Below are 72,089 nucleotides of genomic sequence, written 5' to 3' on the forward strand. Positions count from 1 at the left end.
GCGAAAGACCGTCCAAATCTCAGCGTTGGTTCTACTCAGTGAAACTCGAGTACCGAGCAGAACCGCTCAAATTCCGAGGAAAATAATTCACCGACAAAGCCCCTCAGCGGGCCGTGCCGGAGAACACCTTCCCCGGAGACTCAAAGTGCTCCCTTAAGGCAAAAACCTTAAGAGAGCGAACTCAAAAACTCATCGCCCAAGTGGGTAAGAGCAACAGCCGAACCTCAGTTAAACTTCATTGGTACAGCTTTGCGTTGCTATCCATCACCCCCAAGGGCATTAATGAATCAATCGCCGTATGTGTAAGTAAAGGTGATATCTCAAAAATATCGGACGATCTCTAGGCCACTCGTTCGCGGGCGAAAGACCGTCCAAATCTCAGCGTTGGTTCTACTCAGTGAAACTCGAGTACCGAGCAGAACCACTCATATTCCGAGGAAAATAATTCACCGGCAAGTACCCCTCAGCGGGCCGTGCCGGAGAACACTTTCCCCGGAGACTCAAAGTGCTCCCTTAGGGCAAAACCTAAGAGAGCGAACTCATTAACCCAGGATAACAGCAACAGCCGAACCTCAGTTAAACTTCATTGGTTCAGCATTGCCATCCGTTACCCTATATGGGCATCTCATATAAAATCAATCACCGCATCTCACGGTCGATTGATCCGAATCGAATAAAATACAATGAACGATATTAAGTTATTTATGAATATGTATTTGGAATTTATTATGGTATATTAAAATTTGCTGTTATTATATTACGTTTATTAAACTCTGTTAAATTGTTTTATATTTTTTGTTATAATATTATGTGTATTATGTTACTTTATAAAGAAATTTTATTATTATTTTATTTTATAAGTCATAAATAAGGCCATGAAGTGTATGTATTATTGACAAAAGTCGAAAGGCATAGCTGAATTGAAAATTTGAATCCTTGGAAGATTTTCTGTAGTGCTAATTATAACAGAGATCGGTTGCTTTATTTCTTCTTTCTTCTCGGTAAACATTAGTTAATATCGGTGTTTATTATTTATACCACATCCTTACTGTACAGTAGATGGAAACTATGGCTTGGGATCTATGAGGAAATTCAGCATGCTGATTTGAAAATTAGAATTATTAAAAATAAATAAGTAATAATAATCGACAATAAAGAGTTATAAAAGGATTTGGAATAGTCAACTGGTAACATCCGGAGTTGTTAAATAATAATTATAAAAAATTGGAATGTTGAAATCACGCTGTTGACTTGGTTCTAAGTGATATTGAAGTTATTCAAAATTCACGTACACTCCATGAATTGTGCCGTTTAACCAATGTTGAGATGAAGTTGAAGATTTCGTAATCCTTTTCTTATTCAGAAAAGGGTTACGTAATTTGCAAATAAGTCCTAACTTTTTTTTGAAAAATTTAACAGTGCACATAGACACATTTTGCAATACTTTCAGCCAACTTTATACTTGCCATCTGATTATGAGCTATTTACATACAGCCTTCAGTTGGGTGTCCCAAGAGCACATTTTACAGATATGTCGTCTTCCTGAATAAAATTCGGTGCGATTTGTTTAAACAAAGATGTATCAAAGGAACAAATATGTCAGCATTCCAATTTTAAATAAAAATAAAAAAAAATCCTGTTATACTGTAATTTTTTTTTAATCTCTTGTGATCTATAATAGCGGAAGTGATGTATGGAATCACTGAACTACTTGTCCAAAGCAGAATTATTATTCGGACTATGGTTTAGGGAAAACCGCCTATGATACAGCCATGCGCTAAAAGTGCCACCACTATCATCAGTAACTTCTGTCAAACTTTATCCATATGGATGACGCTCTGCCATTAGACTGACTGATTGACGATTCAGGGTTAAAAAAGGTCAGAAAAAGATACGTTGAAAAAAAGACTTGCGATGAATGCGGATATTTTTGTGATGATATTAAGAATTTGAATTCCAATGGGATTCTATAACACGTCTGTTACATATACGTCCCGTGAAATTCTGATTGTTTGTTCGAAAAACAGACAAACCAATCTGTGAACTCACTACTTACAGATAAATACAAATGTCGCGTAATTTCTCGAGAGAAATAGTCGGTTGCAAATAAAATAATTTCTTCATATGACTTCGCAGTCAATAATACAGGTTATAAATTCTTAAAATAATAATAATAATAATAATAATAATAATAATAATAATAATAATAATAATAATAATAATAATAATAAACTGTTTAGCAATTATAACACATCCAAAAATAAAACATCTAAAAAAAAAAGGTTATCATTAATTTCTTATGATGTAAGCAAATCGTCTACTGAGAGGAAAACGCCATCTTGTGATCCTAAACCTTAATTTTATATTACTAAATGAAACAGTGAGAGTTCTACGATGATTTTTCTCTCTTTAGGATGAAAAACTGAGTTTCCGGATAGAGTAAACCTGACTTGTGTGTCCCCAAGGGCCACCAACTTGTGAAACAGTTTAGAAATACTTAGAATAAGTTTCTCTAGTCGGTGATAAGAAATAAACCGCTAATGTTCTTTCGTTTGATGGGCACTTATTATGGAGGAGAAGCATTACTACAAGGCGATGCATGCATTTGTGATCAGACATTTATGTACAAATTGAAATGAAATTTGAGTTGTCAGCTGAAACAAATTACATAAAATGTGGAACAGTTAAAAGGGGCATAAATAAACATTAATGATTTATTTATCAACTAATTAATTTAGTAATGAATATATTCATCATATTCCTAAGAAAAAATTAGTCAACGACTGAAATTCTATAAAAAATTAAACAAAACAAAAATATTCCTTTTTTTGTTTAATGCATATCATAGATGCAAAGTAAATTCCATTTACTTTGCATCTATGATTATATATCATGTATTTATATATATATATATATATCATGTATTTATATATACCATGTATTTATATATATATATATGATTATATATCATGTATATATATATGATTATACACGAAGAGAATATGACATGCCGAAACACTCAAGAAGGATTCTTTATTGTAGGCTTTCATCATCCTCAACCCAAAATTATTTAAAAATTGATTATTAATAATAAACTATGTTATTCTCAAATAAGTGTCTTTGAATTTAATGTAAAAATTAAATTTTTATATTATTAAATATAACTTTTTCCTCTTTTTTATACAATCTTTTTTCTTCTACATATTAATAAATATAAAGAAATGCAATCTTTTAAATATATTTGTGTATTACAAGAAAAATCTGTTGTTATGTAATAGTTACTTTGCTATGTTTTTCTATGATTGCCACTGTCCGCTTTAGTGTATTGTTTATTGGGGCAGTTTATTTTTTTCAGCAAGTTTTGGCTTTCTAATTCCAAAAATCCCTGTAGGGGGAGTAATGTATTTGGATCAGATGGACTATAACTACAAACTACGCGAATATTTGAAATTTTTAACTAATCTTATTCCTATTTTGATGCAGTTTAGTGGTTTTCGATGCAAACAAACACCGTATCAGTTGGGAGATCTATTTCTTCGTTATCCATTCTTTTATTTTCTTCTTTCATTGCTCGTTTTTCAAAGATTTTTTTTCTCTCTTGAAATAAATGTCAAAGTTTCACTGTAAGACTGTATTTGTCTTACTATTCTTGAACAGTGCAATCGTTTGCTTCTTATTTTCCTAGTTTAGACATCGATGAAGTGAGTGGTTTCTACATAAAACGAAAGAAGGCAATTAAAAATCAAATGAGCCTTATAAAGAATGAAAAAAAAAAAAGAAGAAAACTCTTTTTTTCTTCCATCTTTCTTAAAATTACGATTTTCTTTTTTTTTTTTCTTGTTGTTTTATTTAACACTTGATGCGATGTTTCTCTCCGTACTTGGCGATCTCTATGACAACCCCAGTGATCGACTTTGCAACAAAATTCTTAAATCTTTTGCCAGAAGTCCTTACCTCCCGTGGTTCGCGTTCGTCTAGTTCGCGTCAGTGGTGTAAATCCCAACCGCCTTCGTTACTTACGGGAATGCTACGGGTATCTTGCTGTGCTATCCCGTGAAAAATGTTCGGGAAACAAAACCCTACTTCTTACGGAGACCCCGTCGCTATCGGAGCACGAAGTCCAGGGTTGGCGGTAACTCCGTTAGCTCAGGCCCCAAACTGTGTCCGAAATCCTAAGCTGATGAGCGTCTCATCTGTCACCAACGATCCACCGCGGGAGAGATGCGCCAGCCATGCCGCATGCTGGGGCTCTGAGACCCGGCAAGCCGCATTCGCTTGGTCCGGATGCTGTCGGTAGGCCTGAAGTCCCTAAGCCTACTTAAGGCCTGAAAACTTGGCAGGGAAGCTAAATACGGCATCCAGCAACCAAGTCAAGCTCGCGGGCGGGGGTTTTCCGTTATTGTCGAGAAAACGAACGCTGTTGACGGCGATGCTTGGGTATTTAAAACCAGCTCCCTTCGTCATTCTTACTGTCGTGTCTGACTTTCTCCCGGACAACACCTCCCACTCCGCCACAAGGAAGTCAGAGATGCGAACGAAGTGAAACGGGAGAAGCCAGCAGACTGCCGTTCGCTTTGGTGTTAGAATTTTTCCCAGTAAACTTAGCGATAGTTTTTAAATGACTAATCTAAGTATTTTGGATTTCTGTGCGTGGATTTAAAGGACTCGGTAATCTTAACGGATTAACACGATACTAGCTGGACCATCTTATCTTTATTCTCCGCTATTAGACTCATCTGTCGGCAGGTTTCTCCGACATCTATGGAAGCAAAGGTAAATTCTGTCTCGTACCCAATGTCCCATGTTATCGTTTCGTTGTAGTAAATGTAGATCAGATTGGGGAGGATTGTTTCCTACTAGTTTATAAGAATCGACGCTGTAGAACCTGTAGAATCACTCTACAGTTAGATGTCGCGATGCTTCAATATTTGCAGCCTCAATTTCTCGATCGAATTATTGGTGTTCTTATGGAACACAAGCGATAAAATAAGACGATAAGATTTTAAATCTTAATCCCATTTTATTTTAGCAATTTCTGGTTTCTTACAGGTTCAAAAAAATGCTAGGACGTGTTTATTCAAACGAATGAGAATAGAAGTTAGTGTTCGCTTTCATACTATTAGCAAATGAACTAAACATTCTATTGTTTGTTTCATTTAAGTTGTTTGGCCTAACCGTAGTGGTAGGAGCTATCTAAGAACGTATAAGTGAATTTTTTTCACGTGACATAAGTGCCAACAATTGATTGATGAATCTAGTTACTGTACTTCAACAATCCTAACAATTAAAGTTGAGGATGATTGTTAAGACCGTTCAAAATCCAATACCCGGATTTAGCAATTAGTTGTCGGCAACCATTTCCAAAATCCAATACGATATTATAGCAATAAAAATGATCAATAATAGGAGGAAGTACTTTGATCTTTTAGTATTTGACTAAAACAAAGAAAAAATGATTATATATATATATATATATATATATATATATATATATATATACATCATATATATATACATCATATATATATATATACCTTATATATATATATATATATATATATATATACCTTATATATATATATATATATACATCAACGAAAAAAAATATTCTTATCTCTGTTGGGGGTGTTCAGAAAAGAGACAGGGACTGTGTCGTGTGTGCATACCAAATTGGTATGCACACACGACACAGTCATCATAAATCAGTATGCTAGCTGCGTGACCTTTAACTAACCACCCATTCGAAGTCTACATCACGAACAAGATGGCGCTCGTTGATATACGCCATCAAACTGCTCTAACAATAGACCCAATTCGGATTTCTTTTTTGCTACCAACAAAGAGATCAAACATCTATATTAATAAACCACAGAGGCTGCTAAAGCTCGTGCGACCATTAAATGAACGCTATTACCTCCCATTCGACCCTCCCCCCAAATATATATCGGGTGGCGATTGCACTGTCCATAGATAACACGACAGATAAGCGGACCATTTGACTTGGTAGCTGAGATTTAATTTTAGGCCCACCAGCGGTCGGTATATCTCTGCTTCGCGGCAGGCTTATCACCATCAGGGTGTATTGTGTCGTTTCCCTTCCTCTCCTCGCCTATTCTACCCCCCCCCCCTCTACTCCCTCCTCTCACTCCCGAACTTCCCGGAGTAGCTGGGCGTGATGTTGGAAACGTATGTGTTCAGTCACCAATTTAATTCGGGTGTGCTTTTGACGGAAGACTCATATATCATCCCAGACGAGCCTCTGTTGATGGAGAAAAGTGAGCAATACCAGCAGTCATTATAACGAAAAGGGTAAAGGTGGGAGGGGGGTATATGAAAAGGGGGGGGGTTACTGGCATTAATATAAACTACACACATGAGTGATAGAAAATCGGGGGGGATTAAATTAACAAGACAAAAGAATACGAATGCAAGTAGGGGAACTTGGTTTACATCGTAATGGGGGATGAATGATTGGGGGTCATTCTAATAGTTTATATTTGGTTGAAGCACGAGCGATAGGCGATGATTTTTTTTTTTTTTTTTTTTTTTTTGAGGGAGAGGAATGGTTCTGATTGCGGTCTCAGTCCTCTGCTCCTTGGTTGAGCTGATTTTCACAATCGGAGCAAATGAAAGAGAAGGATGCACTCGTTAGACGCAACCATAATTCAAGGATATCCACCCCCAAAATCACCCGTTCCGACTATTCACAATCGTATCAAAAGGATGCTAATGAAGGCACATTTAAGAGTCGGAAACGTTCGAAATACGAATCTAAGTATCTGAACATGACATGTAATGAAGGATTTTAAAAACAGAAACCATGTTCGACTTCCTTTAATCATTTGAATCTCACTACAAGACATTATTACTAACTTTATTATGCACACTGCTGTTAGGATAATATTGTTTAATTACTTGAAATATTCGTTCTATTAATACAATTTATTTTTGCACAAGAACTGAAGCCTTTGTGTCTGCCTTGCTAAAAGTGATCTTTTGGGCTATTCCTAAATGATTTGAAACGATGGTCTTCTCATTAACTGGACGCAGTGCCGTTTGTTTTACCTTCGTAAAACAAACGGCATCTTTTCTTGACTCCCTATAAATAAAATGACAATCGTATTTATAAAAATACAATTTACTTATAAGTAAATTGTATTTTTATGTGCTCTTCAACAAACAGTATCTTTCTGCTACTGTCGAATGATGTTAAAAACCTCTGTGTGCTTCCTCGATGAGTTAAGGTTTTTGAAGTTTTTTTTTATGTGAAGATGGGTTATTCAGTCTCATGCTGAGGCGTACGGTTTTTTATACAGAAAGCGTGGTTTTTTAGCCCGAATAACAGAAAACCGACTAGAAAGCCACAAGAAAATCAACAGATATAATACCCTGGTCTCATAATCTTACTTGACTCTTCGCCTGCAATTCCAAACTTAACGTAATGAAAATGTTGTGCTCTTGGCAAACTACATCGTTATATTCTCCTTAATAAAAAGCGTCTTAATCTCTTCAATCAATAAAATTATCAATGTGATCATATTTTGTCTTTGAGTTAAAAATATCTCAGCTTCTATAAGAATATAAGTCGGCTTGGTTGGCCAAGTGGTTAGCGTAGATCTCCACCCAAGAGGCTGCTGGTTCGAATCCCGCCGTGGACATGGATGTTTATGATCCTAGCAGAAGACTTCCCTCCCAAACGGTGTAAGGTACCGAAGTGACTATATGACGTCACATGCGAATCATTAATAGGCGTATAAAATCATGGAAAAAGTTGCTAAGCGATTGAAGCATCTTCCTTGCAAAAACGTAATAATATTGTTCTTGGGATAGAAGCATGATGACGTATATATTATGTGAAGATGGGTTTGACACTTTTATAACATTCCTTACTCAAGTGAAACACTTGGGCTATTCTTTATTTAAATTATACTTTTCTACTATTTCTTAAATAAAATCTTTTGTGCTATTTCTTAATCACATAAGACTTCTGTAATCATCTCTTTATAAAGAACTTCGCTCGATTTACTACACAAACGCGTTCGTGCGAGAAAAACGATTTCTTTAACACAAAATACGATTTGTTTTGCACAATAAAAACATTCTTGACCCAGAGCATTCCCGTATTACAAACAGCATGCAAATATTAAGCTAACGGCCAATAGAGAGATATTCACGCCCCAGGAAACATGGTTTGAACACCAAAAGAATGTCAGGTATATCAGGGCACACCAGTGCACTCGAAGAAAAATGTTATTGTGAAGGGCCATAGTGTAAGAACACCTTATCCATGCAACTTACAGTGATTAGGAAAAGCATATTGAATGGTCCTCATGTGTTTGTAAAGTACCTTTCCCCAGACGTCAACAGCGTACAAGGAGGTAGATAGAAGAACCGGCAATAATAGAAGCATTCAATGGAAACTTCCTGCCTTCGGCAGGGTCGTATCAACAATGCCGTTTGTCTGGGAAATCTTACATGCGACTAACGGGCTACCGTTTTCAATTCTGTAGTCGGCAGGTTGTCCCCCTCCGGTTTGATCCGAATTGCTTATGTCATCTGGGAAAATTTTTAGGGGGTTTATAGTGCTAAAGGTGCGCACGTGGAGATGAGTTGTGTTAGCTCACTAGGCAACTTGACTGGGAGGGGGTAGAGGCAAGTGAAAGGGACATTGTAGTCTTCTAAAGCCGTGGTTTTTCTGCACTCGTATGTTTATAAAGTTTCTTGGCTGTGAATCAGGTTCGTAAAGAATATACACGGCGTGTATTTGTTTAGGGACATTGTGAGACCCCCTCAAAGTAATTTCGCGTTGTTCGTTGGACACCTCTGGAATTTGAGGGATCCCTCGGAGAATGGTGGGAAAACATCCTTGGGAATCTGCCCACAGGCAAATTACGTTTGCCGCAATCGCTTACTATCTCAATTGGGAACGGTAAGCCCCCCCCCCCCTTTCGGATACGGCATCATCGAAGTAATACTGGTCATATCTATTGATATCAACGAACGCATGACAGTTAAGCTGATGAATTCAAACTTGTCGTACATCTGGTTGTTGTCTCTAGAAAAGCAGTGTAAGCGGATATTATGAGTCAATCTAATAATATCCAACAGAATACTGAAGTTGTCGTGAGTTTTATACATTATCTACCCCGTTTTTTTTTTTTTTTTTCATTGTCTATGCCACCTTTTGAACAGCGTATTTTATTCTTTCATTAATATTGTTAAAATTCTCAATGCTGTTTTAAAATTTTTCTTTGGCATTTTTCTATCTAATTGTCTTCCTTTTAAACTCTACATGCTATTTTCAATGTTCCGTTTTGTTTTCAATGTTCAATTGTTGTATGTTTTGTTTTCTGTATGTTCTATTTTGTACGTTACATGTTGTTTTCTATCATCATAATCATTATCATGCATATCAAGGATTTAGGCTTAGAAGTTGTTTTCTATTTTCTATGTTACATGCTGTTTTCTATGCTATATTTTATTTTTGCCTTCTTTTTTCTGTTCACTTTTTAGCACCCCACTTCATTCTTGTCCTACTTTCTTTGCATTTTCTATTCTACTTTTTTAATTTTGCAATTTTCTAGTCGATCAAAGATGTTGCAAGAACTTGGTTATTAATAAATTCTTTAAAATCATTAAAGGCTATAATATTCATAACGAAGTCGCATCATTGAATGGCGCATGCCAAGGCAACTCATGGCAAAGGTGGATCAAGCACTAATATCAAAAACGTCAGTTTTTTAGTCATCTATATTATAAGTTGAACGATTACACTATTCTTGACTGATATAGTCACATTTTTCAAACCAAAGATACCCCTTCACCAGATCACTTTCCTTCTAAGTAATTATAACATGGAAACAGTATGAAGTGCAAAGAGAAAACAAACAGCTAAGACATAAAATATTTTATTATTCTCCCTTTCCGCAAGTTACAACCAGAACAAGTGACATATCTGTTTTGCTTCTACACACAACAACTCTTACTGTAAATATACAGAAACAACATTGAACACAAACCGAGTCTTGTTTCATTTTTAAAATTCCAATAAGACATAATTGCGGTCTGCATGTTTGTGATCTCTCGCTGCTTCCATACTAGCATGTCGGGCTATAGCAGCAACACCGCATGAAGCCTCCCAAGTGTAATTAATAGACGTTCGAGACAATAGTCGTTCGTTATGTAGTTTTCTGTTCGAGTCAAATTTTGTCAGTGACCTCACACTTGATAATTGATGCTCCGTAGCGTCTCACCAGGTGGCCAGATAATTAAATATTACGAGGTCAGTTTTTGGAAAGACTTTAATAAATTCTGTAGGGTATGATAACAGCAGGCTTCCCCCTCCCCCCCCTCTTCTCCAACTGTTTCATCTTTATTTGGTCCGAGATCTTTATCATTACAATTGAGGATATGTTGGTGACGTCATTGAAGAACACCCTGGTGTTTTGATTAGACTTTTTTTCCAACTTTCATCGCATCCGCAGGAGTAATATTAACCAAGAAATAATTCTGTCGACCAAATATGTCTCTCTCTGTTCTTTGTTGTAGACAACAAAGTTTGCGGAAGTAAAAAAAAAAAAAAAAAAAAAAATTCTGATAAAGCTACTTTATTCCTTCTTGTCGGAGTCAATTTGCAACATTTTTTAAAAGAAATTCTGAAGGAATATTTAAGATTTCCCATTCTTTCCATGCAAGACAGTTTTATCTTTTTTCTTTCCTAAAGAATAAATGATAATAATAAAAAAAAATAAAAAATAAATAATGAAAATCTGTACGCCATACAAAGATATTTCTCTCACTGAACATTCTTTATAAAGAAATGAAGAAATATTTTCAACGGGGGAATTGAAAAAGCCGCTGAAGAAATCTAATGCTATCTCTCGGGGTGGTCTAGACGTTCATCCCTGTCATCAAAGCAAACGATAATGACCAAGTCTGAAAAACATTTGTCTTCAAAGACTATTAACTATGTACTCTGATACAGACATTCGCATTTTACTGCTCTTTATTAATATTATTTCCATTTGCGGAAACGATATAATAAAACATACGAAACTTTAACACCCCCCCTTTTTTCAATAAATCTGGAACTAACCATTATTTAAATTAAAAAAAAAGAAAAAAACTAACTGTAGAGATTTGGACAAAGAGGTGTTTTGATTTAGAAGTCCGGTTACATTGTTATCCACGTGAATAATGATTATCAGACAGACGATTTTACACAACAATAGAAACGATTTTACTGTTGCTTGTGACTGGCGCGTGCTATAAACCACCGAGCGATGCCAACAATGCGTTGTAGATTTCATTAGTGATGACTTATTCTTATGGTAATTTTGTGTCATGCAAAAATACGAAAAACACAAGACGTTATTTTAATTAGAATATAATTGCTAATACATTAGCGAAGTATTATCTCAATTCTTAAAGATATAGAAATTCTATAAGGGAGACCTTTACGTAGGTATTGTTCTCTTGGAATTTTTCTTTCTGTTTTCTACGGATAAATTAACTATACGATCGTTTTAGCTAATATACTTCCTCCGGGGGTTATTCTAGCTCATTGGATAGCCCCATGTGGTTAAGAATGGATGAACCAAGTCGTGTTGAAATTATCTTTACACGTAATTGGTTGGAATTAAATATATCACCACCCTTGGTCTTTTACACAATTGGTAACGTTTGTAGTTACATTTTCGGGATGAGTTAATTGGAAAAAAAAAAAAAAAGTAGGTTGCTTTAATTGGAGACTTAATTGTCTTTGTTTGAAGGAAGTTTGTGACAAGGATGATTTAGGAGGAATGGATAGATAAACTGAGTACTATAAATTTATCACGAGAGTTAGGAAATGACGTCTGTCTAATTGAGTTTCATAATGTACCAGACTATTTAAATCCCAAATATTAGAATTTTTTCTCCTCTTTATATCTTCAATAATGTTTTTTTATAACTCGTATTGGCATTCTGAAGATAACCTGGGAATGTATGATGAACACAGAGCGGAAATATAACCTCAATGCATTTTTTTTTAACTAGAAAACGATGACAATAGAAAAATCGGGGGAGATAAATAGGAGGGGGGGAGGAAAGAGAAAGCAAACAGTGAAGAACCAGGGAAGGAGAGGGGATAGAGTATACGCTCGTGCCACCTATAGCACTTCCCATATCCGCAAAATAACGTCCCTATTTCCTCCATTTTTTCCCCCTATTTTTCGGACACAATACCTGTCGTACTACGAGTGACTACTGATGACCCGCGAGGAAGTGTGTTTTTATGAGTTGAGAGGGGGGGGGAGAGAAACGGAGGTCTGTAGGAGTGGACCACTTCCTGTGATAGCAAAGGATACTCGGGGATGTTGACAAAAGGAAGAGAAAGACAGTATCAGTCGGGGATGGGCTTGGAATTCTTGTCGGTCGCACGTTCCGATGTGTGGCACGTGGAAGCCTGTCGCAGCGGGAAACTGGCCAAGAATCTCGAGACATATTCAGCGACTCTATACCCCTGAGAAGTCGATATTATTCTCCGTTAAACCCCCACTTCCATCTTCCTTCCTTCCCCCCCCCCCGTCTTCTTTCTTTTCTTCAAAGGCCTTGTGCTCGCCACTGCTGTGAACCGTTACCATAGCAACCCACGTGGAAAGGAGGCCTTAACCCCATACATATGTCGGATGTATTGATTTCGTCCGCATCTTCTATAAGATGCGAAGCCGAAGGAGCTTAGAGGCAGGGGGAAGGATGCGTGAGGTGGTAAAAGAGAAACTGGTTTGTTGTCGCCGAGAGGAGTCAAATGCTCCGAATGCAGTGGAGGTCATCATGTTGGAAAACATTGTTTATTTTTAGAGTATTTGCTTACGAAACCGACCCTTGATTCGCTAAATTTTCATGTCGGATGGTCGCTCGGTTTATTTTAGATGATATGACGAGTATTTATAGTGTTGTTTACAGTTTGAAAATTTTTGAAAGAAATAGAGAATTGATAGAAGAGATGGGATGAATAAAAAAGCATGCAGCTTGCAATTCAATCCTTTAGATGTCGTTATATATATATAATATATATATATATATATATATCGGTCTTTTTTTTTTATCCACTCGCATTTTTTTTTTTTTATTTCTCTATCTCATATTGTTGATTTAAACAGTATTTTAAAAATTTTTGATCTTTGGCTACCTACATCATTTCCTGTTACTGAATACTGAACAGAATAGAAAAGTAAACAAATAATCGTACAGTCGTTAAAAAAAATGTGTGTTTTGCAATATCATTTTTGTATAGTGTCATTGTTAGGAAAAATGAATCAGAAATCAGTTTCAGCAAAATATAATTTTAAATTTTTAGATAAAAACATTAACTTAAAAAAAAGTAAGCAATTTTAAAATTTTTTTAAATAGAATGAAAAATTTTTATAATTTTAAAATTTAACTTCTAAAACTAAATTTTTGTCTTAACACCTTTTGTAATTATTTATATTTATTGTACAATAGCATGTTGATCAGAAACACATATAGATTTTTATGGCGAGGGAAAAAGTCCTTTATAGGACTTCCAGGGTAACAAATAGCAATGCTGAACCGAGGAAGTAAACTGAGGTTCGGCTGTTGCTGTTATCCTGGGTGTGAGTTTTTGAGTTCGCTCCCTTAGGGTTTTTGCCTTAAGGGAGCACCTTGAGTCTCCGGGGAAGGTGTTCTCCGGCAGGGCCCGCTGAGGGGTTCTTGTCGGTGAATTATTTTCCTCGGAATTTGAGCGGTTCTGCTCAGGAGTCGGGGAGCCCATCGGGGTGCTAGGATGGGGCGGCCGACACTGAGTGGAACCAACGCTGAGCGGTTCTGCTTAAACGGGGAGCCCGTCGGGGTGCTTGGACGGGGCGGCCGTCAATGAGTGGAACCAACGCTGAGACATGGACGGTCTTTCGCCCACTATGGAGTGGCCTAGAGATCGTCCGATTTTTTGAGATTTTACCCTTTACTTACTAACCAGGGTAACAAATGGCAATGCTGTAACCAATGAAGTTTTAACTGAGGCTCGGCTATTGCCGTTACCCAGCCATGATTAGAGCTTTTTAGCTCAATAAAATAACAAATAACACACATATGGATTTAGCTTGAAATAAATGTTTGAAATAATGGCTATTGCCGTTACCCAGCCATGACTAGAGCTTTTTAGCTCAAAATAACATCTCATCCACACAGATTTTCTTCATTCAGATGACGGGATAAAGAGTCAAGGACTCAGTCCCTCGCCCAGTTCTTTTAAGAACATATGGATTTCAAATACGAAAAAATGTAAGCAAAATGATGATTTGAATAGAGGCTGCTGTGGATAAAAGCTCTCCTATAAACACTTAAACATTTTGCGAAGTGTACCATATTATATATTATATATATATATATATATATATATATATATATATATTTAAAAAAATTGGTTTTTAATTCTAATTTCCTAACTAAAACTCTGAAATATTAATAAACAAAAGTTCTTTTACTTTCATTTTCCTTTATATTTTAATTTTAATTCTTCCAAAGGTTAAATTAAAATCCTGTTGATATATGGTAACCAAAATTTTAGATTTTTCTGTTAAAATTTTGAAATATAAAAACTATTTCAACCATGTTTTATTTCTGCTAATAAATTAGTCTTACGTACGTGTTATGACTGCATCAAGCTTAGGTAGGGGATTATTTTCACCTGCAGATGTTATCTGACCATCCTACTTATCAGAGGAAGACTGTGGTTGCTTGAAAAAGTTTGATCTTTGATATCTGGAACAGATTATCTAATTTTTAGCCAACTCTAAATTCGGACAGATTTACAATCTTTTGTAGGTGGAAGTTACATAAAAAAAAAAAATAATAAAAAGCATGGGGCTTAAAAAAACGTACAAGGCTATAATTTTCAATGATGTTTTCAAATAAGTTTATAAAGTATTCATTTGTTTTTTTTTATAAAAAAAACCCTCAAAAAACACAAAAAATGCAACATATTCGAATATGTTCTACGAAATTACTTTGTTTTATTTCAATTAATCTAAGCTAAAAATATCTAGACTGGCGTATTCTTTTTTGAGAATGTAATGTTTAGAATAAACATATCATCATAACATCGCATAATTTAAACAAAAAAACAGCACGATTATCCTTCAGGATAATCAGGATAAAACACATGATTAGCACGCAAGATAATCAGGATCGCTAGAGTAGCAGTGTTTTTTTTTCTTCTGCTGACTCATTTTCTCCACTTTTTTTTTCTCTATCTATCTATCCATCCATCTATCTTTCTCCCTCTTGACGCATCTGCTGGGGTTCTTATCTCGCAGCCCCTGTTTGCTGTGTATGTTGTAAATGTCCTGATAAACATGTCTCACATGCGTTCAGTTATCTGTACCGCAGGATCTTTGACAAACACGACTCTTATAGCTTCTTTTGTAGATGTTTATCATTTATCGGCTGTGTAGGTTCTGTTTAAACCACCTCAAGCTAAAAAAGATCATATCTAGACATTTGCCATATGTTATTCATATAATACGAGACAATGCTGCCTTGAGATATTAAGTTTGTAACTTTTCTGTACATTTATTTCCTCCCTCTCTATTTATCCGTATTTATTTACTATTTTCTTCTTGTTGTCTGACATCTTAGGTACGCTGTTTACCTATTGTTTTTAAGAGTAGAACTGTCAGTTAGATCGATATCAACATGATTTAAAATGCACTCAATTTTAGTTTTGGTGATGTAATTCAACCTCTTCAACATAAAAATAAGAATGATAAGGTAAACTGAAGTCTTCTTTGTAGTTTTCTATGCTTTATTCGGCAAATTTAGTGCTAATTGTCAAGTCGGATAATAATTATAGTAATAATTTATCATAATCATTTCGATCCAACTAGGCTTGAACTAATAATGATATATAACGGGATTTGAATCTACTGTTGGAGACGCTATCCAACTACGCTTGAACTAATAATGATATTTAAAAACGCCTTTTAGATTTTTATTATTGGATATCATTGCCTTATTTCAGATGTTCTAGTTTCTGAAGTTTCCACTAAAATTTCAGTTCAATTGTGATAGGAAATAACAACCTTATAGTCCTTATAAGGACTGGCTTAAGGAGGAAGCAAGAATGCTTTTCATCTTTCCCGTTATCTGTAGAGGACAATGTAGGGATAAGGTGTTACTGAGCTATGAAAGCTCTGATCATGACAGGAGGGTAACAGCAATAGCCGAGCCTCAGTTAGGACTTCATTGGCTACAGCATTGCCATCCATGAGAATAATACTATACCCTCCAGGGTATAGTATTATTCTCATCGACCAAAATAACAACTTCCTTATAGTCCTTATAAGGACTGGCTTAAAGGGGCGAAGCAAGAATGCTTTTCATATTCCCCGTTATCTGTAGAGGACAGTGTAGGATAAGGTGTTATTGAGCTATTAAAGCTCTGATCATGGCAGGAGGGTAATAGCAATAGCCGAGCCTCAGTTAGAACTTCATTAGCTACAGGATTGCCATCCATTACCCTCCAAGGGTATTGGATTGAATGAATCAATCACCGACTATGTAAGTAAAGGTGAAATCTCAAAAATACGGACGATCTCTAGGCCACTCCATAGTGGGCGAAAGACCGTCCTAATCTCAGCGTTGGTTCCACTCAGTGACGGGCTCCCCGACCACTGAGCAGAACCGCTCAAATTCCGAGGAAAATAATTCACCGACAAAGCCCCTCAGCGGGCCGTGCCGGAGAACACCTTCCCCGGAGACTCAAAGTGCTCCCTTAAGGCAAAAACCCTAAGAGAGCGAACTCAAAAACTCATCGCCCAAGTGGGTAAGAGCAACAGCCGAACCTCAGTTAAACTTCATTGGTACAGCTTTGCGTTGCTATCCATCACCCCCAAGGGCATTAATGAATCAATCACCGCATCTCACGGTCGATTGATTCCTTTTTCCAAAATTACAACTTTTAGGCTGATTAAATATATATATATATATGTTCTTCAATCTTTAAAAAATTTAAAGGTGTATAAATATTACGAGAAGTTTCAAAGAAATTTTAAAAGGTAAAAAAATAATTTATAAGATATCTAATTTTTTATTATTGAGAAATAACTATTTTATAAATTAAGTTTTTTTTTATATTATGAAATATTTTTAGATTCCATGGGTGATAGTCCTTATAAGGACTGGCTTAAAGGGGCGAAGCAAGAATGCTTTTCATCTTCCCCGTTATCTGTAGAGGACAGTGTAGGGATAAGGTGTTATTGAGCAATTAAAGCTCTGATCATGACAGGAGAGTAACAGCAATAGCCGAGCCTCAGTTAGAACTTCATTGGCTACAGCATTGCAATCCATTACCCTCCAAAGGTATTGGATTGAATGAATCAATCACCGCCGACCCTTCCCATGGGTGATAGATAGATATGATTAAATATATGTTCTTCAATCTTTAAAAAATTTAAAGGTGTATAAATATTACGAGAAGTTTCAAAGAAATTTTAAAAGGTAAAAAAATAATTTATAAGATATCTAATTTTTTATTATTGAAAAATAACTATTTTATAAATTAAGTTTTTTTTTATATTATGAAATATTTTTAGATTCCATGGGTGATAGATAGATCCTAATTCGAAAAAGCTCACAATTTATCTCTCTCTATTTTGCCATAAAAACTTCGTTTCTAAGATTATTTGTTGAAGAAGGGTTGAAGAAAGGTGTTGGAAGGATTTAAAAAAGGTGTTGGAAGGATTTAAAAAAGGTGTCAGAAGGGTTGAAGAAAGGATGGAAGTAGGAGGAAGGATGTTAGTAAAAGAAATATTTTAATCAAATAAGGAACATGATTTTGCGCTTGTAATAACGTGTTTATTAAGATCATTATATTAAGATCATTATAATTTTTTATAAAGATCACTAAAAATAAAAATTGCAACATTAACAAAATAAAAATATTTCACTGTAAAGTACCTTGATCATAGTTAATATTTTTTTCTTATATAGAATAAATTATGGATAAATTAAATATATGTTCTATCAACTGAAAAAATATCTCTAGACTATATTGAATAAAAATCAATATAAAAAATAAATAAATAACTATAATAGAGTTCAGTAGTTCATAAATAATAAAGTATTATTTATTAATAAATAAACTTTTAAAATAATGTTAAATACTTGAAAAATCACATTTTTTTTGTTTTTGTAAATTTCATTAGTATGTGATGAAATAAAGTACTAAAGTATATAGCTTAGGTGCTTTATTTTGGTTTATCTAAGACCCTGTAATAAAGAATATTATGGATCCATCCATATTTTATAGCCAAACATTGAAAGTATCTTAAGAGTGTTCAAAATTAAACGGACAGCTTGTGAGAATATAACCTTCGACATTGGAGTTGCCTTGGTTTGCACTACTTAAATCATAATAGTGCAAATCTTCAAAGGTATTTTAGGTTAAAAAGAGAATACCATTGTTAATATAATAATTTCAAGTGAATTTCATATGTCAAAAATATAAATGTAAATGATTCTTAAATTAATAAATAACTGTTCGAGGGAAAAAAAAAAAAAGGATATCCATTACATTTGGTACAAGCTATACAAAGTTTATATAAAGGTCCAAAAATACAGTTGCAGGATCAGTTTATTGAAATATGGAAAATAACAATAAAACAAGGTATCCAGTTAACCAGAAGAACTCTTATGAACAATGCTGTATGCAGATGATCAGATTATATTACAAGACAATGAAGGTGACCTTCAAAAATTAGTTTACGAATTAAACAAGCCAATAATATCATTTAAAAATTTCACAAATGAAAACAAAAGTCATGGAATTTAAAGGTCGAGATCACGTTAGATCAAAAATAGTTATAGAAAATAAAATAATAGAACAGATGACACAGTTTAATTATTTAGGCTGCATAATAACATATCAAAAAGATAAAGATGAAAAAATAAAGAATGTTCAGAAAATCTGTGGAACAATTAAAAGAACACTGAATAATAATAATAATAATAATAATAATAATAATAATAATAATAATAATAATAATAATAATAATTTATTTATTTATTTATTTTTATCTTGGATGAGGTGAGATGTAATTTCTCAGCTTTCATCCTCGAAGTTCATTTGTGAGCTTATCTGAGGATGACACCAGTTATTATTTATTGGTTTCTTTGCTGTATTGGGAAGCTACGAAATCAAATCTATGTTTAATTGGCTTGAATTCCATTTTTCATTTGGGTGCATGTTTCTTGTTCATAGTAGGTCCTTAGAGCTCTTTTCAGGCTATTGTAGTTTGTAAGGTTTCTGTATTCAAAAGGTAATTTGTTTATCATGTCTGGGATGTAGAAGTTTCGCGTAGCCTTTCCAAAGTGATTACTGTATTTATATGTGATATAATTAGTAGTCTGAGGTCTTGTTATACGGAGCGTATTTCTAACTGTCCTGTAGTTGGCATCGAAATAATGTTTTAGCAAAGCTGCATAGTCACATAGATGTTTTGCTGTCAGTATTTTGTGTTCTGACATTGCAATGTTTATAAGGTCGTGATTTTCTCTTTGTTCCCAAAAGATCAGTTTTGTCATTTTGCACTGTAGCGACATTAATCTATTTAATTTGTAGGGTGCACAGAAAGCATACGTTGTTATAGCGTATCTTAGTATATTTTGGCATACTGCTTTGTATATTAGTGTTTTTAGGCGTATGGGAACTATGTCTTTTAACCTGTAGAGTTTGCCACTTATTGTTCGGAGTTTGTTGTGTAGATGCTTTACATGGCTATTCCAGTTCATATCTGCATCGAGGAAAATGCCAAGGTATCGTATTGCTTCAACCTGAGTGATTTTAGTGGTTTTGCTGTTCTGTGTGTTTTTTATGTTGGAAAGTGGATGTTGGATGGTTATATATTTGTTATCAACTGGTGTCGAATGAGTGGATTTCGAATATCATTAATTTTGCCTTTTCTGAGTTTAAGTGTATGGAGTTTTTCGTGAGCCAGTCTATGATCAGATTTATATCATGTTGCATATTTGTTTGGCTATGCTTGCGTTATTATAGATGGATATTATTGCTGTATCGTCTGCGTATTGCAATATCTTACCTTTGAGTGGTAACTGATTAATATCGTGCGTGTAAATGTTGAATAGAGTTGGGGAGAGTAGAGCTCCCTGTGGCACTCCACAGGTTACTGGTAGCTCTCTGCTTCGGTTTGATCCGATACGTGTGATATGCTTTCTATTTTGGAGGTAGTTTGTAAACCACCTGTGAAGAGGCCAGTCTATTCCAACATGCCTCAGCTTTTCTAACAAGGTTTGATGTGGGAGTGTATCGAATGCTTTAGTTAGATCAATAAAGACTACCATGGCAATTTTGTTTTTGTCTAAGGCGGTATTAATTACGTCTGTAAAGTCTTCCAAGAGAGACGTTGTTCCCTTATTTTTCTGAAAACCATATTGTCTTTTGGGGATAATATGAAAGGTCTCTGTGAATGCTGTGAGTTTCTTCAGTACGATCCGCTCCATAATTTCATTGATAATTGGTAATGTTGCTATGGGTCTGTAATTGTGGATTAAATTTCTTTTTTCATGTTTATATTATGGCTGTTTTTAGCATACTTGGTATCAGTCCTGTTTTAAATATTTTATTTATTAATTTTAGTAGGATAGGACTTAAGCTAGTTGCATGTTGCTTGATATCCTTAGGTCTTATACCATCAATTCCTGGGCCTTTTTTTTGGTTTGATTTGATGTATTGCAGAGAGAAGTTCTGCTTCTTTTATGGTTGGGAACCATAATGTCTGTTTTGATCGCGGTCCAAGTGGAGGGTCTCGTTTTGTGATTGGGGGAATATTTCTGTGCAGTTCTTGGATGGAGTCTGCAAAGTGTTGGTTAAAGTCATTTGTTAGTTGTTGGATAGGTTTTGCGTCTTTCACGAAGCTGTGTTTTATGGTTTCGGAGGCGGTGGTGTTGGGAACACAATCTAGCATCTCATTGATCAGATGCCAGGTTTGTTTCATGTTGTTTTGTGCGGAGGTTATTTTGTCTCTGTAGTAGCTTTGTTTTTGCATTTCTGATTTGTGTTGTAAGGCGATTCCTTGTTATCTTATATTCAGTTTTTAAAGCTGTGTTATTTGGATATCGCTTTAATTCTTTCCATAAAGCGTCCTTTCTGTTTATTTCCTAGGATTAAGTTTTGTGTTATCCAAGGATTGTGTGTTGTTTTTGATCGAATTCGGACTTTCTTTGTAGCTTCCTTATATATTTCCTCCAGTGTGAGTTTAATGTTGTTGTATAAGATATCTGCTGAATCTGATGCCAGGTGTTCCCAGTCTGCTTTTCTTATTTCGTGGTTGACTATTTCTTCGTTTATTATTGTTTTCTGTCGCTTTTCTTCTGTGGAACATTGCGTGGATATGATATTGTCTTTGTGTGCAGGTTTAGAGCAGTGAAGTAATGGTCTGCTACTTTGCATTTTATGACTGATGCAGTGTAACTGTTTGGTGCTGCTCGGACGTTTATATGATCTAGGCCGGAAGCAGTGATAGTATTTCCGAATATTTCTTCTCTAGTACATGATGTTATTGTTGGTATTAGATTATACATGGATAGTGTATCTAGGTATTGTACAGTGTTGTTCTGGTTTTCGTTTGCAATATTTATGTTTATGTCGCCAATTATCATTAGGTAATTATCATTAAAAATAATAATAATAAAAAAATACGAGAACCTCAGCTAAATTTTTATAAAGTAATGGTCACTCCCACTCTGTTATATGGTTCAGAAACATGGACGGTTAAAAAGAAAAATGAAAGCAAAATACAAGCTGCAGAAATGAGATTTTTAAGAGCAATAAAAGGATGCACACAGTTGGACTATATAAAAATGAAGACATCAGAAAAGTACTGGATATTTATTATATAAATGAAAATATCAAGGAATATACAGAGAATGGAAAGAACATCCATTTAGGATGGAAAGATATCGACTACAAAAAGAGATGGATAGATATAGACCAAAGGGAAAGAGAGAAAGAGGAAGCCCATCGCCAAGATGGAAAGACCAGTGAAACCGGAACAGGCAAATGCCTAATCCTTGAAGAGAAGTTGAAGAATATAATGGTTGCAACAAGATTTAATATCTTAAGATTTTTTTTTATATATTTAAGATTTAAGATTAAGTCAATATATCTTTAAGCTAATTTTCATAAAGCCAGATCTACTTGGACCTTATACGTAGATTACAGCTTTCTAGAAATCCAATTTACCTGCTTAATTGGAGAATATGTTTCACTTACGTAAGTATATCTATAACTGATCACCTAATACGTCCAGTTTTTTTTTTTTTCCCCTTTTCTTTGAGACAACTTAAATTCTGTTCTTTAAAATGGCAGTTAAAATTGTATTTTAAAAAGGAAAATCCTTACTTTATCTACACATTCAATAAAAGAACGAATTTGATTTTTTCGTTAATCATATACAAATTATCAAAAGCCATCAAAAAAAGTTTATTTTATCTCAAAAATTCTTAGAATTTCGTTTATAAAATTAAAAAAAAAAAAAAATGAAGGAATATAAAATAATGTTATTTATTTTTATCATCATATTATTTGAGAGGAGTTAATTAATATAATTTATTTATTTAATATTATATCATCAAGAAATGCACTTATTATAGTTCCTTGCTTAGGTACTTCCATGGCACTAGTTTTCTAAACGAAAGAAAGTTTTTGTAAAAGAACTACAAGTTCGATTCTAATCCCCGACTAGAGGAATTTTAATACACCCCTTTTCAGCCGATTCCCGAGTACTCGATCTTTTGAGAGGCAAGTAGGGAAAATTATTTTATTATTAGAAATTCGGGTTTTAATCCTGCAAGTTAGCAAAATCGACTCGAAACAGACGGGAAAATCCACAAAATTATATACAAATAAATACTAGTTAGGAAAAGGATATCACGTAGCTACTTATATGTCATTAATTATTTTAATTTATTTTAAAAAATATTTATTATTGCTTTTAATACAAATATATTTATTAGAAAGATAATTTTTAACTTATATTTCATTAGAAATGTTTAAAAATATTTAAGTATATTTTTAAATATATTTTAAATGTTTTATATGATATAAATCATATTAAACATTATATGATATAAATCATATTAAACATTATGTGATATAAATCATATTAAACATTTAAAAACTAACAATAACACCTTTAATGATTTTATATCATTATAAGATATAGTATTAATGCTTTTGCAAAAACTCGGCTATTATGTTACTAATTATATTTATTTAATACAGCAAGTATATTTATATTATTCTCATTTGTATTATGTATTATTTCCCGGTGCTCATAACCGCAAATTAGTTGAAGTTGTATTATCTGTTTCTAGAAGCTATGTTCTAGATGGCGTTTGAATCATCGATTGCCAATAACGACAATCACGTGATCAGGAAGTATTTTAAGATCTTTTGCAATCTATGCTCTATCTTGGTACGCAATAAAAGTGCTAAATGCAATTTAACTATAGAGGTATTCCCTAAACACACTCAGAGAATCACTATTTACATACATATTACTTCACAGTTTATAAAGCACACGCACATTTTGTATTCACAATTTCTTTGAAAGGAAAGCGAAGAAAATTGTATCAAGCGAATTTGTGTTTAGTAACAGTATATCAGTGTTCAAAGAATCAATTTTAACCAAGGCAAATTTATTTTCCGACATACAATTTTTATCAAATTTATAAAACCTTATTTAGAAATAATAATTTGCAACTTATATTTCATTAGATATTTAAAAAAATCTCTAAATATATGATAAAATTTATTAAATATTTAAAAATAGCAGAAACACCTTTCAAAATTTTATATCATAGTATGTTAATTATGGCAGTGTCCAGATTTTATATCATCATAGGTGAATGGGGATCAATCGACCGTGAAATGCGGTCATTGATTCATTCAATCCAATACCTTTGGAGGGTAATGGATGGCAACGAAATTCTAACTGAGGCTCAGCTATTGTTGTTACCCTCCTCCCATGATCAGAGCTTTACTAGCTCAATAACACCTTATCCCTACACTATCCTCTACAGATATTGGGGAAGACGAAAAGCATTCTTGCTTCGCCCCTTTAAGCAAGTCCTTATATAAGGAAAAGGACTTTACATCATATCATATCTCATGCTAATTATGGTAATAAAGGTGGAAATTTTTTTCGACTTTTCTTCTTTGATTAACGTTGCAATAAGTACTTTCTACTCCAGAAAGTATAACAACAGGAAATTATACAAAAAATAAAATTTTGTGATAACATAATTCATATTATGTTATCACAAATAATTCTCCCTGTATTTCTAATACAAGTGGATGGAAGCGACATCTCTGTTCTATTTCTACTTTTTTTTTTAATGCCGTAATTAGCACACGGATGTATGTATTGTTCCGTGGGTGGTAGGAGGACTCCTTGAATTGCTAATGTTCCGGATTAATACGCTGCACTGAACTGAAACTTGTTGCAATAGTTTCTCAAGGAGATTTCATTGATTTTCTTTATGTATATACAATTAGCGTGATTACATTAATAGCCATCTCCCGGAATAATAGATTTCTTTGCTCAATAGGACCACGGCTATACTCAACATGCCATGCAGGTTAAATGGGGCTAATTAGTTGATTTATGGGGTTTTAATTGGTGGACTATTCATGTGTGAAATATATAGGCAGAGGGAGGAATAACATCTTTCTGATCTTTCGAAAACTTGATGGTTGCTACTCCTTTATATTACATGTAGACTTTGTTGCAGGGGTTTGGGAAGTAGGCAAACCTCATCCAGTTTCCTGAGCGGTCAGCAGTCGTGGGTAACATGCATAATTAAGTGTATACACATCGATCAACGAAAATTGAATTGTTACTGCAGTTGTGACTGTTGCTGTGACAACACAAGCGTAGCCGGAGGGAGGGAGGGCATCGACGGGGAGAGAAGAGAAAGACCAACTGACTCGAGGAACTCGTGTAGTCCAAGAGGAGTGACGCTTCGGATTTCCTGGCAATAAGCGACGTGTGGTTTATGATTGACGTTATTCCCGGCGGTTGCTCCGCCCCCTCACGGCACGCGACTCAGCACGACTCCCCAGTCTAATTGGCTGACCGAGACGGGATCCACCTCCCAGCACGAAGGCGCTCAATCAGCGACAGCTCGTCTTAGCCTTCAGCTTCGCGTCCGCAGCGGGATCCTAACAAGCTCATGGAAACAAACGAATCGCCAGGACTTGTACCGCGTCCGACGGTGCGTTCCTTTTATTCGGTACGCGGCCAACTGCCGAGACCATGACACAAACTTTAAGTAGCACGATTATGGAACATGGACTGGGCAAACGGAACCCGGCACTCCGTCTAGTCGACGTCACGGCTGCCCACTCGCACGTGCATCCGGGTTTGAACGGGGTGGCGGCGGCCGCCGGCTTCACGTTCTCGTCGGCCGCGGCTGCAGCGGCCGCCGTAGCGGCAGTGCACCACCGCGGAGGTCAGGAACAAGGCACGGACATGCTGAACCCCTTCATGGACACGGCCCACATGGCGGGGGCCATCAAGCTGAGCCCGCAGCATGCCATGGGCGAGGCGGCGGCCGCAGCAGCCGCGGCCCATTCCCAGGCCAACCATCAGTTCGGCGCGGCCCAAGCGAACGGTTATGGAGTCCCACATTCGCACGCGCACCATCACCATGGCCACGTGGGGAGCTACGCGGCGAGGGACTTTCTCTTGCGCCGAGAACATATGCCGTCCTTGGCCAGCAGTCTCGCCACCCACGACGCACTGACCAGCAACACTCCCGCCCATCATGGAATGTTCGTACCCTCTTCGGCGGCCCTCCATCACGGGGCCCACCACGACCCGACCACCACCCATGTGATCTTCCCGAGTCTGGACCACGCGGCCGCCCATCACACGGGTCACATGAACGGCCAGATGCGGTTGACCTTGCCAGGCACGGATATGTACGGCAGGACGGACACTTTCAACCAAATGGCCGGACCCAGGACGGATCACCTGGCCGGCACCTACGGAATGAACATGGGCCACATGAACATGACCCCTCACGGGCCCGGAGCGTTCTTCCGATACATGCGACAGCCTATCAAGCAAGAGATGACCTGCTCGTGGATTGACCAAGACCAACCTTCGCCAAAGAAACCCTGCAACAAGACGTTCACCTCCATGCACGAGATTGTGACCCACATCACCGTTGAACACGTCGGGGGACCCGAGTGTACGAACCACGCCTGTTTCTGGCAGGACTGTGCCCGAAATTCGCGACCCTTCAAGGCGAAATACAAACTAGTCAACCACATTCGAGTGCACACCGGAGAGAAACCGTTCCCGTGTCCTTTTCCAGGTTGTGGGAAAGTGTTTGCCAGGAGCGAGAACCTCAAAATCCACAAAAGGACCCACACAGGTAAGCCAGTCAGTTTTTTGCCATAATTTCTACTTTCTAGTCTTCCTTCTAACGAATGCCATTGCGTAAAGGCAATATTCACATTTGAATTGCTTAAGTGGTCGGATAGGAAACCCTTCTTTTGGAAAAGAATGTTCCCAAGCATTTTCTTTTAGGGCAATTCCGCCCTCATGCAGAAATCTTTGATGTCTACTGCATGTATCTTCTTTTAGTAATTAGCAAAGTATTCCTTAAAATGCTTAATCCTAAAAGTCATCATCAAATTAATCATAGAGATAATAAACAATCAGTGAAGTCCGCAAATTAAATTAATCGAGAAATAAAAGAAACTTGGTAAATAAAGTAGGTCAGTAGTGTGATCAGTGTTACCAACTGTTAAATCCAAACACTTGTAATATTGAGATCATTCATGACATATGAAAATAATCTGAATCAGTGAGTACACCGATGTGAATTAATATCAAATCAGTCGAATCCACTTGAACAATAATGTGTGACCCCTTTTGACAACATACAAGTTTTCAAAAGGTGTTATATATTATTATAATACTCTGGATTAAATATAGATAATTGTTAAAATCATTGACTTCATTATACTATAAATTAAAGATGCCAAGAAATTATATCTTTGGTTTTATCCTTTATCCAAGTGTAAGCAAACAGAGTTTGCACGTGAAGTAATTTCACCAATTGGCAACTTGTATATAGAGGCTAATGACTTCACATCACTTGCCTTAATATCCCATAATACAAAGCACACATCGTTTTGGGTGTGTATAATGTTAAGCATTATAATTATAATTTCTTGGCTTCTTTAATTTACACATACTCGAGTTAAAAAGGACAGAAATTTCCTTTGAATAGTGCTATAAGAATTGACATATGAAAAAGTATGCTTTTAGCTCTGGAAATTATGTTAGCAATATTTATATCCCAGAGTCTATAATAATATTATACCTATTTGTAATATTAACTAAGAATATAAGAAAGATTGTGTTGCATCGTATGCATAATATTTGACTCTTCATAGCATTTTACAAGAACTGGGGGATTGAAAAAGAAATGTGAACATAGAATTATTCCAGTAATAAATAAGTCTTCCAATACTCATCAGTCCTGGATGACTTCAAAATATATTAGAATTGAGTACTAGACTCTTCATGGGATAATCTGTACCGTAGGACACTGCTCAAAACAATTAGGGGATAGTTTAGTTTCTGTCGGATAATTATAAATTTCTGCAAATAATTGGGTACGTTATACATGAAGTACCCAATAGGTTACCCTATCCATAAGTAAATATCTCTTACTTATGGAAGGGTAACTGATGAGATATTGTTTAAATAATCGATATTTATTACAAATTTAACAAATTATACATTTTAGCGTGAAATAATTTTAACAAGAATAACCCCTAATTGTATATTCTTTATATATTCAACTTTTCATAGTACTATGTTGATATAATTCTGGAAACAAAATTATGTCATGTATGTTCGAAGACTTCAAATAGTATTAGTAATATCAGGGCCGTGGCTTTTGGACATTTCAATGTATGGAACTCATCGGTGCTAATTCGTTTACTTTACTTTTTTTTTTCCAGTCAATTGAAGCATCTTCCAAATATTTCTTTCTCTTTTTTTTTTAACAGTCTTTTGTAAAAAGATTGGATGAATGAGTGGGTAGTGTTAGTGTCTAATTTCTCAACCTAATTTTGAACCTAGTAAGACAAAGTTACTAGCGAAAGATATATATGACTTTTCACTTGTCACCCCCTTAGCCTTTAAAGCAGTTGTTTAACCAAGGAACCACCACTCCCTCGTTTCCTCCCGTCGTACTCTAATTATCTCCTTCCGTAAGTGGGTGTGGATATTGAGGGGAGGACGCATTTTAAGCATGGACAATTGTCAGCTTACCCGTAGGCAATATTCCATTGAAACAGGGGTAGAAACGACCACTCCATATCCTGGGAAGGTGTGATTTCTCCCACCCACCCCCTTATCCCTTAGGGACAATGGTGGTAAGTTGTATTTTCCTGACAATCACTTTCGCTTTGACAAATTGATTGTCGGAGTTGTGACAATTGCATTCTCACAAAACTACGAAATTCATTACCGAAGAGGGTGTGAATTGGATCTGCAAAACTCCCACTCGAGTTGTTGCAACCTTAGCTTTTAATTCTTAATCTTACTCGCAGAAGTGAATAGTGGGATAAAATATCCTTACTCGCAGAAGTGAATAGTAGTGTAAAATAAGAACAAAATTACGTTAATAATGATTAAAATGTATACATAACTTATTATAATTAATAAAAGGATTACCTTGTTAGAATATTTTAATTATATTTCAATATAAATATGTGTATTTACAAATACATTTTTAAAATAATTGTTAAACGTACTATATTATTATATAACAAAAATTATATTCAAATAATTGTACTTTAGTTTATCAATGAGGAAAGCTACTGTTTGAAAATGAGTAGAATCGATAATGCTTTTTAAAATAAAAGATCAATTCATTGTTGTATTATCATTCATTTATATTATCACTATATCAAATATTTCTTTAACAATTTGGCTAGGAAAGATGTCAGACACCATAACTATAAAAGTAATTTATCTATAGAAATTAATGTTAACATTTATATTATATTTAAAACTTAAATAATTTTAGAAATATTGAAAAATTTTTTAAAATATTGGAAATAACAAATACACCATTATATATTTCATGTCATAATTCTATTTAAATTTCTTTATCGGACCCACTTTTTTTTTTTTTTTGTGTTGATTAGGGATGAATACAGGAAATGAACATCCCAGATCTTTTTAGGACTTCCAGAGTAACGGATGGCAATGCTGTAGCCAATGAAGTTTTAACTGAGGCTCGGCTATTGCCGTTACTCAGCCATGACTAGAGCTTTTTAGCTCAATAACACTCCATCCACACAGATTATCTTCATTCAGATGACGGGATAAAGAGTCAAGGACTCAATCCATCTCCCAGTTCCTTTAAGAATTATTTTTTGTAGTCATAAATATGTTCCAGTAGGTTGACGTGGGAATGTGTTAGTGCGCATCTTATAAATAATTTAACTGCACAACTATTTTTTTAGATAGTAATACTTTTAAAGATTGCCTCTCTCTTTAATACTTTGCTTCTTGTCCAAAATTGGTGAATAATTAAATTTTTCTAAGGTGTCCCTCGTAATAAAACGGAATGTTTCAATTTCTTTTTAATAGCATTCAAAGGGGAGCGGGAAGTTACAGAAGATCACAGATAAGGTGAAGTGCATATTGTATTCAGTGAACATTGTGCCCCTGTACAAGGAAGAAATTTAACAAGGTCATTCCCTGAATTTATTGAAAACAAAATGTTTCATCCTCTCCCCAATGCTCTTAGTGTGCCAACAGGTTAGTTGGCTAGGCGATTGTTATCATTATATACCTTTAAAAAAAAACGAGTTTTTTATGGTATGTGAAGGCATTTGCTTTTCTGAGAGAGCCGGTTTTCAACAGAAAATCACGACTTTATTTCGACTTTATTTTAGATAATAGGAGAGATCAAAAACAGATACCTTTTCGGCGTTCGTAATATATAATATATATTTCAATTTAAAAAAAAAAAAAAAAAAGGTAGCATTTTTTTTTCCAGACTTCTCACATGTGACATTGAATCGCACTGTTGACTTAAACAATGATAAAAAAATAGCAAAAAATATGAAAAATAGATCACAAAAGAATGTCAGTTTTTTGTTTGTTTCTTTGTTTGTTTTTGCACGTGATTTAATCTGCATAGAAGTATTCCCTATTTTCTTGGAAGACAACGCAACATGGGTTCTTCAGTTGGAGAACTTCGCAAGTAACTTTCTATGGACTTTTCAATTGAAGATGAGTTAGCAATCTCAGACGGCCTTGGACCTCTGCAGAATTCATTCCTAACACTCCGTAGAGGTGCCATGTAATAATGATAGTAATGATAATCATTTCTGACACTGGTTTTATTGATCTGGCAAACGTAGTGAATTAGAATAATATTGACGTGGTTTGTAACGGTAAGATAGAATGCGATCAGTCTGTTGCTGAATAGCCACGGTGAAAAGGAACGAATATCGACTTTGCTACCATAAAGATCGCTACTTAAACCAATAACTGACATTTCTGTGGTGAAGGATTGTAGAATCATTGTTATGTATTTTGTTTTTAAAATTCCTACATATTCCAACTGTAAATCGAACTTATGACTGGTCTATCTGTTCAAGAATCAGGTTCTTTTTACTGCCTTCCACCAGGTGGCCCCGACCAAGAATAGTGTGTTATGGCGGACACTAGCCCCTTACTACAGCTGTTTTGGTACTAAGCGTAGGCGACAAATGAAGGCGTTCCCTATTTTTGTAAGGGGGAAAGGGAAAGATTCTTGCTCCTTGTAACTACCGACTTTACTTCATCTCACTCCAGGAGGTAAAAGTTAATTCTTACAGCATTGACCTTCGTGACGCCCCCCTATACCTTCTTTCGGAGAAGAGGAATTATCTTGGAAGATCAACATCGGGATTTATAAACTTGTGGGTGAACTTGTTGTAAATTAACAACAACAAAAAATAAATATATAAAGCTGTCGAGTGGAATGGTTGGTAAATGTAGACGAATCCCACAATGAAAATATTCTCCACATATTTCGGGACTATACAGACAACCTCACCAGGCCATGTTCATTCCTTAAAATGGGTGGAAATGTTCCCCTATGAGTGACACTGAGGGAAAACGAACAATAGGCGATCACCAATGAGTACTTTATTAGAAAACCAGACTCAAGAATTTTTTCAAGGTCTGACCTTGACGAAGGTCACTGAACAAACGTACCTTTCCCGGATGTGGACACAGACGCTGAAACATTTATCTTTGCCAGGGCAACAAGATATGCATATTTTCTCTATCAGTGTCTGAAGAAAGCTTCCTTTATCATCTTTACAAGAAGAATGTTCTTTTGAAATTCCTTCAGGTGTATGAGTAGTTCTGATTCAAGATACGGTTTTTTTGGACAATAGCGGAGATTTTTTGTAGCTGACGTTTTCATCGAATATGTATGGCTTAAAATTCATATTTTGTATTTTAGTTTTAGATTTTCCAAATCTGTCATTCGAATCTGCTAAAAAAAATAGAAAATTAGTCGTGTTACCATTATCCCATATATCACTTTATGATATTTCTTCACTTTAATTTGAATTTTATCAATAAAACAATTAACAAAATATAAGCGATTCTAATATGTTATCAAAATACCATAATAAATTTAATTTAAAATTAGTAAAAAATTTTTTAAAAGTTTCTTAATTCAAATAACAGCACCATATTTTTATATACATGACTTAACAATAAAATAAAGGAAGATGGCAATGCTGTAGCCAATGAAGTTCTAACTGAGGCTCGGCTATTGCTGTTACCCTCCTGCCATGATCAGAGCCTTAATAGCTCAATAACACCTTATCCCTACACTGTCATCTACAGATAACGGGGAAGATGAAAAGCATTCTTGCTTCGCCCCTTTAAGCCAGTCCTTATAAGGACGAGACAGAAGAGAGTCATCCAATACCCTTGGAGGGTAATGGATGGCAATGCTGTAGCCAATGAAGTTCTAACTGAGGCTCGGCTATTGTCGTTACCCTCCTGCCATGATCAGAGTTTTAATAGCTCAATAACACCTTATCCCTAAACTGACCTCTGCAGATAACGGGGAAGATGAAAAGTATTCTTGCTTTGCCCCTTTAAGTCAGTCATATAAGGATTTGAATGAAACAGTTATGACTTTATTTTGAGAATTATAGCTATGAAAAAGTAGGTGAAGTGGTTGAACTATTAAAAAAATTTAAATTTTCGTGCTGTTAGTGAACGTGATATAATAAACGAATGTTAATCTGATATTACAAATGGTTTGATTATCCAGTCATTTTATATAAACATACATTTTATGTAAGAAATTATATTTAAAACTAATTGTTTGTTAGGAACTTTGCAATTTTACATCGTTCTTAAAACATTCCGATGTTCTTTATTCCAACAAATAGAAAAATAATAACATTTGATATTAGTAGTGAATATTGGTACTGAATATTTGTATAAAAGAAAACCGAATGATATCACTGAAGTTTGACTAAACGCCTCCTCATCAAATCCTTCGTATGTACTCTCAAAGAGTGTACACGATACTATAATAGTACTACATGATTTTGTACATTTATTACTAGTTTCTTATCAAGAATTTTCCTCCAAATGAATCTATTTCTCATGTGTTCAATACGATCATATCTAACATTTCAATCATCTAGGATAATTTTTAATTGCGTCGATTGTTGTTGGTCGCCCTTTGGGTGTAACTTAATTCTGGCCCGTAAATGTTGTCGCCAGTCAGATCGAGAGGCCAAAGATTACTAAGGTGATCTAAATGTTAATAATATCCCCTTCTCCGTACATTTTTATATATCTGTTATACAATGGATACACGTACAACAGATATATAACGTTCATATTTTTTGAATGACTGATTTTAAAAAAATGGAAAAAGAATTAAGGATAAGAGTGAATCTATTTGTTATCAAATTATTCTTTTTATGGGCATCGTTTTAAATTCTATGGATATATGGGCCACCTAAATCTAAACGAATTATTAGAGAATAAAAGAGAAGGAAGAACTGGATAGGGTTGGATATCTAGACATTATACAGATAATAAATTACAGAAGAGGCATTTAGTTTAGGAAAGATAACCCACCTTATTAAGGGCTTGTCGTGCGTACAAAATGATACACGAACCCACAATGGCAGTGCGTGCCTGGTTATCCCAGTGGTTAAACGCATCCGCTCTTTAACCAACAGACTGCAAGTTGGAAGACTGCCATGAATAGGGATGGATGTTGAATTTCATCCCCAGGTGGGTGTAACCACCTCCCTGCTTATTTGAAGCCTGAAGTGGGGGGAAAAAAAATAAAAACACGAAAACATATATAAATTAATAAATGAAATAAGCCACTGTACTAATATACTAATAAGTTTATTCTGAGGATGGAGTTGCATAAACAATTGGGCATGAAAAGTTGGTTGGATCTTTGGAATTACGGCCTGAAATTTGAACAGGATGACTAAAATCACCCACCATCGGAAATAATCTAATTCTAACACGACCCTCAGCACTAAATGGACTTATATCTGCACATCTTTCGTCTGTGATCAGATGAGAATCAAAGATTCCTGAAGTCTTAGAGACTAAAAGAATTGTTTGAAATTTCGACGAAAGTTAGCCTACAGAAAGCAGATCTACTATTCATACTTGCTGGACAAATACTCGGCTAGCTTTAATTAGTCTGCGGTCGTTACCTGTATGTTGTTTTAAACATCATTTTCTTGAATTCGAACCCACGTTTTTTCCGACTAAAGAGGCATCCATACGAAGGTTGAATTGCTTTCCTCCTGAAAAATAAGCAAATCATCAAGAAGAACCAACGTAATTAACAGACATAATACGTGGCTTGATAGCCTTACTTACTTCGGTAATAATTCCGAACAAAGCAACCTTGCCATGTGCTTACTGTAGTATTCGATATTTCCTTTTTCGTTTTCTCAGAATGTTATCGAAAGAATCTCAATCAATATCAATGACAGGATTTTATTCTTGGTTTACTTGTTCTAAAGACATAACATACAGGGTCTTTTTTTTTTTTTTTTTTAAATCTTAGTTGCATTCTCGTAATCATAAACGGCATTGCACGCGAGGATGTTCGAACAACTTCCTCCAGAATGAAAAAAAAAAAAAAAATTCATTGATTACATTTTTGATTACCATGATATAATTATACGTTATCTTTCGGGAAAAAAAGGACCGGATCGGATGTATATTATGATCGAACTGTACATTTGTGATTACGAATAGTATGGAACATGCCTGTGCCAGCTTAGACAACTCAACTCACAAGTATCTGGTCAGTTGCGTTAATATCAGTCCATTTTAGTTAATATAAATTAAAGGATTTTGTTTGGTGTTTGAAAATAGGCTGAGCAATATGCTTGTAGTATATTTTCTTGTAAAATTGAAAAAAAATAGGCCTGAAGAAATATATGAATTACCAAAAAATAGCAGATACTAGCTTAAATCGTACAGAGCTTTTAAGTGGATGCGTTAAGATAAAGAGGGAAGATGGAAAACATGAACCTTCAATCTGGACAAAATAGCCAAAGCGTGCCCAAAATATAGACGATTAACTGAACATAGATTGCCATATGTTAAGGTAAAGCCGTCTCTAAAAATTCAGACGATCACTATCCACTCAATCGTGGGCGAAAGACCGTCCATCTCAGCGTTGGCTCCACTCACTGATGGCCTTCCATCCACCACCACCGAGCAGAACCTCTCTTGCAAGAGGAGATTTGAAATTACCAAAAGCTCGTGTCATTCCTTATAAGGACTGGCTTAAAGGGGCGAAGCAAGAATGCTTTTCATCTTCCCCGTTATCTGTAGAGGACAGTGTTGGGATAAAGTGTTATTGAGCTATTAAAGCGCTGATCGTGGCAGGAGGGTAACAGCAATAGCTGGGCCTCATTTAGAACTTCATTGGCTACAACACTGCCATCCATTACCCTCCAAGGGTATTAATCTTAATCACCGCATCTCACGATCGATTGCAACCTCCTTCTCGCCATTCAGGTCTTATATATGATTATGAAAGGCATTTGAGCAAAAGCAAAAATGGTGTTGCTAAAAAACGTATCTTTTATTTTTTTAATTAAAATTATAAATATCTTTAAAAATTAAAAAAATCTCCATAATTTAAAATTATCAAGATTTTAGACAAATTATAAAGATTCTTCGCTTTCTAGACTGGATTCGAACCTACTTTTTCCATCCGAAGGGAATCGTCAATACTGACTGAATTATAAAGACAGGGTTTTCATAAGTGATAAGTTTCCAGCAGTGGTATTAACCATGGGCAGTGTACGACTCTTCAAAAGAGACTTACTTCGAACTATGTGCATTTTATTCTTTGTGCAATGACATCAATCCGGAAAATTTGGGAACACTTCTTGACACGTGAGCTGAATCTGAAAATTTGAAATCTTATAGAATATCTCTATGAAAGTCTATGTAGATGTAATTTCCAATAGCCACAAAAAAAAAAAAAAAAAAAAAATGCCGACACGTTCTTTAGAGAAAAGACTTCGAATCTGTATACGATATTCTAATATTGGATGGATTCATAGGATTGTTCAGAAAAGGTGACTGATTTCTTTATTATATCGTTCAGTCTATGAAAGTGAGTCAGCTGGTTTCACATGGAGGTAGGGTTTTTTCTACAGAAAACTCGGGTTTTTCGTCCCGCCTATTCCATCAACCGTCATTGATGGAATAGAATAGTTCACCATTGCTTTCCTCAACCCTCCAATTTTATCTTGGGGCGTATTCGTGACTGTAATCCATGTGTGTGTGTGTTCACGGTTTGCCAGGGACGCAAAACCCGAGTTCCCGGGTAAACACCCTACTTCCGTATGAGACGGACTAACTCACCTTTATTCGAAAGAGACCAGATAAAGGTTCCTCACATCATGGACGGGAATCGAACGCGGGTCTTTCCGACCAAAGAGCTTCATCTATACTGACTGAGTTACAGTTACGGAGGCTCTCTCTCTCTCTCTCTCTCTCTCTCTCTCTCTCTCTCTCTCTCTCTCTCTCTCTCTCTCTCTCTCTCTCTCTCTCTCTCTCTCTCTCTCTCTCTCTTTCTCTCTCTCTCTCTTTCTCTCTCTCTCTCTCTCTCTTTCTCTCTCTCTCTCTTTCTCTCTCTCTCTTTCTCTTTCTCTCTCTTTCTCTCTCTCTCTCTTTAGTTTTTGTTATTCTCCTGTAGTTAAAATGATTGATTACATTATTTAAAAAAAAAAAAAAAAAACAGCCGTCGCCCATTAGATGTAGTATAACATTGCAAGCTGTTATACTATGAACGGTTCTATAATCTCAACACATTACACCAGATCATCTCAAGAGCATCCCGATTCAAACGATCACAATAGCTAATTTTTGGACCACCATACCCTATGCTTCCGTAGTCCTATTGCGCCAATAGCTTTGTATTACGCAAACATTAACTAATGATTAGAACTTTTTAAATATATAATTATAGATTATTTTTTATGTGCTTTCGTGCTATGATCTGACCTCTCAGAGGTGTCGAGTCTATTTAATATTTTATCTTAGTTACTACTGTATGCAGGTATTGTGATACAGAAATACATTCTTCTGTATAGCTAACACTTTTCATATTTTCTATGAAACATTCATTTAAATCATCTGTCATTAGCGTAAATTATTGAATAGGGCACCTCGTTTATTATGTTGAAATGAATTATGGTATTAATATTAACACTAATAAAAGCAACGTTCTCTCGCTGAAAGAAAAAAAGAATTCAGAGAATTGTTTTTTTTCTCTCAGCGAGAGATTCCTTTCTTCCTTAACCCTATTAAAAGCTAATTTAATTCATTTGAGATGCCTTAACGTCCTCCCTCTGGTGACAGCCAAGTTAAATAGTAATTAAGATTCATTTGTTATTTAAGAAAAAGATTATCTTTGTATAGTGGATCGATAGTGACAGTTGAGATATGCTTTAATGTGACTAAATTTTATTCGATTAAAAAAAAAATTTTTTTTTTAATCGAACAAAATTTTATCGATTAAAATTCTACAAAATTTTAATCGATAAATTTTGTACAAATCGAAGATATTTGGAAGAATGAAAATTTATACCATTGCCATTGAATTTGCACTTATAGAATATAACATCCATGTTTATTTACGTATATTAATAACAGAATGAATATCATATTTACAAAATGTATATCGAGTTTATCAAATGAAAAGATATATTTTACAATGAAACCGATAAAACCATTTTACAATTAAGCAACAACAACAACAAAAAGTTTGTTACGCAAGTGGATATATTGACGTCATACTTAGTTGTAACTGCGTAAACGTTATTAACACATTTCATTCTTTAAGAATCCAACTATATTTGAAATTGGAATTTATAATAATATAATATCATAAATTATAATAAATAATAGATATTTTAAGTTTGACTTTTCCTTGAAAATTTCTAAATTTCTAAAATTAATAATACACACCTTTAAAATATTATTATAATTAATATATTCCATTAATTAATTCGATTAAGAACTAAAAGCTATAGAGGAACATTGACACCATACTCTTGGAGGGTAATGGATGGCAATGCTGTAGCCAATGAAGTTCTAACTGAGGTTTGGCTATTGCTGTTACCCTCCTGCCACGATCACAGCTTTAATAACTCGATAAAACCTTATCCCTACTCTGTCCTCTACAGATAACGGGGAAGATGAAAAGCATTATTGCTTCGCCCCTTTAAGCCAGTCCTTATAAGGACTAAAAACTAGGGGAGGAGGTTCAGAAAGTCCTTCTTAGGACTTCCAGGGTAACAAATGGCGATGCTGTAGCCAATGAAGTTTTAACTGAGGCTCGGCTATTGCCGTTACCCAGCCATGACTAGAGCTTTTTAGCTCAATAACACCCCACCCACACAGATTTTCTTCATTCAGATGACGGGATAAAGAGTCAAGGACTCAGTCATTGCTTGAATATAACATTTTGTATTTATTGCTCAGAAAGATCTCACCAGTTTTTGTATTTTTTGTTTCAATCGATCCCCTATTATGTCGATCTGGTACTTATCCAATTCCTGAGCTAGCGCCCAGTTCTTATAAGAACTAAAAACTAAATATAAAAACTAAATAAATTAGTTTAGGTCGCTCTATGTAAAGATGATTTTCCTTTGGTCTCACTTCATTTATTGAAACAAAATCGAGTTCTTCACAGGTGGAATTTTGGCAATGATTGGACCTCACTAGAAAGCAGTTATTGAGAAAATAGGAGACGGCACAAGCTGTTTCAATCCATATATGCCAGCCGAACCAAATTAGGTTATCAAAATTCTACTGGAAGGCTGACAGAAAAATTTCCCTTCCGTTGCTAATTTTCCTGTAGAATGTGCTACTTTCTATGCAAGCCATCCATAGCAGAATAAGTTTACTTACTTCATTAAAATACTCTCTTAATGAGGTCACACTTTGCAACTTGCATTAGAATCTACTCGTCTACCCACATTCCAGCTCCTATTATCTACATTTATTTCACAGTAATGTTTCCTTTGACACAATTATATCAGCACTTGCAGCGCCCTCTAGAGAAAACTTACCTAACTTTGACATTTTCTAAGGGGAAAAAAGTAATAAAATACAAAAAAGACAAAAGAATAACTTCTCTCCAAATACTTAAGTATCCTTCCCACTACACTATTGATTACGGTCCCTTATCAAATGATTAGCGTGTGGTTGACGTCATATGAATTATGATAACGTCTCGCCTCTACTGAAAGGTCTGCTAACAGCAACTCACATTTAATTACCTCACACGTCCGTCAGCAAAGTATGCCGCTGTTTGTACTCTATGCAAATTTCTCCAGGAACGGAAAAGCTCTTAGCATAGCCAGTCACGGTATGTCACACACAAGTTCAGCGAGAATATTACCCAGGACAATATTACGTGCATAGATAGGCTTAATGAACCGTGTGTTGTGAGATCATTAATAATACGAAGCCATTATACGGAGTTGTAGGTGAAATTAATACGCATACACTACCTCACAAAATATTAGTTTTCTCGATTTAATTAGAAGAGAGAGGTCAAATCCTTCTACACTTTAAAAACATAATTTTATTAATTATTTAGCGAACAAAAAATAAAGTATACATTTTGTATATCCAAGAATACTAATTAATGTTTGCACTAAGAAGCCATAGTATTTTTAGAAAATTATAACATTACGATATCTTCAGGCGCTTTCTACGAGTTGCCTCGGTATTGCACGTAAAATAGCATAATAAGGACATTAATGAATAGAGAAATAAAAGTCATTTTGAAATCGTTTCTAATGCATTGCATTACTGAGGCAACGAAAATTATAACAATGGTGGAAAAAAAATTTCTTGTTGAATATTCTTCAATTGAGCAGGTTCTTCTTTTAGCAGAAACTTTCCTTTCACTCTCTTCTGTTCTGAGCCTTTTCTTTCAAGGTTGTGTACCTGTCTCCATTCAGCATATCATCTAGCATTGTTTTCCTTACTCTTCCTCTGGGTCTTTTTCCGTCTATTTTTCCTTCGATGGCATCTCTGATGATTCCATTCCCTCTCAGAATATGTCCGATCCAGTTTTTATCCTCCTTAACAGACTTCTTTCTTCTTCTACTCTTTTTAAGACTTCTTCATTAGTTATTTTATCTGTCCATTTGATTTTTTCCATTCTTCTCCAAATCCACATCTCAAAGCTTTCCAAAATCTTAATTTCATCTTTCTTCAATGTCCAAGTTTCAACTGCATAGAGGGCAACACTCCACACATAGCATTTTATTAGTCTTTTCTTTAGGTTTCTATCCATTTTACTTCTGAATAAATTCTATTTTCTATAAAAGGCAGCTTTTCCCATCGCTGTTCTTGCTTTTATGTCACTTTTACATCTTCCATCACTGCTAATAACACTTTCTAGATATTTAAATGTCCTTAATTGATTCAATTTTTCCCCATTTAATCCATATTTGCCTCTTTCCCTGCTATTTTCATTACCTTTGTTTTTCTGATGTTAATGTTCATTCCATAATTGATGCAGGATTCCAATAAGCTGTTCAACAGATGTTGTAGTCCTGTTTCAGTATTTTATAGTAATGCCTTGTCATCTTCGTATCTTATTGCAAATATCTGTCTACCTCCAATCTTTATTCCTTCTTCCGAATTCTCCAGTGCTTCTTTTAACATTGCTTCAGAATACATGTGAAACAAAATTAGTGACTGAGAACAGCCTCTTACTCCTCGTCCAATGATACCTGGTTCTGTTGTACCATTTATGTCTCTCACCATGGCAGTTTGTCCCATATATAGTGAAATAATTAGCCTTCTGTCTTTCCAATCTATACCAATTTTTTTCCATTACTTCCACCATCTTATCCCATTTTACAAAGTCAAAAGCATTTTAAAATCTACATAACAGATATTAACTTCTTTATTCACTTCCAGACTTCTTTCACTTACTATTCTTAACAGTCCAATCGCATCTCTTGTTCCCCTACTCTTCCTGAAACTAAACTGATCTTCTCCAAGAAATTCTTCCACCTTTAATATATAATATTAATATATTTAATATTTAATATGTAATATATAATCTATAATATATCAAAATATATATATATTTTTTTTGAAGCATTTGGTGTTTCTTCGCGCATGCGTAGTTTGTTTTGGAAAGATTGTGGCTATTTTATTCTTCGCTAATGTAACTTTCTGCCAGTGGAAATTGTATTTTATAAATGAAACTATTATCAGAAAGAAATCTTGTTTATGAGATGGGAAATAAGAAAATAATTTTATTAGGATAAAAATCGTTTTTATTTTATTTTATTTTATTTTATTTTATGAGAAACGATATGATATTTACAAAATGAAGATCATGCTTACAGGACAGCCTAAAAAAAAAAAAAAAAATTCTGAAGGTAAGCCAAGTATGCATTTTTGCCGCCAGAGGGATTTGAATCAGGAAAATGATGAGCAGAATTATAGCTTTCTCTTGACGTAGATTTGGAATTGTAGATCGATTTTTGGTTTTTTTTTTTTCGGCGTAATTTTTTTTTCTTTGCTCCTGAATGAAAATCCCATTCATCGGAATGAAAATTTTGCCTATGAAAATTTTGCATGTGAATAACAGAGGAAAATGATTTTTCGAAAAATGAGTGTTGAGTTTATGAACTGAAAACCTTCTCATAATGAAATTAACAAAATTAAAGATGCATCTTAATTTTGATAATTGCCGTCATTCATAACTTTATACTGCTTTATCATTAAAATTTAATTCTTTAAGAAGTTAAATTATATTTTAAATTTTAATCTATAAAAATTGTCTTAAGATATAGTAAATAAATGTTTTAAATTATAATAAATAACATATTCTGAGTTTTTATTTTAACCTTGAAAAATCATTTTCGGAAAATACAATATACACCTTTAAATTTTTGATATCATAATATTTCAATTGATTTATGCGAAAAAAAAATTTTTTTTTGAGGCAGATGTAACATTGTTCTTTCTTCTGTCAATTTGTTCTGTTTTCTATGGAAGAATAAAGTCTTCGCACGCTTAAATTATGTTAACCAAATCGTTGGTCTGGTTTGTTAAGGAATTAAAGGGGAACTGTTATACCGTTATAAAAGTATATTCTATTAGAAGTCGAAAAAACTGTAATGAGCCTGATAATGCATTGGCAAAAAATTTTTGAAGTACGAAATTCATCATCAGATCCTCAAATTCTTGAGGATCTGATGATGAATCGGAGATTTATCTCTAAATGGATAATTCTAAACTGATTCAATAACCACGATTACTATCAACAGTACTAAATCATACTCGTGAGCAAACACGTCTATCATACACCGGATTGGATATCGTACTGTTGCTTCGATGATCCAAGATTCGGAGGTCACCCGCTAACAATGGAATCATTTGAATTAATTGTTGCTTAGGATGAATTTTTATAGTGTTTATTGCATACAGAGAAAACCTTGAGACATTCTTAGCGATAATATTAAGAGATACATTCGGCTTTTATTTTTCTGTTTGCAAATGCAAGCTAGAAATACTCGAAAGCATTTGCTGGGTTGCTTCGCTAGTTTATCAGTGGTAATCAGGAATACCATGATTATAAATGACAACATTTGTATGATTCATGATTTGCAACCATTTAGTGTCGAAATACGTCTATCCTTTTCAAGGGAGGCGCTTCAAGAAGACATTCTGGATGTTCATATTTCCGAAGCTCGGGTTCACTGAGTGGCCGCCAGTTCTTTACGTACACTACCTACCGTAACATGCCCTTTATCCCTCTGAAGATGTCGCTGAGCTTTTACAATTTGTGGGGGATGGATTCAACGAGGTGTCCAAAGCAACATTCCGAAGGAGTGTTGTTCCAGAAGACTCGGTCGCATGCTGCAGGTTGCTCTGATCACAACCTGCAGCATGCGAGCAACCTGCAGAGCAACCTGCAGGTTGCTCTGATCACAACCCACTGGAGTGCGTGTGCGTGTTGTCACGTGATACTCAGTTACTGTGTCTGCTTTAGACGGTTTAAATTCTGCCATGGAAATATTTCCCGCTTGGACAACAGTCTGCAGTGTTTCCACTTAGCCACTTGACTGTTGGCGATGTTTTTAGACATCTTAAGTGTCCAGTGTCGTTTTTTTTTTTATTTTTTTAATTATTATTTTTTTTTTTATTGCGCCTTCTGTATTTGCAGCTGTTTCAGTTGACAGAGTTGCAACTCGTGGAAGAGTCATGTACTATTGCGTAACAATAAGAGAATTGATATTTTCCTTTGTGGCCAGAACTGTTGGTGGAAGTGGGAAACAGACAGAGTTACAGCAAAAACAACAACAACAACAAAAAAAAAAACTTTTACAGCCTAATAGCTTAATAGAATGTCTCGGCTACAATTATCTGCCGTTGGCTAGATGACTTCTGGTTTCTCACAATCATTCTCGGTGTGGAATACCCCAGCAGAGTGACAGTTTCCTTGATATTTAATTAGGCACGACTGGCACCGACTATCATACTATACTCAAAGTCAACTAGGTGGACGTGATGGTCCATTATTACGTTGAAGTGCGCGCGCGCGCGCGCACACACACGCACACTTGGTATCATCGTACTTTATATCGTACACCCGAAACCGACACTTGTGACCTTATCTGATAAATCTTTAGATTTTTAAGAAAGATGTGTATAGAATGAGAAAGTCGATAAAATATTTGTCAGTCATATGCAGGCTAAGATCGAATGCTACTTAACAATATACAATACTCTTTCTCTATTGTAAAAGATAACAAAGCAAAAATAGATGCCATTTTATCCTTCTGTTATTATCAATAGAAACACATCTCCTAAAGTAAAAGAATTTTAAAAAGTTGATACGAAATTTCATCATGTTCCCATTTTCAGAAAGCGAATTTTTTGTGCGTGATTTAATATTTTTTAAAATTTTAGAATGAATAGAAAAAAATCCTTAATCAGTATGAAACTAATGAAAACTTTCTCGTAACTTAAAAACTGCTTCATTTTTTTTTTTTTTTTTTTTTTTTTTTTTTTGTAATTTACTGTACCATGTGTGATGCTAAGTTGGAAAGACCTGGACTATAATCCCGTGGAGGGGGAAGAATGTTTATAAGGGTCTTTCAGCTAGGTGACGTAGCCGGACTTATAAATAGATTTAATGGTTTCCCTCTGCGGAAATAAGTTTCAGTAGGTATAAAACAACCATCTTATTATATTAAATTAAGTTTTCGCAAGAACCACACATAACAGATGATATCTGCTCCAATTGTTGCAGCTGAGATGGCATACAGCCTACACGAACGAAAGTGTTATCATCTTGATGACGTTCGTGCAACCACACGCGCACAAAAGGTGAGGGAGAGAAATTGGAACCAATGGTTTGAGGATAGGAACAGTATTGGAAATATAAGAGAAAAAAGTAGATGTCTACTTTTTTTTTTTTTTTTTATTTTATTTTATTTTATTTTATTAAACACAAATTCGTGGCTCATACAGGCTGTACCATCCGATGCAATAGTATCAGCTGCATTCCTTGAATATGGCTGTGATTTTCAGCAGAATCTACTTCTATTAACGTTTTGGAAATCTTACTTGGGCGTCATCTTAATTGAAGATGAACCCATCATCCATTTTCTGAGCTTGACGACCTTGCAGAGAAATTTGAGATGGCAAACCGATTTATGATTCACCACTGTAAGCACCCGATTACATGCACATGAGATTCCTAACTTCTTTTCTTTCATCGTTCTTCTTCTTTCTATCTTTCCAAGACAAACTTCAGCTTCGATTCCGACGTATTTTCGTAGATTTTACTTCTGCTTCAAAATCAGTAGGATGGATATTTCAAATATCTCGTTAATTCAATTAATGTGAAATGTTTGATTTAAAAATGTTCAAGTTAAGATCATAAAGGACTTTTGGGATTTTACAGCAATCAGAAAAGCTTTCATATCAACTTGAAGCTTTTATAAGTCATTTTTATTTCAGAATTAAAAGCAATTTTTCGGATTTTTTTAGATTTTCAAGAGAACTGAAAGACACAGTATAGTCTCCAGAGGGCGTTGGGTCAGTTTAAACCAGTGGTCGCCAAAGGGGTCGATATAACATTGTTAGGGGTCGATTCGGGCTCATCGGTCCATTGGGGGTCGACAGAAAAATATAAGAGATCATTGTATGGGTAATATTTAATTCGGTTAACTTGGATTACCTCCATGACAAATGACATGGAGATAATGACAACGCAATTAAGAGTGAATCGTGGGATCAGTACCTCCATTAGTGAGCGTTAATGTTCTAAAATTCATCAACATACATATTATAATTCAATTGTTATTCATTCACGAACTAAACTTCTCTATGTTGAAGAGTTGAGCAGCGCTGGTAATAATACCAGTAGTTTATTAATATCATTAGTAATACCAGTGATATTACTAGTGATAGTAATAGTAGTAGTAATAGTAATATAATAATATATACTATATTATGCATACAATAAACACTGTAACTATAAAATAAACAATCTAAAAACTCACATAAGCGTCTTTTTTTGCTTATCCTATTATAATTACGTAATAGTAAAATAGAAGGGGTCGATAAAAAGTGAAGAAACTCTTCAAGGGGTCGACGGTCAAATAACTTTGGCGACCCCTGGTGTAAACTGCAAGAATCCAATGCGTGGTAAGTTAGAATTAAACTAATAAGTGCGAACAGACTTTGTTTTCCACACAAGCCATTCTCTCCCTTGGCACAAGAGAGAAAATGCAAAGTCTGGATTATAAACTGAATAAAATCATTAATAAAAATGAATAAGGCTAGATAAATAATTAAATAAACTTTTTTTACTAAATCTAATTTTTGAACATCAAAGAAAAGAAAGAAAAAACGTAATAAATAAATATAACAACGGAATATATTCGAACACCATAATAAATTTATTATAGCATAACATGGCTACTCCATTTTGGATCCAACATTGTTGTCTGGTATTGAATTGATAAATAGGATGATCAATCGGCCGTCAGATGCGGTGACTGATTCATTCAATCCAATACCCTTGGAGGGTAATGGATGGCAATGCTGTAGCCAGTGAAGCTCTAACTGAGGCTCGGCTATTGCTGTTACCCTCCTGCCATGATCAGAGCTTTAATTGCTCAATAACACCTTATCCCTACACTGTCCTCTACAGATAACGGGGAAGATGAAAAGCATTATTGCTTCGCCCCTTTAAGCCAGTCCTTATAAGGACTATAAGGAACATTGTTGTCTGATATTTGATTGTCTGATATTTTATTTTGGATCTTGAGAAGAAAGTCGGCAAAATTTCAATCGATTTGGATTTTGAACATGGAGGAAGTCATGATTTCTATGAAAATGGTTCTGCTGTATGGAGGATAGCCTTATTTTAAATCTCTAGAATAAAATGATTCAAAATTACAAACTCAGCACAAACAAGTAAATTTGCCTTTACATATACTTCATGAGTTAAATTTAAAAAAAAAAAGAGAAAGAAACAGGGAGACTTTTGGTATAGGTGGTAGTTCATAAAAAGTATCTTATATGATGTAATAAGCGAGGCAGTTATTGAAGAAGCGGCCTACTTGGTTGATATTATTGTTTTAATTGTTTAGAATGTAAACTGTCCTCTGATATTCGATCGCTGCCATTAACAGCATCAACAATAGCATTATTAATTTTTAAAACTGTTTTCACTAGCGTAACCGCATTAATCTGTAGTCAACATCGGCTGACAGTTTGCATCACTAATACATTTACATCCAGTCTGTTTTATTCGCAAAAACCAAGTTTGTGTGGTGGATCACTCGCCGTATTCACCTGATTTAGCACCCTGTGACTTCTCTTTCCCCGACTTCATTTGCCGATGAAAGGAAAGCGATACGATATCATTGAAAACGTTCAAGCGAAAGTAACCACGACCCTCAACAGTATCCCAAAAACTGTTATAAAAAACTCATTTAACGAATTAATTGACCTTTCGAAACTCTGAATCGAAGCTGAGGGAGAGTATATTGATTGAAATAAATGACTTGAATAATTATAATTGGCCTGTGTTTTATTTTCTATCAAAAGTTCGGTTTCTTTTTGGACAGAGGGTGGCAGTATATTGAGATATAAAACACAGACATGCCACAAATATACCGCATCACGATATTCATGTCGTACGCGACGAATGCTCTCTATCGATCGCTTCAAAACTTCGAAATGAAACTCACCATTGACCGTTTGGCTAGGTGGAACGAATTCTTTGTGAATAATGCCCTTGGAATCGTAGAAACAAATCAGCATTGTCTTTATTTTTGACTTCTCCAAGCGACTTTTTTTCGGATGCCCCTCGTCTGGTTCTGGTGGTCTGCACTCAACACTCTGGCTCTTCGTTTCGGGCTCATACTCCAAAACACCACGTTTCATTACCAGTAACGGTCGTTTAAAGGAAGTTTGAGTCCTTACGAGAAGTTTTAATGAGGTCCTTGCAGTATTCAATTCGATACATTTTTTGATCGTCGGTTAGCTTGTGGGGAACAAATCGCGAATTCAATTTACGAAGGCCAAAACTGTCGGTCAAAATATTATGCACAGTTGATTTTGGAATCCCCTATTCATCTTCAATTAATCTCACGGACGATTTCGAGTTTTCTTTGATAAAATCATGCACTTTTTGAATATTAACTTTGCTCAGTTCCAGTTTTTTCGGCCCAGCTTTTCGTCGTTCTCAAGCGTCTCAAGACTACTTTGAAATCGCTTAAACCACTCGTAAATTTGAGTACGGGATAAGCATTCATCACCGTATGCTTTTTGAAGCATTTGATGAGTTTAGATAAAACCTTTACCAAGTTTAGCACAAAAGTCAATCGCAGCTCTCTGTTTGAAACTCATTTTCCGACCGTTCGTCAAAACACACTGTCACTCTTGGCACTATAACTCGGCTTCTAATGAAACAAATGTCATAAACAGTTCACACAACACTAATGAAGTTGCCGCTTTCGACAACAAAAATATACAACAGGTGGCACCACTAGTTTCTTCTATTTTCGAAAAGTTCGGTTTTTTTTTTTTTCTTTTTGAACAGTGGGTTTACAAAATATCGCCAGTGTATTGTGAAAATATATTTACAATATATTTTCATTCAATCTGTCTAAAATTACATTTCTATCCAGTTTGGTTTTACTTTTCCCTTATATTTTCCCATCCAATCTGTTTTTATTTGTTTATTTTTTCTAATATAATACATAATATGTATTTATTTGCTCTAATATAATATATAACATAATACAGTATATAATATGTATTTATTTGTTCTAATATAATATTACATATAACACATAACACACTACGTTGCTCACAAATACAAATCCTTGCACTTATAAACCTTTGGATAGGTGAAGCGGGTGGAGTTTAATTAATATAATAAATTAAACTAAATTTATTATATTAAACTATAATAAATTTAGTTTAATCCTTTATCCAAGTGTAAGCAAACAAAGTTTGCACCTGAAAATATCTTCAGGACTGAGGTAAGGTGGTGCAACACCAGGAAACTCTGAGCAAAGGTGAACCAAGCTCACAATTGGAAACATCTTGCAGACGAGCAATCAGGATTTAGGAAAGATAGAAGCACAATTCAACAGATTTTTCCAGTGCGGTTAATAGCAGAGTAAGCTAGGAGCAAACACAATCCCCTTGAGACAAATCTGGAACTAATATATCTGGAACTAATATAATTTTTCAAAATCTTGCTCTCAAAGTTATGTAACAATTTTAATACGAAACATTTAAAGGTGTATAAAGTATTTTGATAATTTTTAGAAAAAGTATTAAAAAGATAAACTAATCAATTAAAAAATATAAAATAAATATTATTATATTAAATATTTAATAACAGCGAAATATTTTAGGAAGACTAAATTGAACGATCAGCTTCGTTGATCGATATACTCGTAACTAGTTCAGCTTATGTGCAGCTGAATCGGAACTTCTGGTTGGTCTTTTCCACGCTGGACTGCAGAGTTTTGCACCAGTACTTATTTCAATATTATATATATTTGGAAACTACGGCTCCCTAATATATTCTGAAAAGTTCATGTAGCATTTGTTTTTTGGATGGAAAGATTTTTTAGTTCGAAAGACCTAGTTGATCTCAACAGTTGCTCAACATATCAACGAAATCAAGCCATTATTAGAAAGACTTCAAAAACAGTATGTATGACGTCATATTATATTCAATCTATTGGATAAAAGTTTATAAGTTTAAGATAAGCAGTATTTATTTTGTGTGTGTGTGTGTGTGAATGGACTGTTTTAAAATATTATTACTTGGCTTCTAATATTAATATTTTAAAAATTAATTAAGATTAATGATCTTTTCAATATTTTCAATAAAAAAAGTAATTTGATTTTTCCTACACCAAAATAATATTTGATAGTGTAATATTTATATAAAAATAAATAAGAGTCCCGTCGAATTTATATTTTTATTTATAAAAATATCCATTTCAGTTGGTTTTTCATTGGATTTTGTGAACGTTTAGGAAAAGGAATATTGGTCGATGTAACTGATCGTGTTACTAGTTAAATAACTTGATGTTTTGAATGAATATCCTAATTAAATAAATAAAGACGTCTATTTGTTTTATTTATTTTAATGATTCCAAATTTTATTATTAGTGTGATTAATAGAGCTAAATAAATATTCGTATACATCTCGCAATAGGGTAGTCGAGCAGTAGCAACAGGGAGGGTTTGTTACTTTTAACATATTAAATGCATAAGGATAAATTACTTGTATTATATGTCTCAAAAGTATTCGAGAGAAATAAATCTTCAACGATATATATAACAATAATTATATTTATTGATACATTATATTTTTCATGTCAGATACTAACAGTCTTCCCTTCTGAATCTAGCAGTGAAGCTGATTTCTCATGTGCACACGTTTTTAATTTGTTCAGCAAATGTTTATTTGGATTAAAGAAAGCTGTGAACTGGCGAGATGCTTGGTTCGTCTTCTATATATTATATAGAATTATATACCATATATAATTAATTTTATAAAAGGGTGGATATTTGCGCATCTAGTTATAACAACTAGCGTGTGTTGAGTTCAGTTATCACATTTTAAATACGCAGCTTTTTTTTCTTTTTTTTTTTTTTTTTTTCTTTGGTGGATGAAAATCCTTGCTTTATGCGGAAAACAACATTGGTCTCTACATAAAGAAGATAAATGTGTAATAAATTTGCATTCTTAATTAACTTTCTTGATCTGCTTCCAGTCTATAGAATGACGACAAATACTGTGGATTAGTCAATCTTAAAAAATAATTATCTTCACATGCATATAAAAGAATGGATTTTTATCCAGACAAAGAATAAGAGACGTTTTCGCTAAGCTATAAACTTAGAGAATGCGATTAAGAGGTCTAGTGTTTCAAAGGGTGCGAATAATTCGCTTCTAATCCATATCTTCGGAAATTGGCGAAACTAGGTTGTATTTTTTATTTTTATTTTATTTTATTTATTTTTTTTTTTTTTGGCCATTGTAGTGCTTTAAAAAAAACCTTAAAATGGTAATGAAAGGTCTTCATAAAAACATTTAAAAATATTAAACACCGGTGGAAAAAGCACAAGCCATTTCAGTCCAATCTTGTTAAGACTAGCACTCAAAACCTAATCAAGCATCAAATCAAAGTTCATTGTTATGCGAAATTTCAGATGTATGTTGTCCGTTTTACGCCCCTGCTTAATCAGAAAAACGGAAGAATGTTACTTGATCATCAGATGCAGATTTCTACTTTTGTTGGGATATTTTTGGATTATTAATGAAGCAATTAGAACTCGAGGCTAATGTTTCATGTCTGTATATTGCGTGCGTGTTTTTAGCAAGTGTGCATGTTTTGGATCTCACACGGAGATGATTATAATTCCGCAAATCAGACAATTCAGCCAATAGAAGACACGCAATTTAACATAAAACACTCACTTCGTAAACTTCGGTCAGTTTTAGCCACTCAGATCAGAATTTTATTACCATTCTATTGAGATCGCATACTAGCAATTCGCTGTCAAATATTCATTACAGAAAAGAGATTTTTTTTTTTATGTAATCCCACCCAAGAAAGATCGTAAACCTACGGGTGAACAAAAACTATATTTTTGTCTATTTTTATGCATTTTATATTTTTTGTGTTTTTATTTATTATGCTCCAGAAATCCAAAACATGAATTTTTCCTTCTAAGGCTTTCCAAGTAAGGGGGATGTTGAACTCGCACTGGCATTGAAAATATGGATTCATTTCTTCGTTCTTGAAATAAAACAACATATTTTACTTCTACAATTTGTTTAAAGCCAAACCTACCTTTAGAGAAACGTATAAATTTATAGAAAATTAACTTCCAAATTATTTTATTTATTTATTTATTTTTAATAATCTAAGGTCATGTGTTAGGGTTTTCGACTTCGTCTAGGATTAACCGAGCATAAATTGGATAAGTGAAATTATCTGACTTAGAAAAATGTAAATGGCTAAAATTTCTTTTTACAATTCACAACTAGAGATCACTTGTAAAGTTACAAAACGATCAATGAAAAAAAAAAAAAGAAAAAAAAAGAGAGATTGGACTAGGAATTCGAAAAAAAAATATTTATTAAAAAAAAAATGAATACTTTGATCAAATGGTAGTGTTTTGAAAAGAAGATAGAGAGAATTAACGGATGGGAAGTGCCAAACTGTGAACGTGTTACTTAAAAATATCTTTATTTTGAAAGTTATCAGTACGAGGGGAGGATGAAAAGTTCCGATAAACACCTAGAACAAAACGAATACTAAAGCTACTGATATAACCACATGAAAGAATCCTTAAAACCCTTTAACTCCCATTTCATTCAATTGTAATAATTTGTTCTTTTTCTTTTAAGATATATAAGAAGACATAAAATTAATTAATTTTTGTTCTAGGTGTTTATAAGAGCTTTTCAATCCTCCCCTCCCTCATAACCCATGGTGATCTCAAAACATTGGTAACTCCGAGCTCTTATCTAGATTTTCACGGACTATCAGAAATTTATTATGATCATTATAATAATAACATAATTACTAAATTATTTCTATAATAAGCAATTTTTTATAAATAATTAATTAAACAATTATTTACTAAATGATTATATGTTTTTTTTTTGTATAGTTCTTTTTATAATATTTATATTTATTTTCCTATATATAGTACACCTGATATTTTTTTATAGAATAAATTTATATAAAGCAATGTAAAAATTATTTTGTAGGTGGCACGGTAGTGACGTGAATATCTTTTTCTTTCTTATTCACTTTTAGAATTTGGAGAGCTAAAGATAATTTCTTATTCATTTTTTTATCTGGTTCCAAAAACATTTCTGTTGACACCAAGCATGCAATTTTCAAGCTACTTTAGCGAGTAAGTTTCACAATGAATTTCACCCGATGAAATTCATCTCCCAGTTAAAGACAATCACAAACATCCACGTACACGACGGAATTCGAACCGGCCATCCCCGTAGTAGAGTTTCAAACTAGTTTGTCTTTTTGTGGGATTAAAGAACAGAGTTATCAGGAAAAACAATCTGCCATCTCCGTATGAGACCGGCTAAGTGACATTCGCTAGAGGATGCCCTTTTATAATATATCAAAGAAACTTCATATTAGCGACGTTCGCTACAACCAAAGGGTTGTGTCGTGTCATCGGCAGACTTTGCCGCGGAAACATAGGACATCACACATACCACTTTTTACACAAATTATCAATGAATTTTACTTTATTTCTTTAAAATAAATTATATCTTATTTTAGAAGAAATGTAATGTAGGAATGTTTATTTTTATGCAATCATGTTTCGATTTTCTATAATTCATGTACTTTTTTAAAATATACAATTATTAAAAAGTTTATATATGTTTTTATTAGAATTATTTTATATTTTAATAATAACTTTTAATTTCTAAAAAGAATTTTTTAAATATCGAATATTTTTCTAAAATTTTTAAAACTTATGATACACCTTTAAATATTGAACATCATAAAATTATAATTAATTCATAATCAGAGATTGCTGAATTGAGTATTGTCTATAAAGGCATTATTAATAAGATTAGTTTCAAATGAGAAATATAAGTTTACATTTGTAAATAAATTTATCAAGTAATGTAACGTGAAATAATTTGGAGAAGTTAAATCTCAAAGTCTATGTTGTGTGTTGAAATTTTGGACCAATAACTACATTTGTCAGTTCAGTGGAGGTTTGGAAGGAAAACAAGAACAACAACAAAAAACATTATCTAGTACTAAGTCATCAGACATACTAGATGAGATGTAATTTCTTACGACTCAACAATGAATTCTAATCAAAAGTTTCCAACACCCTCCTTGGTGCCGTATTGGACCACAGGTTGGATTGTTTAGGAATGACTGCCAAAGCAACTGAGCCCAGTTATGAGGTCGGTTAACTGCGCCTGTTTTTGTGCTAATGTATTTTAGGGGAATAAAACGCGAATCCCAGGAGGAAAAAGCCTTGTCCCACCCTTCTAACTCACCCTCATTTAGAAAACCTTTATATGTTTCATCGTAAATACAATTCGAACCCAGTGTCTTTCCAATAAAGTGCATGGTCGATACTGGCTGAGTTATGCAATATTCCTTCGGATTATACGAGGGCGGGGGGTTGAAAAGTTGTAATAATCATGAAGGAATTGAGGTAGAACCATATTCTAGGTGTTCATCAGAACTTTTCAGCCCCCGCCCTCGTAGCTGTAATTCTGATTAAAAATAATTATAATTCACGACCTCATTTATATGATTATTCTCAAGGTGGAGTGTGCCATAAAAAAAAAGGAGTTTATCTTACATTCCTTCGAGTATTTCTAAACCAAACTGAAATATTTTAGATCTATTCTAGTAATTCTATCCTGCAGAGGATGAGTATATACTAAATAAAAAATAAATAAACAACACTACCATGTGTGTGTGTGTGTGTGTCAGTATTCTCCTTGGAATCATTTCTTGCCTGTAGAAATGTCTAAACTCCCACAGAGGTCTTTAGTATCATCATCTTCATCTGCATCGCTTTCTCTATCCATTTTATCGACTGCAGCACCGTTCTGTTCATCTTCCTCAGTCAACAATACTCTTCTATCTATTTAAGTTAAAGGATATTACATCCCGTATTGTTTCTTAGCCGAATAATAAACTCAAAGAGTTTCATGCCGAATATAGAAACTATATACCAGTTCTGTTTGCTACAAACTTTGGTATTAACTAGGTCTACCTACTCACTGATGAGACCTCAATGAAGGTTGAAACCGGTCTGGGTTTCAACCTTCATTGAGGAGTGACCTTCTCTCATAATGTAGAACAGTAATACAGCTCCTAGGAGCTAAGTTCACATTATGGGTAAATACCAAGAATAGTGATCGGAGCTTGCTCCACCCTTACTATGAGTTGCCTCAGTTTGCACTACCAAATGGGTCAGGTACTTCACTATCTAGGTATTTGCTTACGCTTGGAATCGCCGAACTTTATATAGTTTCTATATTCGGCATGAAACTCTTTGAGTTTCTTATTCGGCTAAGAAACGATACGGGATATAATATCCCTTAACTTAAATAAGTTCATGTCGCCGAATTGAAGCCTTTGGCTCTTCATATAATTAGCTATTCTGTCTATTTTCGACATCAATTTCATCGTCTTAATTTTGCCAGATAATAAAAGTGTGGGCCTTCATCGCCCACTTTCTCTTTCAAATTCTTTACAACCAACCAACATCTCTGTTTTTATTTATGCTTACTTTATTTCTGTGTATATTTTCCTGTCATAGACTCTTATAAAATGCGGACTTTATTTATTTATTTTTTCTTTTTTTTTCCGCAGGCGAGAAGCCCTTCAAATGTGAATTCGAAGGCTGCGATAGGCGGTTCGCGAACAGTTCGGACCGGAAGAAGCATTCCCACGTGCACACCAGCGACAAGCCGTACAACTGCAAGATCCGTGGCTGCGACAAGAGCTACACGCATCCCAGCTCCTTAAGGAAACACATGAAGGTGCACGGCAAGTCTCCACCGCCTCCGGGAGCAACACCGGCAAACGGCTGCAGTTCAGGCTCTGGTTACGACAGCGACGGCAACGTGGCCGTCGTGTCCCCGCATGGTGCTACGACACTTGTGGTGAGCCCTCACGCGACTGCTCCCGGAACGGCCAGCACTCCGGTGATCACTTCGGGACACTCGGCTCTGTCCCTCACCTCTGCCCCAGGGCTCGTCGGAGGTGGGAGCCACCCCACCAATCTCAGCGAATGGTACGTCTGTCAATCAACGGCGGGGATGCCGACCCCGCCCAGTAATGACCACTCGCCCGTCGGCGGAGTTGTCCATCACCTCCATGCGGTCAGTTCGTCGTACTGACGCAGCGTTTCTTCTGGTGTTCGCCGAATGCCTTGGACAGTTGCAATGTCGGCGCAGATTCCGTAGTCGTTCGTATCGATGGGAATGTGGATGACGATTCGCCCCTTTTGAATACTTCCGATGATCGATTCGCGAGGGAAAAAATACGAAATAATTTTAATACTTTTATACACATACTTTTCCGAAACATGTAAGGAAAATTTTAGCCCTTAAACAGTTTTATAAATGCATAAAAGAGAACACGCGATGGTTTTTATGATAACGACAGAAGTAGTATTTATACCGGCCATTGTCTTTCTCTCTTTTCTTCAAAAGATTTTAAAAAAAATAAAAATTTTAACAATTTATGCATCATTGTAAGAAAATCTACACTCCGTTACGGCCGTATTGTTGTAATCTACAATTGCAGTCTAGATTGTTGAAGGCAATCTACAATCGTAACTTTCTCTATTGTTGAAAAAAAAAAAAAAAACCTACAGCCTCGTGCTCTGCATTGTTGTAAAGAAATTTACAATTTGTCACGCTCTACATTGTTGAAATGTAACTATGACACATGAGAATGTTTTCAGATTGAAATAGCCATTTGAATACTGTTTTTTCTGACCATAAGGATTTTTATAAAAAGTTTCACGATCAATAATATCTGTACAACTTTTTTAAGATTGACATCACAACAAAATGAATTTATAAATAAATTAACCAAAGCGCAAGTTTTAAATGAATTTATTATTACAAGTAAAAAAATAAAGGAAAACAACTAAACTATACGAAGTTTTCGGTTGTTTTATAGATAAAAAAAAAAAAGAAGCGATTTTGAAGGTGAATCGTTATCCACGCCCCTTTTCGTATTCAGGGGTTTGTCGCTGCTGTTCTTCCCAGGGAAGATTTCTTCATGTACGTACAACTCTGAACAAAAAAAAAAAAAAAAAAAAAAAATGAAACTCATGGGTGTGTTTTAAGTGCGCGAGCCCACAAAAGGACACGGGGAAAGAATGTGCCTCCAATCGTTCATGTACAGAGACAGGAACCTGTGTGTGTGTGTGCTCCACTATTGTTGCCTTTTCAAGAACTACTTATGACCCCAATGACCTCATCCCATGGGTCCCCATCCGGTACGGTGATGCAAAGTATAGAAAGAAAAATAAAATAAACCTTAAAACCTCTTGTGTAAACAAACAAGAAATTGACTTTTTTTTTTTTTTTTTGCCATTCTCTGCAGAATGGGGACAATATTTAAAGGGGGTGTGTTAACAGACGAATTCATAAACCAGTTGAGGGACTGTGGCTGAAAGAGAGAGACATTAATGTACATAAGAATATCATGTTTTTATTTTCATTTTATTTTATACTTGTGTCAGAGGGGTCGGCTGAATGGCAGATCCCTTCAATTGGAGACAAGGGAATACAATGCAACATATTGTTTATTAACACATAATGAAGAAAAAAATAATAAGAATAATAAAAATAAAAAAATTCAGTCCGGAAAACGAATCTGTAATTAAGTGTTCTTATTGAAAACTGGTCGAAATAAAATATAATCTTTCTATGATTAAAATCCATAGAAAAGTGTGGTCTAAATATTGTGTGAATATTTATATAGAGAATAATTTAATACACTTTAAATTAGACTATATTTATGTCTAGAACTCTTATGCAATTATAATATTATAATTTTTTTTTCTTTATTAAATTATATATATATATATATACAATTATCTAAAATTATCTGGATAAAATTCCAAACACCATTAAAATTTATATATGTCATAGTTATAAATAACAACAAATTGGAAGTGCTGAATGTTTCACTCTTATGCACATGTATATGTGAGTGTACGTTTTGAGCTGATAGATAATCCCATACAAACACTTCTATGTCCATAAGGGTTATAAACAGCCATGGAAAAGAAAAGTAGAGCTGGAGGGAGAAGCAAAGACGAACCGAGTTTACAACATAGGAACAGATAATTGCGCACCGAGTAACACAGGTTGAGCACAACACCACGTGATCATGATTGTTTGTACAGATGGGTCCTCAGCTTCCTGTCATCTCCAGACAACGACAAGAATGGGTCGACTTAGGGACTACGGGGTAACCACAGTGAAAGGAAGAAAGGAACAAGTCTAGCTTTAAATTAACATCCGGCAGACATGTTTTTCTTTCACACTTGCCCACTGAAAGAATATTCGTAGGGGGGGGGTGATGTAGGGGAATGAGAGAAGGGTCCACCAACTCATTTTCTCTTTACAAGGGGAAAGAGATTTCGACTAAAATCGATTCTGTGTCTGTGTGTGCCTTTATCTAAGATTGGCTTTTAGAATGTGCGTCTTTGTAGTTTTGTTTTGCATTACGAACGAAGCATGTAACTCTATGAGGTCCCTCATTGTGCATTGTCTATTATCTGCGTGTGTTCTCTTAGCCGATTTGCCAGTTTTAGGAAATTAATTTAAAAAAAATCATCCAGTATTTAGGAGAAACCCTCCCATCTGAGGCTTGTCATTTCAAATGGCATTATGAAGGTTTTTTGTGTCGTAGACGGGGTTCGAACCCGGTATTTCAATTCAAAGGGTATTATTGTTACCGACACTTCATCTTTTGATCGTGTCCAACTGTAAATATGCCTGGTAGACTAACTATTACGACTACCTAATGGGGTCTTCCAGGGAGCACGAGAACTCGTCCAGCTCTTTACACTGATTGAAAGTTTATTGAAAAGGAAACGATAATTGTCCAATACAACTGTTTCCACTTTGCTTTCGCGACTGATTCAATGAATTGGGGGACATCACACAAGATTTTTAAGGTCTTCAGATCGTAATGTGAAAATAAATTACATGTTTGCAATGTCACAGGATTCAGTACTGATGTCAACACCATATAGCTTAGAAATCTTTGAACTCTGTAACCTTAAAAATATTCTCAAGATCCGGAACATCATGAAGTTTAAGACAAGATTTGCAACCGTAATATACCAAGCAAAAGATTGGGAGTCTACAACTTGAATCCAGGTGGCGCAATTGCAATACCCTCAAATAAGTTCTTTGCAGACTGTTTTTCTCTGATTAGATGAGTAACCGCTTAAAAATGCATGGGTATTTCAGTGTATTAACTTAAGAAACAGCCAATTTTGTTTTAAAGAAAACTGCATTGGGAAAAAAAAAAAAAAAAAAAAGACAAGATATATGTCCCTTATGCAAATGATTTCAGATTAATCTTACACATTACAGATTGCTGAAGTGTGGAAGATATCTAGATGGGTGTCTTACACCATTTTCTTGTTATTTGATACTTTCAGACCTTTATTGTGATCGCTAATTTGGTAATTCAGCGTAACACACCTTAGTATATTCGATGTTTCATTCTAAAATATAATATATAAAGTAAACTCAGGGATTTAAAGCCACTCGTTTGCCTAAGTATTTGGAGGTACAAGACTCTTCGGTAGAGCACGTTTCTGAGAGCCAAGACTTGGTCACTTAATTTCGTACGTCGCTGTTTATATCGTGGGTTCTAGCGAAGTGTTAGTACTGAATTTCAACTAAATATCCAATGGCTGAAGTGCTATGGTAGCGATCTTAGAGACTACTACTGTAAATGAATCTGTGTAGAACAGATTTATAAATTCATTTATGCGGTTCGGATCACGTGGCATCTTTTACTACTGTAGCAGCCTTGAGTATTTTCAGAAGGCATTCCACTAGATTTTGGTACGTTGCTGCGGTAATTCCATTCATCCCTCCAGAGGAGGGTTAGTGATGTCGGTCACTGATGTCTAACGCTTTGACCTGGCTCACAATTGGCGTTTCAGTACATCCCAAAGGTGTTCGAAGGGATTGAGATCAAGACTCTGCAAGCCATTCAAATTCTTCAACACTCATCTTATCAAACCAGCACTGCACAGAACTCCCTTAGCGGATGGGAACATTGTCGTGTTGATACAGGAAATGGCCTTTAGGTTTGCCATAAAGCTGGAAGCACAAAATTGTCTAGAATATCATTATAGGCAGCACCGCTCCTGCTTCTGTCAAATCCAGACTCGTCCGTCACAGTTTAAAATGTGATCCATCACGATAGACAATGAGTCGACACCGCTCCAGAGTCCAATGGCGATGAGTTTTACACCACTCCACCCGAAGCTTGGCGTTGTTCTTGCTGATGTTAGGCTTATGTGCAGCTGCAAGGCCATGGAAGCCCATCAACTCCCAGTGAGTAGTTGCTTGCAGAAGCAACTATTCGTTGGGAGTGTGTGTTTCAACAGGCGAATTTTTGTTGCCATGAACTTCAGAACTCGGCGGTCCCACTGTCTGATTTCATGTGGCCTAACAGGTCGCGATTAGGCTGTTGTTGCTCCTTGGCGTTTCTACTTCACAATAACATTACTGGCATTGATCAGGGAAGTTGTAGCAGGATACAATTTCCCTAAAATGAGTTAAAAAGGTGTCATCCTATAATAGTTCTACGTCAAAAGTCACTGAGCTCTTCAGTACAGCCGAGTTAAGTGTGCAAATTTTCTATGAGTACTGCATTCGTAATGAGGATATGGCTGTATACAGCATAACAATGGCTCAACTAGTGTCGACATATTTTTCATCTGATAGTATATCAAGTATTGTCTCCTTTTAGCATCTTTTAAGGATGCTCAACGATACCATGATACGGTGACTAAGGGAGTGGGGGATCTATGAAACTGAAGTCATGATCATATTCATGTAACCCTTTTGGACCCCTGACATGACACATTTTCATGTTCGTAACCATCCCATGGAGGATAAATGGTTAATGGATGGAGATATTTTGGGAAGATTGCGTCAGGTTCTTATTATCATTGCCATTGCTTTGTATGTTTATAATTACGCATGATGGATCAATGACGTTGTGATATTATCGCCATACTCTTGTTTTAGTCGTATAAAACACATAAGAAACAGATTCATCTAATCACATGAGTTATTTTGAAGTCTTCTCGAGTCCATTGTTGTTCTTTTTCCATTGCCCCAACTGTTTTTTTTTTTTGGGGGGGGGGGGGTGCCGTATTCAGATCACTGTCTTACGCATGCACGTTTAGATACCCTTTTTCACAATCTCCACTATACGACCCAGGTACACGTATTTGCAGGATGCGTGTCGGTCTTCAGGTTCATGTTGATGTCTCATCTGCCAATGGAGGTCTCTTCAGTCACGACCTTTGCCCATTCATTATCAAACATTGAAATAGTCTCCCAGAGGAAATCTAGAGTCTATTTATGGCCACCAACTGCCCACGTCTAGATAATGCATCGATGTAATGTTCTTCTTTAGATAATATTCGTTTTCGTCCCTTGACACATCATCTAGCTTCCAAATTGTTGGAACGTCTCACACTTTGCAAAAGCACTTCAAAAATATCTTACTTGAGCGACTTTAGTATTTTACTAAACATTAAGCCATCAGAGTAAAGTCTACAAATTAAAAATTGGAATCCCTGAATAGCCACCTATCCTAACACCACCGCAGCCAAAGGTTTGAGTCCATAGTTGGGGAAAAATAACTTCGGATCATTAGACGTCTGCACACCAACTTCACAGTTCGACATAAGCATAAGACATCTACAATCGGAAAAGAACCTAGGATTCTTTGTTCCGTATAACAGACCTCCAACGATCTAGAGACCTGTTACGATGCTTTTTACACCGGCGTAGTCAACGTTTGTTGCGGTTGATGTTTGGCTTATGTGTAGGTACCCGTGTCTAGAAATCAAAACTGGATTAACCCGAACATTCTTGTAGATGTTCTGGATTAATAAGATAATTTTCGCATTGGTCTGCTATGAACGCTCTCCATTCCAAGGGTTTGACGGGATGCTAAGCAAACAAATGTTTGCTTGGCATCCCGTCTTTGTCTGAGATAACCTCTTCAGTTTTCGGTGACTGATTCTTTTGCCTACAATTTATTTGGGATGATGCAGTTTATCCGTTGTCACCAAACGGATAGGCCACTGACACAACAACCAATGACAGCGCATCTTTCTAAGCTCTCAAGTTCTTAGTCATGCAAAAAAGTGAAGGAATATTCATCATAGACCTAGAGTAGTATACAAGAACAAGAGAAACCGATTATCTTTGGGAAAATAAATAAAAAACAAAGATGTCGGAGGGGGGTAGTTCCTTTTTTTCTTTAACACTAAATCTACAGAAACCGAAATCCAGAGATGGCCAATATCCAGAACTATCGTATTTTCTAGGCTAACAGCCCTTCAGTTGGCCTATGCTACTGAGACTTCTCTTCTAATCTCGAGGATTAGAATTCTGAGATCCTTAAAAATATTTTATACGCCACATCCACAGAAAAATATCTCTGGCACAAAACTCTAGCATCCTTGCATCCTTAATATACCTATGAAGTCAGATCTTGTAACTTTAATGTGGAGCCAGTGATATATCTGCACAATACTGGCTCTACATTGTTGACGTCATCTTCAGTTAAAATTCACAAGAACGTGCACTGCATTGTAAAGCAATGTACAATTTGCGTCTCTGCTATTGTTAAAAAAAAAGCAATATCGCGGTTTGTATTGTTGAAGAAATGTACCTCACGGTCTATTGTAAATCTACAATTCATTTATAATTGCTTTTATATAAATCCATAATATGCTACAACGTATATTACTGAAAAAAAAAAAAAAACATTTTAAAATCATTATGTCAGGGTGAAACTCATTTTTTAATGAGTTTCACAGTTGATAATCTGCACGAGACGCAGCACTACAAAAATAACTGAAGAAAGAAAAGAAAACAAAAATATTCAAACAGAATATTCTCCAGAAATGTTATGCCAATCATCTAACGAAGGTTATTAACAACAGAAACAGTCTGAAACGATACTGCCCATTTTCACACAAAAACAAGAATTATAATCAGGCATTTAAATAACAATACCTCTTACTATCGTACGTTATGAAAATATCAATAAAAAGAGTGTCAAACATCTGCCGAGGTGAAAATGTATTTTAATGAACGAAATAAATAACCTTAATCCCACATATTAAATAGTTTAACTGAGAATTGAGAATTATTATTGGATATTATTGAATGTGAGTGAAATATTTGCATATCCCTCCCAGGTGGACCAGACGTATGTATTAGTTCACCACCACCTGTATCCAGTTGCTCACTAGGGACATTCAAATGTAATTACAAACATTGACATATTTATAACATACTTAGGCATCTCTAAGTGTATTCCAGGTGTTATGCTTGCACAGGGGGTTCTCCGAGAAACCTCGGGGAGGTTTTTGGGAACCCCATGTGGAGGTTGTGTCTGTCTTTTCTTATTTTTTGCTAGAAATTCTATAGCTAAAGAGAATTGAAGTATTGCATATGCGGTATTATTCGTTTTTCTCAAATAATAATAATAAACATTTATATGATTGTTCGTTCATGTTGATCGCCCTCTAGTGGTCATATTTTGGGTTGTCTCATGTCACTGTTTCCAGTTTTATTCTTTCTTCTGCTATGAATCCGCTTTTTAATCCTACTGAAGATCAGAAACGCTAGCTCGAATTATAACTAACATTTCTGTGACACCCGCTGTGTTTGTTTTTATTTATTTATTTTAAAGTCCACATTATTAACCTCCCATTGTTCCAAATGTTCTACGTTTCCTAATGGTGATGACATAACTGTTGTAAACCTTACCTCTTCTGAAGAAAAACACTTGCCATACGGTAAGGCATCCAGTTTGAATTTATAATAGCAACTTAAATGAAAAACGTTTTTCTTTTCTTTCTTTCTTTCTATTTTTCTTTTTTTTTTTTTAATCCGTTCCCACAGTTCTGTAACTTTTGATACTTTAGTGTACTCATTGACACACAAAACTCTTTCAACCATCGTAAGATTATTAAATGAAAAAAAAAAAAAAAAACTGACAGGGTTGAAGAGCAAATGAATATCTGTTTTAATATCCATCACCCATCATTCTATGTCACGCCCTCTTCTGAGAGCAGATCAAAATAATAACCAGGTGGGAAAAAGAGCTAACAAAAAAGGCATTTTTGTCGTCACACAAAGAAATCGCAAATTATAAATGCTTTTCATTATCAAACCACGAGTTGGTCTTACAAAAATGGTATCTCTATAAAACAGCTAAAGAAAAGCAGCCGAACAATTGTATTGGCCATTGTTGCGAAGCGTGTATTGTTTGACAGCTGCAAGCAGAATGCTAACACATTAAACTGTCTACATTTTTGCGTCATTTTGATTGTTGTGCTCTTTCGTTGTTTATCGGCCAATGCGGGCTCTCGTATCCGGTGATCCCAAATGCTTAACAGTTCCTGAACGCAGTTATATTTTGAAATATATTTTTTTTTTCTTCTTCTTTGTATTTTACTTGCATTTCAATTACAGGGATCATCTTGGCGTAGCTCTGCGAGACGTAGCAATCATCTTTGTTTCTGGTGGTGACAGCTTTATTCTTCCTGTTATTAATCAGATGCAATTGAAGCAGAGGATGGAGTTCGGCGAACACCTTACAAGCAGGGAAGCGTTTTTAAAAGCCCAAATTGATGACAGCCCTGTAGGGGAAGGTTGATGTTTCGGTGCCCATCACTGTACATCTTCGCCCCAGGTAGTTTTTCTATTAGTTGCGTCACATCTATCAAAATAGAGTTATTTCCCTCTCGCTCTTATCCCACCCCCTCCAATCCGGTCTCTACCCTTGCGTTGCTTTTTTTCACACCCTCATGTCATACCTGAAGGAAGGATTTAATTTTGGTTGGATTATACAAAATCAATTATGGGTCATCGCTTAATACTTTGCTGGGACAAAGCGACATTAGAACAAAAGGGTCCAAGTTGAACTGAATGTAGCTACTTAATTTTAACGATATTAATAAATAATTGGTGTGGGAAAGGTTTATCCATTTAAAAATTTTAATTCAAGTATTATAAGATAAAATTTATCTAAAACATTTTATAGATATATTTAATATATATAAATATATAAAATGTTTGTTTTTACGTCACTTAGGTTATCTGTTACAAGATAATTCAGTTAAACGAAACCCCATTGTTCATTATATGGATTACTGCTTACTATTATCTCTTACATATTTTTATAATGCCATTTAAGTTTTCTACTTCAAAAACTAATCAAATATTTTCATTCTTCTCATTACTCCAAAAACTAAAGTAGTGTTATCATCACTACCATAGTTCGTAGTTTTCCCAATTTGATGCTCATGCGCTGTTCTCAAAAGTCTGCAATTTTTAGAAGTAGAAACGCCAGAAAATAAAACCAACAATTACACCTCACAATGCATTATTTCTCAACAATAACGACAATTAAATAATGAACTTCTACAGCACTCACACAAAGAGAAAGCTTTTGTGATAACTGCGGTAGTAGTAATTCATGGGATTCGTGGACTTAATCTTTATTAGTTAGACACGTATTGTTGGCTTTTTGCATCTCTCTCTCTCTCTCTCTCTCTCTCTCTCAGAGTGATTTTTTCGCGCTTTAAATGATTTTCTATTTCCCACTGTATTTGCATGTGCCATTTCGTTTTTGTTCCATATTTTCTTCACCGGGTTTAGTGCAAACTAAAATTTATTTTTGAATATCTTGTGTTTTTTCTTCCTTATCACACGATGTAGTTTTGTTTTCTTGCAGTCTGTGGTAAAACCTTCCGACAGGTGGAGACACTGCAGTGACTACTACGGCATTCATACACGTTTCACTTTGCCCGAATAATAAATGACGTGTTGTGTACGTTGATCGATAAGAATGGAAAAGAGATTCATGACCTTTTTATACAGGAAAATTAAAAGTGTCTAAATATCAAACCAGGGGACTCACGAGAATTAGATGGAAATACATTTGTGTGTGTGTGTAACAGGAGGGCTTTAAAGATGTAATACAATAGTACCGTGGATGGGCTAAGACATTTTATTTATTTATTTTTTTAATCTAATCTAAAAACTCTGCCCTACAGACCAGACATGAAATATTTTCAACCCACTTTAAATCTCCAATAAACTTAACGTCGGTCTCACACCGAGTGATAGAATTCGTGTCCCACTTAAAGACAATCACAAACATCTATTGATAACGATGGGATTCGAACCTGCAACCCCGATGGATTGGAATCTTGGCTGGAGAGAAGGTACACAAGCCAAGTTCGGTGTTTGACAAGTTCGGACTTAGTGATTTCTCTTATGTAGATACAAACATGGAAAAAATAATAAACATTCAATTCAATTAAAAAAAAAACTCGTTAAAGAATCGTGTTTTATTTGTATATTCTAACATGTGATAGATTTTTAGACACCGTATACAAATACATCACTGATCTATGATGCTAGATCTCAGTAACTGCTTTTAAATCATGAGTTATTTATAAAGTTCGTTTTATCGGTCTCAGAGACGAGTGTGGTTTATTCGTGTATGTAAATAGAAAAAGAGGGTGAAAATCAGGAGCCTGGGAGAGCCCTCCTTTTGGAGACTTCTCTCTTCGAGTTTCCTTTCGCAGCCCAGGTTCTCTTAGAATTCCCACTTTGTTAAAGGATAGAACAAAGCGAATCGAAAAGAAAAAAAACACTGCTGATACTCAAACAAACGGAAGATCAAAACTGAATCTTGAGCTTACCATGATCTCTGGGTTGCATCACTGTTCTACAATGGCAGGATATTTTGATGAATTAGTCTATTGGTTGGATTAACTATTAACTAATAAAAAAAAAATAAAAAAATTATACTTACTTCCTTATAAGGACTGGCTTAAAGGGGCGAAGCAAGAATGCTTTTCATCTTCCCCGTTATCTGTAGAGGACAGTGTAGGAATAAGGTGTTATTGAGCAATTAAAGCTCTGATCGTGGCAGGAGGGTAACAGCAATAGCCGAGCCTCAGTTAGAACTTCACTGGCTACAGCATTGCCATCCATTACCCTCCAAGGGTATTGGATTTAATGAATCAATCACCGCATCTCACGGTCGATTGATCAAAACATCCATTCAACACCTATACTTACTCTTAAAGTTCTTAAAAGAACTGGGCGATGGACTGAGTCCTTGACTCTTTATCCCATCATCTGAATGAAGTAAATCTGTTTGGATGAGATGTTATTTAGCTAAAAAGCTCTAGTCATGGCTGGGTAACGGCAATAGCCGAGCCTCAGTGCCATTTGTCACCCTCATTAGTAAGTAAAGTGTAAAATCTCAAAAAATCGAACGATTTCTAGGCCACTCCATAGTGGGCGAAAGACCGTCCATATCTCAGCGTTGGTTCCACTCAGTGACGGGCTCCCCGACCACTGAGCAGAACCGCTCAAATTCCGAGGAAAATAATTCACCGGCAAGAACCCCTCAGCGGGCCGTGCCGGAGAACACCTACCCCGGAGACTCAAAGTGCTCCCTTAAGGCAAAAACCCTAAGGGAGCGAACTCAAAAACTCATCACCCAGGATAACAGCAACAGCCGAACCTCAGTTTACTTCCTTGGTTCAGCATTGCTAATTGTTACCCTGGAAGTCCTAATACCCTGGAAGTCCTAAAAATGACTTTTCCGGGAATCAGGTGTTCATTCCCGCTATCAACTTCTTGCCCTATATTTAGCTTAGAATAAAATTATTATATTATTAACTTAATTATTATAATATGGTGTTATTATAAAATAATAAAAAAACTTTATTTTTACAAATTTTCTTAATAATTAATTTACATTTATTATATAAATTAAGCTCTCAAATTTATTTTATATAAAATAATAATTAAATAAATATTTTTGTTCTCCGTTGCCTTGATAAGACTTACTTTTCGAAAAGTAACTTTTTATATTATTTTTCCTATTTTGCCAAAAAAAAAAAAAACAAGTATAGTCTTTCTACGCGTTATCTCTACCTTATGTAGTTTGTAACTTATTTTGCATTTATTCTGCCAATATCTTACTCTTCGTTTTCTGTTTATAAAAGTCCGATTGAAAGTCTTACATAGCTTGGATCTCAAAGTCGGTTTTCGCGCCTATTTGAAGGGGAAAAAAAAAAAAGACATCATATTCCTAGATTTAACTCAAATTCATTGGGTCAAATAGAAATAAACACTAGAGGGTTTTGAGCAGTTGTTGAATAAAGACATTACATAAATAAGTCTTCAAATGATTGCTACAAATAAATAAATAAAAAAAGAGTCTATTTGTTATCATTATTGATCTCATTCGTTCTAAGAGCTTTAAGAACATGAAATAGACGTTTCTTTTTTTTTTCCTATGTTTTTAACATGGAAAAATACGAAGACAATTTGTCTCGCTCTATGAGGCAGCTTCTCTAGAAACGTGCGCACCTGCACGAATTAACACGTGCAAATCTAGTGACGGGAATTGTCCTCTGGAGCAACCTGCTCTACGGAAAGCTGCTATGCATTAGGGATGTTGTGCTAGACATCGTCCTTTCAGAGCTTGTCAGTTGGATTTGGGGGGAACAATGAAGCACCACGATGAAAAAAATAAGGGATAGAAATTATTCTCGGCACCCCGTGGGGTTAGCATTGAGGGTGTGAGCTGTCATGTGTATATACAATGTGTTAACTAAAAATCTCAAAGAACAGTTGAAGTTTCGGAGCGGGGGAGGAATGTGGGGGGGGTGTTGATGAGGGGTCGAATTGTTGTGTTCTGTTGAATACGGTTTGATTTGAGTTTAGCCATGGTGGGAAAATGCATTTGGAACAGTAAAACGCTTTGAAGTATGTTTGGGATTCAAATTTACTAAAGAGATATTTTAAATTGATGGAAATAGAGTAGATAGATTTGTGTGTGTGTGTGTGTGTGTGTGTGTGTGTGTGTGTGTGTGTGTGTGTGTGTGTGTGTGTGTGTGTGTGTGTTTTCCTCCCAATAGTAACCCTACCAGGAGGTAATTTATTTCTACATGCTGCATCGCACACAATGCTTATATTACATGTAGCTTGCAAGTACTGATTAACATTTCTATTTATTATATTTACGACTATTTTGCCTGCATCTGTTTAGGAGTGCCCTTGTTTTTATAGCCGTAAATATAATAGTTTGTTAAGAGGAGTAACATGGGAGTTTTCCCAGAAATATTATCCATAATTTCTATTTATATTTTTGTATCAATTTTCATATTTACATTTAGATTTTTTAATTCACATAATATCAGTATTTATGTTAGATTACAAGGACTGGCAGTTGATCTTATTGGCAAATTTAATTAATTCTATGTAATACTTTTCGATAAGTCTCTGTTTTGACACTCGCCACTTGTCTCCGGAAGTGATGACGTATTGTATTAGGGGCATCCGGACGGAGTTCAGTAGCTGACATTTGTAAAATATGTGGTCAAGAGTCTGTTGAAGGTGTAGACTGCAAATACACGATGGTGATTCCAGGATATGGAATCTGTGTAAGTAGTGTCTTAGTTTTCCATGTCTCGTTAGTAGCGTGGATAAACCTGAAGAAATGGGGTGTGTTTTTTTAGCCGGAGTCTGCTTCTGATGCTTGGCAAGAATTCTTTTGTTGTTGATCCTTTTGATGTTTTTCATTCTTCTTCCCACAAGTCTAGACTTTTCTCTTCTGCGAGTGTTTTTATAGCAGATTTCGAGTACTTTTGGTTAAATTGTTTCTAGCTGCTTCTTTAGCCAACTGATCCGCTCTCTCGTTTTCTGCTATCTCAGTATGCACGTTCACCCAGCACAACTTGATTTCCCATCCCTCTAGATGTGTGTGTGAGAGAGAGAGAGAGAGAGAGAGAGAGAGAGAGAGAGAGAGAGAGAGAGAGAGAGAGAGAGAGAGTTTAGAGATAATGCTGGGTCAACTAAGGCATTGAGCTAGTATATTTTGTCTTTTAATTGTGTGTGATCATCGGGAGGTTTGTCTGTTTTTTATTTCTTTGTTTTTTAGAGAAACTCTCTACCTCCCCTATAAAGACCTGTTAACCCACTTTTAATTTAACAAAAAAACATTATAAAAATTCAATGTTTATTAACCGAAGCGCATCCTTGCTACCGACTGAGCCACAGATGCTTAGAATAAGTTATTATTAGTGATATGGAATGAGGATAGTGCAACCAGTAAGGTAAGGGAGGAAATGTTCTTGAAGCATGGAGGTAGTATAACACTTACATTAAGAGGGGAGGATTACCTATGGTTTTTTTTTTTTTCTTCAGAAAGGAATTTACGCAATGCAATCGCCTCTTTAAGAGAATACAAGTTTTTTCTTTTGAAAAGTGTTGAAAATAACTATAATTACAAGATACTTTAAGATTTCTTCTGGAATATATGAAAGATAAAATTACGTTCTCTAGATTAGGTAATGAAAAGACAAAAAGATATGTCCAAAAACTACTGGAATGGCTATTTGAGTTGCTATTCGATCTTGACCCTCTTGTATGCAGCTGAAAACAATAAAGGAGCATAGAAACCCTCAAAAACTTGCACAATATTAGAAAGTAAAGAGACGATATGCCATGTTTCCGATAGTAAGAGATTTGTCATCCGCCCCCGTCGAACATACAAACGACCCACCGTTCCTCTGATACTTTATTCTTGAAGAAAGTCCAGCAACATGTAGGGAAGATGGAAATGTATCCTCCTGTTCAATAAAAGGTTGTATATATGAGATAATTTTAGATAACTTTGTGTAAATAAACGAAGTGGAACTAAAGAAGGGTCACTCAATGGTATTCTTCTTGGAACAGTGGAAGAATATTGAAATTACTGGATCTACTCGACGTACTTTCAGACAACAACAACATCCACAAAACTCATTCGATGTCAACCAGCCATTTGCTTCCATCGCACGTCTTCAGACTTGTGATTTATGGAACAGGGAAACAGTGCACTGATCATATCCCGAATTCTAAATAGTAATACTTTTTAATTAATATATAAACAAAATAGAATGTTGCACCCATCATATTATATTGTGAGAAAATCTCTCCTAACACTAGAATACCCAACCCTGTTCCAAGAACTGACCCAGAGAATATTCAAGTCCACTAGCCCACTCAATTTGTTTTTTTCACTTGACTCACTCATTACTATTATTATTATTCAAATTAAGTGGATATTGAATCCAACATTGTTTCAAAGCCGAATAGAGAAACTACAGGAGTTTCGTGCCGAATATAGAAAACTATAAAAGCTTCGGCGGATCCAAGCGTAAGCAAACCTTTCATGACAGGGACAACCCGTAGTAAAGGTGGAGTAAGCTCTGATCACTATCCTTAGTATTTCCCATAATGTAAAACACATCTCCTATGTATGATGTATAACATCATAATGTATGATGTTATACGTTATATGGAGGTCACTACCCAGACCGGTTTCAACCTTTGTTGAGGTCTCGTCAGTGGGAGCCAGACTCAGATGTAAATACTCAGGTTGAAGTGATGCAGAACTTATTATATCCCAAAATTCTCCGCTAAACCAATCCTGTTTCTGTTTCCTAATGTTGCGCAGATCACATCACAACAAAATATTTTTTTAATATCAGAATCATACTATGCCATCAGCCCTGGGACGTCGTTCCTGTTATTAACGGAGATTGCACTCTACGTCCTACACGAATAATAACGTTTGCCTGGTTCTTCAGTTTATGGATTTGCATATTTCTTCGAGATAGATAGCAAATATATTTGGTGAGAGTGGACAACCCTGCATTGACTCCTTTTTATACTTTGAATTTGACAGTTGCTTTGGTATCTTTATAATAACTCCTAATAAAGGTTTGTAGTTCTGAATCTAACGTCCTAAATTTTCAGATGTTTGTCATTTTGTTCCTGTCAGTGAAATCAAATGCTTGACTGAAGTCAATAAAATTGCAGTTATATACGAGGGGAATCTGGAATGTTCTGATAAACACCTAGAACAAAAATGATATTAAAGCACCAGATATAACCACAAGAAAGAACATACTAGTAGTAGAGTCGTGAAGGTAACTTATGTTCTTCCTTGTGGTTATATCAGTTGCTTTAATATCATTTTTGTTTTGGGTGTTGATCAGAACTTTCCAGATCTCCCTCGTACATAAGTTGTATGGCCAGTACTTTTCAGCCAGACTATTGACTATAAAAATGTGGCCTATAGGAGATCTTAAAGGACTGAATCCTGCTTGATCATCTCCTTATTGTTTCATCCATTAAAGTTTTGATTCTATTTTGCATGAATGTGATTTTGTAGTGTAAATCCTTTGACTTAAAGGGGCGAAGCAAAAATGCTTTTCATCCTCTCCGTTATCTGTAGAGGACAGTGTATGGATAAGGTATTATTGAGCTATTAAAGCTCTGATCATAGCAGGAGGGTAACAGCAATAGCCGAGCCTCAGTTAGAACCTCATTGGCTACAGCATTGCCATCCATTACCCTCCAAGGGTAGTGGAATTCGAATTCCATGCCCCTTGTAGTGTAATCCTTATAGTCCTTATACGGACTGGCTTAAAGGGGCGAAGCAAGAATGCTTTTCATCTTCCCCGTTATCTGTAGAGGACAGTGTCGGAATAAGGTGTTATTGAGCTGTTAAAGCTCTGATCATGGCAGGAGGGTAACAGCAACCTCAGTTAGAACCTCATTGGCTACAGCATTGCCATCCATTACCCTCCAAGGGTATTCGTCGCGATGACTAATTTATAGAAACATACTTTAAAATATTAAATGGTGTAAGAAGATATTCTAATAAAACTCTTACAAAATCGAATTTTTCTAAAACTTTTTTTAATTTTTAACATGTTTAATAAAATCACACATTCTTATCTTTAATTACAATTCTTATTTTACTAAAGATTATAAGTAATAAGTGACGATTAGTTCTATTTTATAGTCCATGCAAGTGTTTATCAGAACATTGTATTATATACACACGATTACGTATTAGCAAGCACCTAAAGAATGACTCTTCTTTTATCTCTCAGTAAAAATGCCAGTTTTTCTAACTTCTGTTATCTTGGTTTGTGGAAGGATCTAGTTTTTCTTTCTTTAAAAAGAAGAAGAAA

General features: G+C 35.1%; 1 protein-coding gene across 1 annotated transcript; it reads left to right on the forward strand.

The window, feature by feature from the left end:
* The first annotated feature begins 25,553 nt into the window (after positions 1-25,553).
* Positions 25,554-55,119, forward strand: LOC150093305 (zinc finger protein ZIC 3-like). The gene is made up of 2 exons (XM_090414192.1): positions 25,554-26,463; positions 54,590-55,119. Exons 1-2 carry the CDS (start codon positions 25,554-25,556, stop codon positions 55,117-55,119), a joined length of 1,440 nt encoding a protein of 479 aa, XP_090270318.1.
* The last annotated feature ends 16,970 nt before the right edge of the window (positions 55,120-72,089 follow it).

Source organism: Typopeltis vanoorti, chromosome 24 (genome assembly GCF_054136105.1).
Source record: "Typopeltis vanoorti isolate ZY-2024b chromosome 24, IOZ_Tvanoo_1.0, whole genome shotgun sequence".
NCBI classification, from domain to species: Eukaryota; Metazoa; Arthropoda; class Arachnida; order Uropygi; family Thelyphonidae; genus Typopeltis; species Typopeltis vanoorti.

Excerpts from the sequence above, each read along its gene's own strand:
- LOC150093305 (XM_090414192.1), top strand. The coding sequence starts at position 25,554 with ATGCTGAACCCCTTCATGGACACGGCCCACATGGCGGGGGCCATCAAG. Across the intron at positions 26,464-54,589 it reads CCACAAAAGGACCCACACAG|GCGAGAAGCCCTTCAAATGT; the intron begins GTAAGCCAGTCA and ends TTTTTTCCGCAG.